At 44.9% G+C, this 71,251-nt stretch overlaps 3 protein-coding genes across 12 annotated transcripts in view; 2 read left to right on the top strand and 1 right to left on the bottom strand.

The window, feature by feature from the left end:
* Nucleotides 1-20,963, bottom strand: part of ppip5k1a (diphosphoinositol pentakisphosphate kinase 1a) — a 29,641-nt gene extending 8,678 nt beyond the window's left edge. For 2 of the 10 annotated variants that reach the window (XM_034529830.1, XM_034529832.1), the window contains exons 1-26: nt 20,869-20,963; nt 17,603-18,077; nt 16,870-17,065; nt 16,641-16,731; nt 16,470-16,555; nt 16,195-16,349; nt 15,412-15,513; nt 14,847-15,008; nt 14,618-14,739; nt 14,412-14,513; nt 13,875-13,961; nt 13,704-13,779; nt 13,507-13,616; nt 13,084-13,169; nt 12,876-13,001; nt 12,487-12,608; nt 11,297-11,479; nt 11,056-11,197; nt 10,369-10,673; nt 8,050-8,177; nt 7,852-7,966; nt 7,657-7,764; nt 7,295-7,423; nt 5,384-5,524; nt 4,842-4,935; nt 511-636 (exon numbers count right to left, since the gene is read on the bottom strand). In XM_034529830.1, the coding sequence (XP_034385721.1) occupies nt 511-636; nt 4,842-4,935; nt 5,384-5,524; nt 7,295-7,423; nt 7,657-7,764; nt 7,852-7,966; nt 8,050-8,177; nt 10,369-10,673; nt 11,056-11,197; nt 11,297-11,479; nt 12,487-12,608; nt 12,876-13,001; nt 13,084-13,169; nt 13,507-13,616; nt 13,704-13,779; nt 13,875-13,961; nt 14,412-14,513; nt 14,618-14,739; nt 14,847-15,008; nt 15,412-15,513; nt 16,195-16,349; nt 16,470-16,555; nt 16,641-16,731; nt 16,870-17,065; nt 17,603-17,746 (3,238 nt within the window). In that variant the 5' untranslated portion in view covers nt 17,747-18,077; nt 20,869-20,963. The remainder of the gene's footprint in view (nt 1-510; nt 637-4,841; nt 4,936-5,383; nt 5,525-7,294; nt 7,424-7,656; nt 7,765-7,851; nt 7,967-8,049; nt 8,178-10,368; nt 10,674-11,055; nt 11,198-11,296; nt 11,480-12,486; nt 12,609-12,875; nt 13,002-13,083; nt 13,170-13,506; nt 13,617-13,703; nt 13,780-13,874; nt 13,962-14,411; nt 14,514-14,617; nt 14,740-14,846; nt 15,009-15,411; nt 15,514-16,194; nt 16,350-16,469; nt 16,556-16,640; nt 16,732-16,869; nt 17,066-17,602; nt 18,078-20,868) is intronic. The other 8 variants (XM_034529831.1, XM_034529833.1, XM_034529834.1 and 5 more) reach the window with 5 other exon arrangements.
* Nucleotides 20,964-35,057: 14,094 nt separating this feature from the next.
* On the top strand, nt 35,058-50,570 carry LOC117725356 (aggrecan core protein-like). Its single transcript, XM_034525474.1, has 19 exons — nt 35,058-35,122; nt 35,283-35,382; nt 36,339-36,630; nt 36,812-36,986; nt 37,940-38,067; nt 38,201-38,494; nt 39,800-40,102; nt 40,704-40,878; nt 40,965-41,092; nt 41,672-41,965; nt 42,063-42,161; nt 42,263-43,117; nt 44,091-44,168; nt 45,043-45,156; nt 47,031-47,189; nt 47,284-47,366; nt 48,820-48,964; nt 50,202-50,384; nt 50,496-50,570. Exons 1-19 carry the CDS (start codon nt 35,058-35,060, stop codon nt 50,561-50,563), a joined length of 3,738 nt encoding a protein of 1,245 aa, XP_034381365.1. The 3' UTR covers nt 50,564-50,570.
* A 5,737-nt stretch (nt 50,571-56,307) lies between these two features.
* On the top strand, nt 56,308-68,312 carry LOC117725336 (zinc finger protein 408-like). Its single transcript, XM_034525451.1, has 9 exons — nt 56,308-56,399; nt 57,007-57,277; nt 57,474-57,538; nt 58,379-58,569; nt 59,882-60,546; nt 61,960-62,169; nt 63,283-63,406; nt 64,981-65,214; nt 66,858-68,312. Exons 2-9 carry the CDS (start codon nt 57,011-57,013, stop codon nt 67,493-67,495), a joined length of 2,394 nt encoding a protein of 797 aa, XP_034381342.1. The 5' UTR covers nt 56,308-56,399; nt 57,007-57,010; the 3' UTR covers nt 67,496-68,312.
* The last annotated feature ends 2,939 nt before the right edge of the window (nt 68,313-71,251 follow it).

Raw genomic sequence — 71,251 nt, 5'->3', positions numbered from 1 at the left:
GCACGTCAAGTGCCACCACTTCTTTGCGTTTAAATTTAAAAAGAACGCTCCTCTAACAGAACAACAACAACACGTCTTCCTCTGAAAATCATTCGGGAGCAAACTCAGAGTCAGAATACCCAAACGGGAAATAAAGATGGCGGCACGTCGACCACTGAAACAGGAAGTCAGCGCAGCCGCGCTAAATAATATTTAAACTGAAGAAAACATCGGAGGGTGATGAGTTTTTGAGAATGAAGGAGAAGTTTAAAAAAAAAAGAAAAAAAAAGGGAGACGCACTAATGAGCAGCGGCTTTAAAAAAAAAAAAAAGACAGAATATAAAATATCAAGCATTTAAAATAAAATAATCTAAGAATGACGAGTTGCAACGACAACAGAAAAACAACCAGCGTCTACAAACGACTCCACAAAACCAAGCGCACACACACACACACACACACACACACACACACACACACACACACACACTGACTGGTCTGTGGTAGGAGAGCGGTCTCGAACACACGTACCGTCTTTGTAGGACAGACTGCCGGCGGAGAATTTTTTGCGATGTGCGCGTGCGTAGTCCTGCAGGTTAGGGGCGCTAGAGGACCCACCTAGGACAGTGGTGCTGAAGAGCCCGGCGCACTGAGAGCCTGCGAGGGGGGGGGGGGAGGGGGAGGGGGGGGGGGAGTTAGTCATTACTGACATGTCATGCTGTTACTCAAACAACAAGAGAGAGAGAGAGAGAGACAGAGAGACAGACAGGCACAGGAAACCAGGCATCTCGTACCAACGGCGCTCTCCACATCGGGCCTCCTCGCCACGAGGAAGGAAGGAGGAAGATTTTAATGGCCGCCGACGAGGCTAAAGAGGGAAAATCCACCCTGAAATCATGTCATGGTGTTTATGATGTTCAGTCGAATGCATTTAAGGGCAATTTATCGTTAGCTATTTTTTTATCTTACGATGTATAAACAGGACTTGATCATTTTTACGTTATCAACGTATTGTACGATATATACGACTTGATCATTTTTACGTTATCAACGTATTGTACGATATATACGACTTGATCATTTTTATGTTATCAACGTATTGTACGATATATACAACTTGATCATTTGTACGTTATCAACGTATTGTACGATATATACGACTTGATCATTTGTACGTTATCAACTTATTGTACGATATATATGACTTGATCATTTGTACGTTATTAACTTATTGAACGATATATATATATACGACTTGATCATTTTTATGTTATCAACGTATTGTACGATATATACGACTTGATCATTTGTACGTTATCAACGTATTGTACGATATATACGACTTGATCATTTTTATGTTATCAACGTATTGTACGATATATACAACTTGATCATTTGTACGTTATCAACGTATTGTACGATATATACGACTTGATCATTTGTACGTTATCAACTTATTGTACGATATATATGACTTGATCATTTGTACGTTATCAACTTATTGTACGATATATATACGACTTGATCATTTGTACGTTATCAACTTATTGTACGATATATATATACGACTTGATCATTTGTACGTTATCAACTTATTGTACGATATATATACGACTTGATGATTTTTACGTTATCAACTTATTGTACGATATATATACGACTTGATCATTTGTACGTTATCAACTTATTGTACGATATATACACGACTTGATAATTTGTACGTTATCAACTTATTGTACGATATATACGACTTGATCATTTGTACGTTATCAACTTATTGTACGATATATATGACTTGATCATTTGTACGTTATCAACTTATTGTACGATATATATACGACTTGATCATTTGTACGTTATCAACTTATTGTACGATATATATATACGACTTGATCATTTGTACGTTATCAACTTATTGTACGATATATATACGACTTGATTTTTACGTTATCAACTTATTGTACGATATATATACGACTTGATCATTTGTACGTTATCAACTTATTGTACGATATATACACGACTTGATAATTTGTACGTTATCAACTTATTGTACGATATATACGACTTGATCATTTTTATGTTATCAACGTATTGTACGATATATACGACTTGATCATTTGTACGTTATCAACGTATTGTACGATATATACGACTTGATCATTTGTACGTTATTAACTTATTGAACGATATATATATATATATACACGACTTGATAATTTTTACGTTATCAACTTATTGTACGATATATACGACTTGATCATTTGTACGTTATTAACTTATTGAACGATATATATATATACGACTTGATCATTTTTATGTTATCAACGTATTGTACGATATATACGACTTGATCATTTGTACGTTATCAACGTATTGTACGATATATACGACTTGATCATTTTTATGTTATCAACGTATTGTACGATATATACGACTTGATCATTTGTACGTTATCAACGTATTGTACGATATATACGACTTGATCATTTGTACGTTATCAACTTATTGTACGATATATATACGACTTGATCATTTGTACGTTATCAACTTATTGTACGATATATATACGACTTGATCATTTGTACGTTATCAACTTATTGTACGATATATATACGACTTGATCATTTGTACGTTATCAACTTATTGTACGATATATACGACTTGATCATTTGTACGTTATCAACTTATTGTACGATATATACGACTTGATCATTTGTACGTTATCAACTTATTGTACGATATATATACGACTTGATCATTTGTACGTTATCAACTTATTGTACGATATATATACGACTTGATCATTTGTACGTTATCAACTTATTGTACGATATATATACGACTTGATGATTTTTACGTTATCAACTTATTGTACGATATATATACGACTTGATCATTTGTACGTTATCAACTTATTGTACGATATATACACGACTTGATAATTTGTACGTTATCAACTTATTGTACGATATATACGACTTGATCATTTTTATGTTATCAACGTATTGTACGATATATACGACTTGATCATTTGTACGTTATCAACGTATTGTACGATATATACGACTTGATCATTTGTACGTTATCAACGTATTGTACGATATATACGACTTGATCATTTTTACGTTATTAACTTATTGTACGATATATATACGACTTCAATAATCTTTACGTTATCAACGTATTGTACGATATATACGACTTGATCATTTGTACGTTATCAACGTATTGTACGATATATATGACTTCAATAATCTTTACGTTATCAAATTATTGTACGATATATGACGGATCATTTTTACGTTATAAAATATATGGACATGGCCTCAATCTTTTACGTTATTGACTTTTGGTACGATAAACGAACATTGTCACGATAATGTTTACGTTAGCGAAGGATCTTACATATTCAAGTCGATATACGACTTGAATAATTTTTACATCAACTTATTGTACGATATATATACGACTTGATCATTTGTACATTATCAACTTATTGTACGATATATATACGACTTGATGATTTTTACGTTATCAACTTATTGTACGATATATATACGACTTGATCATTTGTACATTATCAACTTATTGTACGATATATATACGACTTGATGATTTTTACGTTATCAACTTATTGTACGATATATATACGACTTGATCATTTGTACGTTATCAACTTATTGTACGATATATATACGACTTGATGATTTGTACGTTATCAACTTATTGTACGATATATATACGACTTGATCATTTGTACGTTACAACTTATTGTACGATATATACGACTTGATCATTTGTACGTTATCAACTTATTGTACGATATATGACGGATCATTTTTACGTTATAAAATATATGGACATGGCCTCAATCTTTTACGTTATTGACTTTTGGTACGATAAACGAACATTGTCACGATAATGTTTACGTTAGCGAAGGATCTTACATATTCAAGTCGATATACGACTTGAATAATTTTTACATCATCAATTTATTGTACGATACTTTAATAATTTTTTTTAAGACATAACTATTAAGTGTATCCATGTTCCTTTTTCTCACTTATTAAACTTTCGTCTTTACTTATTAAAGTTACCAGAGTGCTTTTTGACACGAGTTCATCCAAACAAGAGAGACGGCGCCAAAGAGGAGGTCGGAAAGAGGAAATGGAGGAAAAAAAAGCTACAGAATTCGCTCGGGGGCGTCAAACGGCTCCTAAAAGGTTGTCCTTTAATTCTGAGGGAACCAAAACGTGAAGATGCTTTAGACGACTCAGACTGCACCGCCGTGCATGTGCTGGAAATAAAACACGCATCCCTCTGAAAAGACGGCGATGACAACAAAAAATAAATAAAAAATGAACCACCAAAAAAACAAAATCGACACCGAAATGCAACTTTGGGGTGGATTTTTTTCCTTTAAACTGGCTGCAGAAGACATCGTGTGTATCAAATGTTAAACGGGGGGGGGGGGGAAACGATCTGAGGCCGACTGGAAAGAGGAGGCAGCGAGACGTTAATCTGCATCAAGACTTCTTAAACTCTGCAGGTCGAGTATCTGAACACGACACCGCGACACGCATTCAAATGTTTTGATTCTCCAAACAAAATGCAAGTTTATTACAAAAGGATGATAATCTCAGTCCTGGAAAATGGATCACTTTTAAGAGTGACTGGATAGGAGGAGCCCAATTCATTCAGTTGTTGCATTGCGACGGTGTGGTCGTGATGGGGGGGACTGGCACCGAAAGTCTGGCAGCCAATGAAAAATCCTTCTTTTAAAAAGTTTTCCTCGGTAGCCGACGGGAACCAAAGCCTCCGTTCTTGTTGACGCGGTGACGGTGCGTTGCGACACGTACCTAATCCACTTTGTTTCATCTCGGGGGATTGACGAGAGCACAGCGAGAAGAGACGATAACTGCCGACTTTCGAGGAGGACGTCTCCGACAGAACCTGGTGGAAAACACACACACACACACACACACACAGTCAGCTACAACAAGGCAGCTTCACTGTATTTGACATCATGCACAAGTCTCTACTCGCCGTCATGCAGAATAAAATATGCCTTAGATAAAGTTATTTATGCAACCAGTGAATAGGAAGTGACCATATCTGGAGTGACGTAGAGACGGCGTATACGTCTCTGGTAAGAGAGACCTGTCAATCACCTTGTAGCCCCGCCCTAAAGCATACCCTGCTTTATGGTCTGTTTGACTCTAGATGACCACAATTTAGTCATTTATATAGACTTCTATACCCCTGGTGGTCAGTAGAGAGAATGCAGCTTTAACACATGAAGCATGGACTTCTATACAACCAGAGGAGTCGCCCCCTGGTGGTCAGGAGAGAGAATGCAGCTTTAACACATGAAGCGTAGACTTCTATTAGTCTGCATCACCTCCATGGATCCGGTCTTGTGATTGCGTATGAGCGGGGAGCGCCTCTGAATGGCGATCGGTTCAGACAGCGGCACGGCGCGGTCGGTCTCATCTCGCGAGAGGTCCTCCATGCTGCCGGGGTCGGTCTGTTTCTGTCCGTTCTGTAAGAGGAGAGAGAGAGAGAGAGAGAGAGAGAGAGAGAGAGAGAGAGAGAGAGAGATTTGATTTTTACAAAACCTTTATTTTACATAAAAAAACGAATATACGAACAAACACACACATTGTAGTAAACACATTAACTAAATAGAACAACAAATAAATCTGAGAGGTGGTCCCTCTCCGTCTCGTCCTCGTAGCAGGGAAACCACCGCCGACACGCCTCCCAGTTCAGGACCGGCCACCTCCATCAGTCCGGTCCTCTGGACCTCGGTCCTCTGGACGTCGGTCCTCTGGACGTCGGTCCTTGCATTTAAAATAAGCCTCAGACTCTTTAATCGCTTTACCGACAGTAACAGTGATCTTCCTCAACCTCCAGCCCTCCCGATCAGTAAAACTCTTCACGGATATATTGGCCATGTGGAGCCGGATGGACTTAACAAGTCTCGGCAAGTCCGAGAAGTGATCCTCTATAAAAATCCTCTGGTTTTTAGTCCTACCTAGAAACCCTTTTAATTCGTCCACACTGTACACGTCTGGGTGCTCCTCACCTTCCTCAGAGGAGGAGTCCTCCTCCATACTGGACTCAGACTCCTCGTCCCCCTTACCCGAAGCTCCCTTCTTGGCCCGTGAGCTTTCCTCATCCTCCCTGCTCTTCCTCTTCAGACGGTGAGCCTGACCCTCCTCCTCCTCCTCCTCCTCCATGTCAACCTCACCGTCTGACCACTCAACACCCGCCTCCTGCCCACATCTTTCCTTCCCTGCCCCCTCCTCTTCCACCTGCTGAGACACTCCAGCCCTCTCCTCCTTTACTTCCTGGGACACCTGTGTCCCCCTACCCCCCACCTGCTGGACCACCTCTGTCATCCCGTCCTCCACTTTCTGGGCCACCTCTGCCCCTTCTCCTTCACCCTGCTGGGCCCCACCCGTCTCCTCCCGACTCCCCTCTTCACCCTGCTGGGCCCCACCCAGCTCCTCCCGACCCCCCTCTTCACCCTGCTGGGCCCCACCCAGCTCCCCCTGTCCTCCCTGTGCCTCCTGCCGGTCCCCTCCGACCCCCTCAGGACCCTCCTGGTTCTGTCCCTCAGGAGCCGCTTCACTAGAAGCGTCCCGCTCAGCTGCCCTCTTACTTGGGCAGTCCCTGGCCTGATGCCCCTCTCGTCCACACCGGAAACATTTCCCGTTTCCAGAGGTCACAAACAGCACATAGTCAAAGCCCTCGACTCTGGTCCTGATGACGAGGTTGAGCTCCTCACTCCTGTTGTTCAGGACCATGAGGAGCTGCCTCCAGTGAGACACCACGTGCTTCTGCAGGGGAGACCTGCACCCCGAGGAGACCTTCCTCACCCCCGACACCACCCTCCCGTGCCTCGCCAGCTCTCCGAGCAACACCTCGTCCCTAATGAACGGGGGCACGTTGTCCACCGTGACTCTCACCGCCGGCGTTACCAGCGGCAGCACCGGCACCACCGTGCCCTTCACCACGATGCCTCTCGCCGCCACCGCGCTCACCTTCTCCACGCTGTCGAGGAAGAGCACGACCGCTAACGCTAACGCCGGCTGCGCCAACACGCACACAACAAACCACCAAACCCCCTTGTGCACACAATAACCCCACACACACACACTGCCTTCTGTCGACCACTACCAACAAGAAAAACAGACAAAAAACACCAGAGATAGAGAGAGAGAGAGAGAGAGAGAGAGAGAATACGTATCCGGGACTAAAAACACGGCAAGAAAAAAAAAAAAAACCCTCTCGGACGGGATTCTACCTGCCGGGCTACCTCTGCAGAAGCGGGCCTGAAGCCGAAGCCGGTCGGCGCGTTCTCCTCCTCCTCGACGCCTTTGACCCCGGGGCTGAAGTGAAGCTCCACGTGGAAGCGCTCCTCGGAGGTGAGGTCCTTGAGGGGGAACGACGGAGATATTAATTAAGATGCTGCAGATCGGACTTTTTAATAATTACCATTTTCTAATTATTTCCATTTCTGCCAATAGATAAAATACTTTCAACCTTTAATTTACACACAGCAAGCGGCCTCTTTTACAAGTTACACACACACACACACAAATGTAAAACACACAGACAAGAGCTTCCAGGATGATTTATTTTTTATTATTGTAAACAAACGAATACCTTAGTGTTGTCCTCGTACAGCATGATGACAATCTGAGTCATGTAGTTGAGTTCAGAGACGGCACTGAGGTAATCCATGGCACGCTTCCACTGCTGGTCGTTCTCCTCCTGACACACACACACACACACACACACATTAACCCCCACGTCTGAGGAAACATCTGCAGATCTGGAGGATGCTGTCGGAGCTCTTACGTCGAGCATGCCTCCGTAGCGGAAGATGCTGAGCAGGGAGTGGACGTGACTCTCACTGGTGAAATATAAGCGCGTCCTGACGTGGCGCCCCGGTGACATCACTCCCCGAGAGTACCTGAAGAGGAGGAAGAAGACAATGAGGAAGAAGAAGAAGAAGAAGAAGAAGAGACATCTCAGCGGCCTCTGAAGTGCACTCACAGAGGGTGCAGCTTGTTGACGGACTCGTCCTCGTGGGTCCTCTGCATGTCCAGCTGGATCTTCCTGACCAGTGGGAGGCAGTGGGCGTATGCTATGTCCAGCTTCTCCACTCGATTGATGCCGTATTCCTTGAAACAAGAGAATAAAGGAAATCTATGAAACTATCCTCAAAATGTTTTCTTTGCAGTCGATCAGATGCAACAACCGTCTCTCTCGACCTGAACTCCCTCCCTCATTCCTCCTTCTACCTCTTTTTTTTCTTTCCAATTTCCTTGAAAGGAAGGAGAAGATGAAAAGATGAAAGCAATTTCCTTTCATCACCTGTGGGATGACGATGTCCGCCAGCGCCCTGGACAGCCTGAACAGCTCCAGCGTGTCCTCCCTCCCTCCCTCCCTCCCTCCCTCCTTCCTTCCTTCCTTCCTTCCTTCCTTCCTTCCTTCCTTCCCCTCTTCCCTCATCTCCTCCTCCCTCACCTGTGGGATGACGATGTCCGCCCGCGCCCTGGACAGCCTGAACAGCTCCAGCGTGTCCTCCTTCCTTCCTTCCTTCCTTCCCTCCTTCCCCTCTTCCCTCCTCCCTCCCCTCCTCCTCCCTCACCTGTGGGATGACGATGTCCGCCAGCGCCCTGGACAGCCTGAACAGCTCCAGCGTGTCCTCCCTCCTTCCCTCCTTCCCTCCTTCCCTCCTTCCCTCCTTCCTTCCTTCCTTCCTTCCTTCCTTCCTTCCTTCATCTCCTCCTCCCTCACCTGTGGGATGACGATGTCCGCCAGCGCCCTGGACAGCCTGAACAGCTCCAGCGTGTCCTCCCTCCTTCCCTCCTTCCCTCCTTCCCTCCTTCCTTCCTTCCTTCCTTCCTTCCTTCCTTCCCCTCCTTCCCCTCTTCCCTCATCTCCTCCTCCCTCACCTGTGGGATGACGATGTCCGCCAGTGCCCTGGACAGCCTGAACAGCTCCAGCGTGTCCTCCTTCCTTCCTTCCTTCCCCTCCTTCCCCTCCTTCCCCTCTTCCCTCATCTCCTCCTCCCTCACCTGTGGGATGACGATGTCCGCCAGCGCCCTGGACAGCCTGAACAGCTCCAGCGTGTCCTCCCTCCCTCCCTCCCTCCTTCCTTCCTTCCTTCCTTCCTTCCTTCCTTCCTTCCTTCCTTCCTTCCTTCCTTCCTTCCTTCCCTCATCTCCTCCTCCCTCACCTGTGGGATGACGATGTCCGCCAGTGCCCTGGACAGCCTGAACAGCTCCAGCGTGTCCTCCCTCCCTCCCTCCCTCCCTCCCTCCCTCCTTCCTTCCTTCCTTCCCTTCCTTCCCCTCCTTCCCTCATCTCCTCCTCCCTCACCTGTGGGATGACGATGTCCGCCAGTGCCCTGGACAGCCTGAACAGCTCCAGCGTGTCCTCCTTCCTTCCTTCCTTCCCCTCCTTCCCCTCCTTCCCCTCTTCCCTCATCTCCTCCTCCCTCACCTGTGGGATGACGATGTCCGCCCGCGCCCTGGACAGCCTGAACAGCTCCAGCGTGTCCTCCTTCCTTCCTTCCTTCCTTCCCTCCTTCCCCTCTCACCTCCTCCCTCCCCTCCTCCTCCCTCACCTGTGGGATGACGATGTCCGCCAGCGCCCTGGACAGCCTGAACAGCTCCAGCGTGTCCTCCCTCCTTCCCTCCTTCCCTCCTTCCTTCCTTCCTTCCTTCCTTCCTTCCTTCCTTCCTTCCTTCCTTCCTTCCTTCCCTCATCTCCTCCTCCCTCACCTGTGGGATGACGATGTCCGCCCGCGCCCTGGACAGCCTGAACAGCTCCAGCGTGTCCTCCTTCCTTCCTTCCTTCCTTCCCTCCTTCCCCTCTTCCCTCCTCCCTCCCCTCCTCCTCCCTCACCTGTGGGATGACGAAGTCCGCCAGCGCCCTGGACAGCCTGAACAGCTCCAGCGTGTCCTCCCTCCTTCCCTCCTTCCCTCCTTCCTTCCTTCCTTCCTTCCTTCCTTCCTTCCTTCCTTCCTTCCTTCCTTCCTTCCTTCCTTCCTTCCTTCCTTCCTTCCCTCATCTCCTCCTCCCTCACCTGTGGGATGACGATGTCCGCCAGCGCCCTGGACAGCCTGAACAGCTCCAGCGTGTCCTCCCTCCCTCCCTCCCTCCCTCCCTCCCTCCCTCCCTCCCTCCTTCCTTCCTTCCTTCCCTTCCTTCCCCTCCTTCCCTCATCTCCTCCTCCCTCACCTGTGGGATGACGATGTCCGCCCGCGCCCTGGACAGCCTGAACAGCTCCAGCGTGTCCTCCTTCCTTCCTTCCTTCCCCTCCTTCCCCTCCTTCCCCTCTTCCCTCATCTCCTCCTCCCTCACCTGTGGGATGACGATGTCCGCCAGCGCCCTGGACAGCCTGAACAGCTCCAGCGTGTCCTCCAGGCCCAGCGTGGCGTTGTGGATGACGTCGTACTTCACGCAGTCGTAGATGTCGGGTATCTTGCTGATGTCGTAGCGGCCGTTCTTCATGCGGAAGTCTCTCTCCAGCTTGGACCAGCGCTGCAGCATCAGCTCCAGCGTCTCGCTGTGGTACAGCTGCAGGTCTGACGGGAGGAAGGAGGTCGAGATCATTTCACACGGTTCACCGGCGACTTTGGGAATGGATTTTCTTACTTTTCTGAAACCTAAAATAAAAAAGGCTCCGTTTGCAACGTCTCGGCTCGAGTCAGTTTGGGTTGTTAGGAAGTTTAGATTGGAGTTCTTATTCCCCTAATTGTGTAAATGTTAGAGTTAAATGCATCAATCTGGAGCCCGGGATGGATCTATGGAGAACTTTGGGCTTTTGTTGACACGTTTTGAGCTCATCGGACACGCTGGTTGTATCGATAAGAACGTTGAGGAGACAGAAAGGTCACAAACAAACCAGGCGGTAAACAAGATCAGTCTGCAGATCGTCCCAAACCGTTTGTTACACCTACAGTCTGTGTTCATATTTCTGAATTAAAACCTGTGCACATAAAAAACAAAATAGTAACATAGTCGTGTGATGGAAAATCTCCAACGTACCGGCTGACTTGGGGTCCTCCATCCTCTTGCGGATCTGGGACGTGAGGCTCTGGATGAGGGCGTAGACCTCGTCACACGTGGCCACCGGGTTCTCGACTATCTTCATGGAATTCACCAAAGAGGCACTGCAAGTCGGGGCCAGCTGTGTGTCACACACACACACACACACACTAAAAGGTTTTTCACTGGATTCAACAGAGAAATATTAATAATCGAGTGAGAGCGCGCGTCCTCTAATCACCCGGTCGAAGTCCTCGTCGGTGAACTCGCGGTCCTTCTGCAGGATCTCGTGCAGTCGGGCCTTGACGCGGTGCTGACAGCTGCTCAGAGAGTCGGTGTCGTTGTCCAGCAGCCCGTTCATGTTGGCGCTCTTCACCATCTGCACCAGGATGGGCGTCAGCTCGCCCTCCAGAGCCAGCAGGCCCTGCACACACACACACACCTCATCAGTGGGGCCGATACTTTGACAGCCAGCGTGAGCCGCTGCTGAAGGACCAGAGCAGCGTGACGCATTTGTGACATGGCTGACCTTTTGACCTTGACTTTCATTTCTCTGCTGCATAAACACACTTTAGTTTCTTTTGACGGTTTCCCTCAGCAGGACGTCCCGAACATGACTAACCCTGTTCTGAAGAGGAGCCCGAGGCTATTAAATATGAATATATAGTATTTATCGTCAGGACTTTTTGGGCTTTCCTCAAAGAACCTCTCACCTTTTACTTTATTTTTTTTATGTGACGTGAACCAGCTGGTTTAAAAAAAAAAAACTTTAAAAAAAACAACTCTGTTTTCTTTCCATTCTTTCACACAGCTGTCGACATTCATTGGAAACATAAATATAAACCTCCCACGATCGCAATTTTTTTTTTTTTAAAAGTCGGCGATTCCTTTTTGGTTTGCCCCGCTGCAGACGGCGCGCTGCAGACGGCGCGCTGCAGACGGCGCGCTGCAGACGGCGCGCTGCAGACGGCGCGCTGCAGACGGCGCGCTGCAGACGGCGCGCTGCAGACGGCGCGCTGCAGACGGCGCGCTGCAGACGCCCCGCTGCAGACGGCGCGCTGCAGACGGCGCGCTGCAGACGCCGCGCTGCAGACGCCGCGCTGCAGACGCCCCGCTGCAGACGCCCCGCTGCAGACGCCCCGCTGCAGACGCCGCGCTGCAGACGCCCCGCTGCAGACGCCCCGCTGCAGACGGCGCGCTGCAGACGCCCCGCTGCAGACGCCCCGCTGCAGACGCCCCGCTGCAGACGCCCCGCTGCAGACGCCGCGCTGCAGACGCCCCGCTGCAGACGCCCCGCTGCAGACGCCCCGCTGCAGACGCCCCGCTGCAGACGCCGCGCTGCAGACGCCGCGCTGCAGACGCCGCGCTGCAGACGCCGCGCTGCAAACGCCCCGCTGCAGACGCCCCGCTGCAGACGCCCCGCTGCAGTACCTTGGCGAAAGCCGCGGCCGTCATCTGCACGCGGCCCTCGTCGGACGCGTATATCTTCAGGTCGTGTCTGTAGGTGCTGTGTAACCGTAGCAACCCGCAGCCTGGAAACCCAGCGTAGTCTCCTAGAAGAAAAAAGAAAAGATTAGTGGAAACAGCTGGTTTTAAAGAAGCGACTCTAAACTTGCTGCAGTTTTTTGTGTGCGCAACAAGAAGAGGTCACCCCGTCACATTTAACTGCAATACAAAAGTCAGCTGTGGTGAGAAGGAGAGAGAACTTGTGCGACGCAGTTATCACGCCATAAATTATGTGAAAGCACTCAGAAACAGGAGGAGGCTCGACCTTTTTGTGCGAATAACATTTTTGCCATTACGAGTTCCCGGCGCCTCACCTTGACCCCCGGGGTACATGCAGCGGAAGGCCCTGCCCAGCTCCTCGGCCTGAACTCGGCCAGCGGGGGTCAGCTCTCCTCCCCACTTCAGCACCAGCAGCAGAGACGCGCCCTCCTTACGCGTGTCTGAAAACACGCGAAAGAAAACGTTGACTTCACTTTGAAATAGAAGAAACAAACAAGAGCCTCGTCGTCGTCGTCTTCCTACCTTCCTCCTCACTGGAGGTTTTGGGCTGCCCATGGGGCAGGTAGGTCAGCTGCACCTTCCGGTTGATCCCAGAGAAATGGCCGTACCTTTTTATTGGAAACAAAAACAAATCTGGAATCAGTAAAAAGCTAAAATACGTTTATGGATAAACATGATTGGATGCCTTCTTTTTTTACTAACGAGGATTAGTGGAGAAACGTTAGGGGCACGTAATCCCGTATTAAAATACAATGACTGCACTCTAAAGCCAAAAACTAAAGCCATATCACCGTATGATTGGACAGTACACTTACCACACATTGGAGTTCTCGCACAGGTTTCACTATAAAACCAGTTTGGTCGTTTTAAAACAATTTGCTGAAGATGACTTGAACGACATGGAGACCGGGGGTTAAAGCAACGAGTGCGACCCGGTTCACTCACATTTCCAGAACCGTCTTCAGCTGCTCCAGTTTGGACTTCTTCTCCTCGATCTCACAGTCCGTGTGCTGCCCGAGTTCTGCCAACAGCTGCCGCGTGATGTCCAGCACCTCCTGTTGGGAGTTCAGAGCACCGGACTGTCAGAGGTTGATTAAACCACACTAGGATGGGGGGGGGGGGGGGTTGTTACTTGTTGTTACCTGCAGTTGTTTGGGCTTCTTCAGCTTTAATTTCCCGGTTTTGTACCCTCCGTATTTTTCAAACAGATCAAAGAACCTGAAATCGAAGACACACTCCAGATTAAGAGAAAAAAACATTTTTTCAAATCAGCCTGCAGTAAAAAAAATAAATAAAAAAAACAGAAAACCTACATGGGGTTGCGAACTTCCATCTTCATCTTCTGTTTGGGCGTTCGGTCTCCGTGTCGGATGACAGCGATGACGCAACGCAGCTCCATCCTGGAGAGTAACTTCTATATTATTATTATAGCAGCAAAAAGATTAGGCTCGCTATTGTATGAGGTATGCAACCGTCTGACAGGAAGTGACTGTGATTGACAGGTCGCTACCAGAGACATATCTGGCGTCTCCTCCGCATTCCCAATTTGGTGACTTCCGTTCATTGGATGCAAAAAAGCCAAGATGGCCGAACTCGAGGCTTCGTGACATCAATCCACAAACCAATGTTTAACGTCACCATGACTACGTCCACTTCTTATTTACAGAAATCGCCCAAAGTCACAAACTGCAGAGAGCACAGATAACGTTCTCCTTCAGAAAAGGTGTGATATTTTTTTGTTTTAGTCTAAAATACACAGCAGTGCATCGCTCTCCTCCCACTGACGGACGAGAACCTCACACAACCCCACGAACTGTCCCTTTAAGGGGACCCCTGCCAGACTGACTCACATGGTGCCTGAAGTCGTGGGAACAATGGGGATGTCCTCCGCCTCCGTCGGGATGGACCACGGAATCTGAAACTGAGGAGCCAGCTCGCGCATCACGATGTTCCTGGAGGAGCCAGTGAGGAGACACCAGCTCAACGAGGGAAGCAACAGGGTTTCCCCCACCGGGGAAAAAAGGCTGGACAATTAAAATTAAAATAATCGTGGTACCCGAGGATCTTGGCACAGTCGTCGTAGTACTTCATCGAGTTCTTCACGAAACTGAAGCCGTTGACGTCGCACACGTACGAGTGTCCGCTGGCTCGAAGGAGATCGAAGCCGCACACGGTTTGCTGCAGCGAGGACACAAAACTCGTCATCAGAACCGATACGCCAAGTGACTCCTCCTCCTCCTCCTCCTCCTCCTCCTCCTCCTCCTCCTCCTCCTCCTCCTCCTCACCTTGAATGCGAGGCAGACCTTCCGGGCCACCAGTTTCTCCATGGCTGAGAGCATGACCGGGTAGCGGACCTCCTTCCCCTCGCTGTCCCGCTCCACCTTCCCGTCCAGAGCCGGGGACTTCCGAGCCTCGGCGTGGGCGTAGTCGGGCCCCACGGTGTACACCTGAGGTCACATGACACGCACCCCCCCCCCCCAGGCTTAATCAATGCAAATGTGGATTCTAGGCTTAACTGACTTCAATTATTCTTGTCACATAACACAAAAAATTAACAGATATTTAAATATAAATATAAATAAAAATATTTAAATAATTATATATATATATATATATCTAATTTAAATAAATATATATATATATATATATAATTTATATATATATATAATTTATATATATATATATATATATATATATATATATATATATAAATGGCTTCTACTTTTTATCAAAGTACCAATATTATATGCGCAGTTCTTCTGTACTGATGATTCAAAAGGGCACTTTAAGCTCCTCCCACTTGACAACTATATTAACATTCATCTCAAAACACCGCCCGGTCCACTCTACCTTGACGTCCGTGCCGTCGGTCGGCATGAACTCCTCGTAGATGTAGGAGCCCGTCTTCCTCACGCTGGTCTCCGGCGAGTAGACGCTGCTCCGGCTGCCGATCTGCACAAATCAAAGTGAGTGAGACGCCATCCGATCCCTTTAAGGCTGCCGCTCCGTGTTCGACGTGCGCCTGATTTACGACAACGTGCTCGTGTAATATTACAGGACGAGTCATGAGGTGGTTCCTGCCCGGTGTGTTTGAGGACGTCATTCATCAGCAGGATGGAAAAGAAACGTTTTCTTTAAACAAATCTCAAAAACTAAAACCGTTTATCACAGACCAGACGCTGTAAAAACAGTCAATATCGGTGGATTTTCATCTTTCCAACAGTCCTCGAACACATCATGTGTGAAGAATGCATGTCAGAAAAAGCACACCCCCCAAAAAAATAATTAATTTAATTACATTTTTTATGATTTATGGCATTGTAACTGAGTTGGGTTTTCTCTTCTAGTCATGATTGTTCTAGATGGAGCGAGACTTTAATATTGCAGTGAAGATTAAAGTAAAATGTGACGGCGGTTCGATCCCCGGCTCCGCCCACGTCGATGTGCCCTTGAGCACGACACTTTGCTGCGGTAGCTGTTCTACGGTGTGTGAATGTCAGTTGGTCCTGATGGACAGGTGGATCCTTAGCTCCTCCCACCAGCGTGTGAATGCATGTGAATGATGTCGCGTCGTGTCAAAGCGCTTTCGAGCGGTCGGAAAGACCAGAAAAGTCGGCGTTTCCTCCGCAGTACCTTCCTGAAGAGCCGCTGGCTGCCCCCCCCAGCAGACGTGGGGTAGTAGATGTAGACGTTGTGGTCCTCGGCGCAGACGGGCTTCTCCACGAAAGGTTTCTGGAAGATCTCGCCGTTCACCTCCACGTGGTCCTCCCCTTCCACCAGGTTGCACTCTAGAGACGCACGGGGGAGGGGAAAACGTTCCAGTGAGCCGCGAGGCGTTCACTGACCGGATTTATACATCGGAGATCTGAAACGTTTAATAAATCGCCAACGAGCCGGCGCAGACCGACCTTCAGGTTTATCTGGGTCGCGGTTCAGCACGGCGTAGCGCGGTAGGTCGATGCCCTCCTCCTGCAGGATGCGATACACCTCTCTCCTGTTAAAGCAAAACACACACAATATAACACACACACACACACTGAGGGGTGTGAATGTAAACCTGTGTGTGTGTGAGCGAGTACCTGTCCTGTATGTAGTACTGCATGTTCAGGTCGTTGAGGAGCAGAGGGTTTCTCAGCTTGGCGTAGCTCACCGCCTTGTCCAGCGGGAACCCTGGACCACAAATAAAAGGATCAAACACTTTGATCCTGAGGTGTGTGTGTGTGTGTCTGTGTGTGTGTGTGTGTGTGTGTGTGTGTGTGTGTGTCTGTGTGTGTGTGTGTGTGTGTGTGTGTGTGTGTGTGTGTGTACCCTTGGAGTGGAAGGAGATGAGGCAGTCGCACAGGGGCCACCTGTGCACGGGCTCGTTGAGGATGGCGTCCTCGGGGAAGATGACCACGGTGATGAACTCGAACTTGCACAGCCGCTCCAGGATCTGGGTCATGGGCTTGGACTTGGACTTCTTCATCATGCAGCAGATCCCCACCACGATCTGTCGCTCCGGGGGCTGAACGAGGGGCGAGAGAGGACAACTTTACACACAATCGTGGCTGAAGAGAAGCGAGACAATGGCTTCCTTTTTTGTCCCATAAAACCTTACAACTTTTGCGAAAGGTCTTTGAACGCATCATGTGCGACGAACGCTCGCGTCGGAAAACGCAACTAAAGCTTAAAATTGTGATATTTCAACTCTACACGTCTCATTTAAAAAATGTTGCCTCAAATAAACTGTTCACAGCAACCAGATTATGTAAAAAAAAAAAACATTAAACATTAAATTTTGAGCTCCTCTGCGCGACTATGAAGCCACGATCGACTCGTCTGAGATCAACAGTCACTGAACTGGACAAGTTGTTAAAATACAGCTTAATACACAAAGCACGTAAAGATTATATGTTTGAACCCAACATTAGCAACTTGTATCTCTATGGAAACAGGTGACGGGAGGTCCAGAGGGTTAAAGGTCATTAACGGACGTCAGCGTTGTTTATTTCTAGGTCTAAGTGCACCTATTGATCCATTATTGATCATCGGGTGGACCCACCGAGTCCGTGTCTTCGTCGTCCTCGTACAGCTCCATGTCCGTCCTCATGCCGTCCTCCAGGAACTCGCTGTCATCGTCCTCGTAGCCCACGAAGAATCTGGGAGCGCCGCGCCGGCTCTCGCCCGGGCTGTTGGGCTCTGACATCACAGCCCCCCGCGGCAGCCCTCAGCGTCCCACCGCGGCATCGCACGCCAAAACACACGCCGCCGATGGGAGGGCACGAGGCCTGAGGGAAGGGGGAGTGGGGGGGGGGGGGGGGGGATCCGCTCTGCCGGGGGTCGGAGAGCAGAGCCGGAGGTCGGAAAGGAAAGAAGAGGGGAGGCAGAACGAAGGGGGGGGGGGACTCGAACCGCCGAGGTTGAGGCGAGAAATGCCGGCGGCGGTCGGTCGTCTGTGACGACGCCGTGATTCTTTATTCAGGTGATTCACCTCTCGGGAGGCGGCCGGTCCTCCATCGGTGTGCACGGCGAGCGTCCTGCGGGAGAGAAAAGGAACGCTCGACGTTAGGAGCCACGAAGCACAGACCCAGGATCAGTCGGTACCGCGTGACGCCGACTGAATGAACCGGTAAGTACGACGTTGCCGGCTGACTGCGGGCATCTTTTTATTTGCTGTATGCGTCTCTGTTAGAGACCTGTCAATCACCTTGTAGCCCCGCCCCTAAAGCATACGCTGCTTCATGGTCTGTTTGACTCTAAACGACCATCACGCTGTATCGAGTGCACATGTTGGTGTCTTTTCCCAAACTGGTCGGCATCTAAAACTTTAAATTGATAAATACCGCCTTCGCAGTTGTAACCAGTCAAGTTGCGGCTCATTCATGATTTTATCCGACTTTTTGTCATAACAATTACAAAATGTTTTAAAATGAATTCCTGAGTTTTGAGAGGCCACAGTGACCTTTGACCAGTCAGATCTTATCAGGTGGACCTTGGGGGGTTCATTCATTCACAACTCGCTCCATGAAAAGATGTTTTGAGAACACCAATAATCATCTTTCACGGCTTCTTCTTTTCAGATAATTTATGATTATTGTCAACTCTTTTTTTCCCCCCATCTTCTTTCTAGTTGAGTAGAAGTTAGCTATGATGAAAAATACAGGCACCCACCGGGCCACCTGCTCACGAGTCACACAAAGAAGAACCCGGTTCCCTCCACCGGGTCACTGGAGGTTCCTGTGGCCTGAAGGACACACAAAGAAGAACCCGGTTCCCTCCACCGGGTCACTGGAGGTTCCTGTGGCCTGAAGGACACACAAAGAAGAACCCGGTTCCCTCCACCGGGTCACTGGAGGTTCCTGTGGCCTGAAGGACACGTCTAATCTTCCCGGGATTCACAAAGACGAGGAGAGCCTGAACGCAGCATTTTCAGTGCGTCAAGTCCATGATTCAATAAGATGATGATATATATATGTCGGTTATTAAGTAAAAAAAAAAAATCAAAACATTGTGTTTTCTTTTGTTTATTGCACAATAGCAAGTCGGCTGTTGGTCAGACAAAACAACTCGGGAACTTCGGGACACTTTTAAAAACTATTTTTTGACATTTTATGAACAATTAAATCAAGAAAATAAGCCACCGGTGGGAAAAACAAAGAAAGAAACATCACTGTGAAGAACCTGAAGAACCTGAAGAACCTGAAGAACCCGTCCTCCGCCTAACGGACGGGGGAAACACGAGTTTAACTAAATGTTTTCTTTCCTCTCGAACACGGCTGTCGCTTGTTTACGGTAACGGAAATAAGAAAAGAGGCCGGTGGCTGCTGCGCTTTGCGTTATACAAACGTCTCGCCGTCGCCTCGGAGACGCAGACGGACATTTATTCTCCCTCCGAGATGATTTAAATAAACTCTTTCCACGCCCGAGTGGATTAGTGTTTCAGAGCGCGAGCGTAACAAGATAATCTCTTCTGTTACACCTGCTCGCCACTGAGGTCATGTCCTCTTTTGGAGGATCAGGCCACTCATACATGGGTGCCACAGCCTTGTTAACTTTATTAAAAAAGAGAGGGAAAGGTTTAAATATATATTTTTTGGGGTCGTCATGCGGTCACCTAAACAGACGTGGGTGAAGTGGGTGTGTGGGCGCCACCGGGAGGTTATTTCTGGCCAGATTTCAAAACTTTGGATGGAAACGAATGCCTTGAAGTTAAATATAAATTCATTTTAAAACATATGTACACGGATGACATGGCGTTATTAAATCGACCGATTAGTGTTCTTGATCAATCAAAAAAACATCCATCCCAAACAGGTGACCTCTTCAATTTGTTTGTTTTTACTTAAACAAATTCTAAAAAATGAAAATATTAAATTGGACAAAGAGAAGCTGGAAGATAAATAAAATGAAAACAGGCAACAACACCGTATTGACTAATTGTCCAATCGGTTAGAATCAATAGTTACGCAAAAGTTATTAGCTTGTATTTATTTGAGTCCATTTAAAATATTCTGCATAGGAGAGAATCAGGACTTTGCACCTGCAGTATAAAAAAGGATGAGCATTTATTTACACGACTTCTGAATAATTAATAAATGAATACAAAATTAAATATTAAAAAAAAACTACACCCTGGAGAATAAAAAAATATATATAAATATTACAGCCGAAATAATATGAAAATAGGACACAAGGCTGGATGTTAAAACTGAACTAAAAATAGTCCCCAACGCGGATGTTTTTTTCACGTAAAACCTGCATCACTGGTCGTTGCGACCGTTTCACTCCATTTTACGTGCAAACGTGTAACTTAGCAACTGACGTCGGGGGCGAGAAAACGGACTGACGTCGGTATTTTAGAACATATTTAAACAATTAATAGCGATAATAGTATTCATATTCATCTAAATAACGAACCTGTAAACGTCATCCGTCAAACACACAAGCAGCAGCCAGCCAGCTCGCCGAGCTTCTCCCCGGCCGGTGTTGCGGTTTAACAGGCGACCGTGTTGACCGGTGACTTTCAACAAGTAGCTGTCCTTGTGAATGCCGTATTGTTTAAATTATATATGATCAATAACTGTACACACACGCGACGCGTGCGAGGGTTTGCCACAACAATGAGTCATTCACGAGGACCGTTACGTGTGGAAAGTCTCCGGTTTACACGGTCGCCTGTTAAATCGTAACACCTGTTTTTTTGGCAACGTAAACTAGTATTTATCTGCCATTTTGTCCCCGTTTTGAAGCCGAACACCGAACCGTGCGCGCGCTCGTTAACGTCACCGGCGCGTGTCGAGGGAGCGTTCCGTTAAATGATGAACTCACGGTGAAGCTGGACGATTCGTGTCGCCGCCATCGACTCGCCTCCCTTCACTCTTGACAGTTTGCGTGTGAAACCAATCTTTCTTTTTCTTTTTTTCTTCTCACTTTGACGCACGGGTGACGGACGTCTGTAACAGCCAATGGGAGAGGAGAAGGGGGGGGGGGCGGGACTATAAGGGGGCGTAACACACGCGAGTCAATAAATAGCGCGTTGGCGCCCTCTAGCGTTGAACGTGTGGATCTGAAGTGGATCTTCATAATTAGTGCTAGATTTGATTTTTTGGACATTTTAAGTAAGATTTTGAATCCAGGATTTTATTTAATGGGTTTAAATAATTGTCCAACCACTGCATCACATTATTTTAATTATTTTTCTATTTTTTTATCACGTGTCATGCTTCAAATTGATGGCAAATATTTTTTTTATTCAAATGCTATTGTCTTTAAATGACTTAAATTAAATCTCTATGGATTTGAGTGTTTAAGAATATAACCAAACAAAAGCTATTATTATTATTATTATTATTATTATTATCACTATCATTATCATTATTATTATTATTATTATTATTATAATAGTAGTAGTAAGTTATACACAAACCTTATGAGCCTCTCCCGTGCCATCACCTCACACCACAATAATAATACATTTTTTATGACTTTACAATCTTTACAATCTCCTCACATATTTGTTGTATTTAACAGTGTACTTCTACTGTAATACTACTGTAATACTACTGTAATACTACTGTAATACTACTGCCTTTGCACATTTCCACATTAAACTATACAACTTCTGCACCACTTTTTTTGCACCACTATTTTTGCATATATTCTAAACCAAAACAGTCTCATGAACACATGCAGATGATATAAAACAAATATGTTTCTTTCTTTAAACTTTTTTTTTTTTAAAACAGCTGTCCACTGTAGTTTTCATCCAACAAAGATCTTATAATTTCATGCAGATCTAAACAATAAAAGTGCTCCATCCCACTTTTAAATTCTGCAGAGACTGAATCCCTGAATCCGATCTGAAGATCCGTAGACCCCCTTTAGGGGGATCTCCTTGTTGGCAGGATCCGGTCCCAAGGCCTTTACAGGGGGGCGGGGCTTTTGTGTGCGATTAATTCACACGTCAATATATTTTTATGAACTGTTATCATCTTCATACGGGTGTCAAAAAACAAGTCCTTGTCTATATTTACCTCCAAGTATTTCATTGTGTCCACCACAGAAAGATTAATATTGTGACTTTTGATTATTTTTATTATCTGGTTTGATTACACTTTTATTATTTGAAACTTCTGCATTTTATTGCCTTTTATTATTTAAAGCGGTACTGTCTCGACATTAGTATGATCAACGTTCTATGGGCGTGCATGTGCATTGTGATATAAATAATAATAAAGTACGCTTTATCTTATCTTTGCTGTCGGCAACAACGGTTCCTCCAACAACGGTTCGTATGATTTCTTCGACACGTGTTAATATCCGCTCGTTACGTGCAGCAAATGTTTTTTTTTCAAAAATGTCCTTCCTTCTTCACAGGAAATACTTCAATCGGTTTAGGAACAGATCTCGTTTTTTGGGGTTAAAGTAACTACAGACCACCTCCCTCGAGTGTGCTTATGCATATGTATCTAAGAATTACTGCATGTTGTTTTTTGCCGGTGTTTCTACGAATGGTGGACGAGACCTAAACTCCAACACTTAAAAACAGAGTATGGATTGTCATATTTTTGGGGGCCTGATTGTTTCCTCTCCACACGGCTTAGTCACAAAGAGCCCCTGTGAGGAAGAGGAGGAGGAGGAGGAGGAGGAGGAGGAGGAGGAGGAGGCCCTCATATGGCTTTCATTTGCCACAGTCAGGGGCGTTACACTCTCTGTGACTCGCAGCAACCAGTCAGACCAGGATAAGGAGGCTCATTATGAATGCAGGTCCAGGCTCTTGGCCTCTGGTCTCCGAGGCCCCTGCAGGAACCTGGTGGGGTTTCCGGCGGCCTGTTAAAACCCCCGAGTTGTTTCTGGACCTGCCCCACTGATAAAGACGTGCACTGGGCCCGTGTGGATGAGGACAACCCTCAGTGTGGCATGTGGAAGGTGAAGGTCATGAAGGTCGGGAACATGCTTCGCAGCACAGGTGACGGGAATCCTGAGACGAGCAAGAGAAAGCAAGACTTATAAAACCTTAAGAGAAGTTACCATATTTGGACTGAGGAGTAGTGACGAGACACCGTATACCTCTCTGTTAACAGCAGCGACCTGTCAATCACCTTGTAGCCCCGCCCTAAAGCATACCCTGCTTTATGGTCTGTTTGCCTCTAGATGACCATAATTTACTAAATGAACATCACGCTGTATTGAAGAAGACTTGAAACTAGAGATTGAGACCAAAAACTAATGTTTACAATGTTTACTGAGGGAATAAATCAAGAGAAGTAGAGTCATTTATATAGACTTCTATACAACCAGAGGAGTCGCCCCCTGGTGGTCAGGAGAGAGAATGCAGCTTTAACACATGAAGCGTAGACTTCTATACAACCAGAGGAGTCGCCCCCTGGTGGTCAGGAGAGAGAATGCAGCTTTAAAACATGAAGCATAGACTTCTATACAACCAGAGGAGTCGCCCCCTGGTGGTCGGTAGAGAGAATGCAGCTTTAACACGTGAAGCATAGACTTCTATACAACTAGAGGAGTCGCCCCCTGGTGGTCAGTAGAGAGAATGCAGGTTCAAGGCATGAAGCATAGACTTCTATACAACCAGAGGAGTCGCCCCCTGGTGGTCAGTAGAGAGAATGCAGGTTCAAGGCATGAAGCATAGACTTCTATACAACTAGAGGAGTCGCCCCCTGGTGGTCAGTAGAGAGAATGCAGGTTCAAGGCATTAAGCATAGACTTCTATACAACCAGAGGAGTCGCCCCCTGGTGGTCAGGAGAGAGAATGCAGCTTTAACACATGAAGCATAGACTTCTATACAACCAAAGGAGTCGCCCCCTAGTGGTCAGTAGAGAGAATGCAGCGTTAACACATGAAGCATAGACTTCTATACAACCAGAGGAGTCGCCCCCTGGTGGTCAGGAGAGAGAATGCAGGTTCAAGGCATGAAGCATAGACTTCTATACAACCAGAGGAGTCGCCCCCTGGTGGTCAGGAGAGAGAATGCAGCTTTAACACATGAAGCATAGACTTCTATACAACCAAAGGAGTCGCCCCCTAGTGGTCAGTAGAGAGAATGCAGCGTTAACACATGAAGCATAGACTTCTATACAACCAGAGGAGTCGCCCCCTAGTGGTCAGGAGAGAGAATGCAGGTTCAAGGCATGAAGCATAGGGTAACACAAACAGAACAATTCTTAGTTTCAGGTGATTTACACACTAATGAAAGTTATATTCCATCTCTGCTAAAAGATCCCCTGAAATGTGACACACACTGGCCTTTTAATTTCCACCCAATCTCTTCTCAAAGCATCTAAATGAACTGGAACTGGAAGCATTCATTCATTTAACAGGGTCACACTATACTTAGATATTTGTTCAATCCATTTCATATTGTCAAGTTTCTAACCAGCTGTGAAGTGAAGTGTAGTAATAAAAGTCTGAAGTGCTTCTTTCAGTGAAGTGCTTTCCCTCTAAAACACTTGCCCAGAGAGGGCGTAAACTATAACAGTTACCCAAGAAACTCCATTTAAGGTATTTACCATGTGGGTGCGTCCTGTTTGACCCAGTGCAGGGAGAACGGTGTCAGAGAGACACTTAAAAACACGCACAAGACTCCTTTCAGAGGGCGACGCCGCGTTCCACGACGTCGCGTTCCACGACGCCGCGTTCCACGACGCCGCGTTCCACGACGCCGCGTTCCACGACGCCGCGTTCCACGACGCCGCCTTCCACGACGCCGCCTTCCACTACGCCGCGGTCAAGGACTCCGGGTGTCGAGTCTGATCTGTTCCTGTCACCGAAACGGGTCCACGGGCCGAGTATTCACTCTCCTGTTGTCGGGGGAAACGTCACGTCATGTGCTCACGCATACCGAGAGGCAACTGTGCTTTCATGTTTTCACTTCAGCTAAAAAAATATACAAAAAACAAGAAATGTCATCACGTTCAAATCCTTAGAGACATTGGTGTGAACTTGTTGTAGTTAGATTATTAAATTATTGAGTTGTGGGGTCAAATTGACCTTGGCCTTTGACCTTTACCAGGTCCAGGTGTATGGAGCTAAATCCATGTAAATAGTTTTGTTCGTTTGAAAAAAAAGATTTGAACCTGAAAATTCAAGTTTTTGGTCTTGAACATTGAAAAATTCAACAATGTATTCGAAATAAAATAAGTGTATGAAAAGTTTTGTTGGTTTAAATATAATTTAGATTCAGTTATGTTTTTTTTCTTCGAATAATATATATTTTTTCATTTTTCAGTAGCATATTTTATATTTTCAACTTTCAATCTTTTTTTTTTTACAGTTTCGAATCTTTTTTTTTTTTCGGGTTCAAATCTTTTTTTTTTCGGGTTCAAATCTTTTTTTTTCGGGTTCAAATCTTTTTTTCGGGTTCAAATCTTTTTTTTTTTCAGGTTCAAATCTTTTTTTTTCGGGTTCAAATCTTTTTTTTTTCGGGTTCAAATCTTTTTTTCGGGTTCAAATCTTTTTTTCAGGTTCAAATCTTTTTTTTTCGGGTTCAAATCTTTTTTTTTTCGGGTTCAAATCTTTTTTTCGGGTTCAAATCTTTTTTTTTTTCAGGTTCAAATCTTTTTTTTTCGGGTTCAAATCTTTTTTTTTTCACTTTCAGATCGTTTTTTTTTTTCAGTTTTCAGACTTTTGGCCGGGATGTGGCGTGGGGGGCGTGGTTTCAACTACAGGGGCGTGGTATCATGAGTGACACCTGCCTCAACTACGTTGCCTTCAAGAAACCTGGGTACTGTAATGATGACTCACTCCTTTATATACAGCATCTTCACGTGATTGGCAGTAGACACAGTTATGTTTAGCCAGCTGTTCTAGACCATACTTCCATACTTGGCTTTAATCGCAGTAAAAGAGCAACACACTTTGCCAGGTTGTGGCAAAAAAAAAAAAAATCCCGCTATAATATCTGACGTTTCGCACCACCGCCTTGAACGCAGCGTGATTCTGCGATGGCGTCTGCTCCACGCGGGCAGGTGAGACATTTAACGTGTTTTGTATAGATACTAGAAACATTAAAATGACGACTGTAAAATAGGGACACGTTACAAAGCATTAACTAGATTTATTGAAATGTGTTTTTTGCCAAAGCGGAAATTAAGTATAGTGCTAGCTAGCATTAACTAGCTTAAAGCTATTAGCAAGCGTTCCGTGATGTTTTTCCTCTCGGTGTTCCTCAGAGCCTGATACATGTGCTCACAGACTCTCAGGGACAACAAGAGCCTTGCATGGCGCCACTGTTTATAGAACTTTGTCTTTCATCAGTGTGGATCCTCACGTCGTTATCTTTATAGTCTTGGTGTGGTATCGGATAATCTTTGTTGTTTGTATTCCGTTACATAAGTTAGTGAGGCTATGGTAGCATCTTCCGAGTTTTGCTCACTCTGCCTATGTCTTAAGTGATAACTTGCATGCCGTTTGTGTGTGTAACTTAAAACATTTAATCAAGCCAGTAAAATAATGTGTGTTTGTTTATTCTAGGAGCAACTGAAAAGGGACTTTCTTCAGAGACTACTGACTAAAGTGTCCCAGGGCACATAAAGACTGCCCCTAGATGTGGACTACTTGCAGTTTGTGGTCAACCAGGAGGTGGTTCTGTTTAGGTCATTGTCGGGCCAGGTAGAGATGCCACAGGATGTTGTAAATGCTTAGACAGAGTTGACAACACTTTATTATATATTATATTATAGGTTTAGAAAACCTCTCATTTTACTGCAGCAGGGTCTGACAGTCTGCCCCTCTCAGTCCTGGTTCTGGTTCTGGTTCTCCAGTGGCCCCCCTTCCCTCCAGCGGGTCCTGGGTCTGTCCACGGTGGACTGGTCTCTGCTGGATCTGGGTCTAGTCCACGGTGGAGTGGTCTCTGCTGGATCTGGGTCTAGTCCACGGTGGAGTGGTCTCTACTGGATCTGGGTCTGTCCACGGTGGAGTGGTCTCTGCTGGATCTGGGTCTGTGTATGGAGCACTGGTCTCTGCTGGAGGCCCCCGTGGGAGAAATTAACTACAGTTTCCTTGTGAGAAATCAAAAGTGCTTTAAGCACGTTTGTCTTTAAACACTTTATCACAGGATAAGATATATAAAGATTATAACGAGTTGCGAGTCATCAAACATGAGCCACAGTGCAGATGGGAGTCATGGTGCATTCAGCAGGATGGGACAATGTGTTCTTCAGAGTGTTCTTTTTTTAATCTCACACAGAGGGGAAGGATACTGAAATCATGATTTGCACCCGTCTCTCCTTTACTGTGAAGGCTGCCCATTGTCTAGTTATCTGTCTATTACCCAGGAGGATGCGTCAATACACGTTCAGGATTCACCAGATGCATCCAGGCTCGTGAACAACGACCCAGGATAACTACGTCTGCCAACAACTCTCAATAGTTGTGAGGTAGGCCTATCAGCCCTTGAGTCACGACTCTGTCTTAAAATAAGTTAGATCTCTCAACGCGCGTTTTTACATTGTTTCTTCAACTGGATCGGATCGGTAGTCCGGGTTCCGCTGAACGGCAGCTCCTCACCCTCAAGGAGGGGGGGGAGGAATCATCTATCTCATGGCGCCAAACATGAGCCACAGTGCAGACGGGAGTCATGGTGCATTCAGCCAGGATGGGACAGAGCGTTCTTAGATCTGACCAAGTTATTTGTGCGAAGTGAAGCTTTATACAGATAAGAGAGAGTCCACACCAGGCTAACATTGAACAGGTTGTAGTCATTGTAAACGTCTCAAGTGCAGCAGGAATCGGGAGCTTGTTTCTCAACCACCTGTACGAGCCTGAAGCCGCGGACTCAATTCTGTCCGGCAGGTAACCCAAAGAGCGAGCGGCACACAGGAGCCATTCATGTGTACGAGGACAGAACAAACACACGCTGCTTTCAAAACACGTTCTCCTGAGAGGTCTCTAAGAAAATCCATTCGGCGGCCGGAGAGACGACTTCCCTCGACTGCGGGGAAGCTTCCACAGGTATGAAAAATGTTTTTAAAAGGAAGTTACAAGAAGTCCGTCAGTTTGGAAAATCCTCGTTTATACAGAATAATGAACACTGACACGCCTCCAGGTAAAAGGATGGAGGTGGGCTTCTTCTCAAAAGCATGGTTTTAATTTTGTACTACCATGTCATTTTGCAAGAGACTTCATCATTTCAAGTGAGTTTTGTGAAAATAATTGTTATTTAGTGTAGATAAATTTCTCACGAGGTTAAAACCTCAGACCCGATTTTTAACAACGCACCCGCAAAGCCAGGTGTGTCCGTGTGTCCTTTGCATATCTCAAGAACCGTTCATCCGAACTACTTCATACTTGGCGGGCGTATTATCGGGGACCCGAGGACGTGCAATGTCGAATTTGGTACAATTTGGACACGTGGCAGATTCAATATTAACAAACTCTCCCATGCAAACTTTATAAAACAACAACCTTCATTGTTCTCGACTGTTCTCCCCGTCTCTCAGACTGCAGCACTTTTCCTGAACAGAACTTTTTGTGAAAGGAGCTTATGAATAAAGAAATGTCTGCTGATCCCTGAGGATTTAACTGAAACTCTGTCAGGGATACACCGCTATGGGTCCCTTCAGTTCGACACTGATGAAGACAGAGGACCACAGACACAAATATAATCTGCCTCAAAACAGCCTCAGACACCTGAATAACTTGCAGTTGACCGTTATTCTTACATCATTGCAAAACAGGTTGCTAGGGTGGAGCTTGAGTGAAAATGTGTTGGAAAATGTTGTCATTTCCCCCGACCCTGCATCCAGTATAAATAGCCCAGTTTGTAGCCACACCTTGACTCAAACTCTCTGGACAAACACCCCGAAAGTGGAAAAATCTAAACATGGCTGAGTAAACAATTGCCGACACAATCTGACCATACAAGCCAAAGTCTCTACCCTCCTCTCTGAGGCCGGGTGGTTCAGTTACTGCCCACTATTCAGATCCAGTGAGAACAAATCCAACGCTCTCAAGTGAAGCATTCTCCCCATTCCTGCATCTCCCAAGAGAGTCCATGTTGCTAACAGGCTAAACTATGAGAGAGATGACAAGACGTGTTGCTAACAGGCTAACCTATGAGAGAGACGACAAGACGTGTTGCTAACAGGCTAAACTATGAGAGCGACGACAAGACGTGTTGCTAACAGGCTAACCTATGAGAGAGATGACAAGACGTGTTGCTAACAGGCTAAACTATGAGAGAGACGACAAGACGTGTTGCTAAAAGGCTAACCTATGAGAGAGACGACAAGACGTGTTGCTAACAGGCTAAACTATGAGAGAGACGACAAGACGTGTTGCTAACAGGCTAACCTATGAGAGAGATGACAAGACGTGTTGCTAACAGGCTAAACTATGAGAGAGACGACAAGACGTGTTGCTAACAGGCTAAACTATGAGAGAGACGACAAGACGTGTTGCTAACAGGCTAACCTATGAGAGAGACGACAAGACGTGTTGCTAACAGGCTAAACTATGAGAGAGATGACAAGACGTGTTGCTAACAGGCTAAACTATGAGAGAAATGACAAGACATCCCCGGCTATAACAGAGATAAAGAGAAATGTTGCTAATGAGCTTAACTATTAAAGATGACGAGACATGTCGCTAACAGACTAAACTATAAGAGAGATGAAGCAACATTATGCTAATAGACAAAATTGTTAGAGATATGAAGAGAGATGTTGCTAACAGGATAACAATTAGAGATATGAAGAGAGATGTTGCTAACGGGATAAACTACTAGAGATATGAAGAGAGATGTCGCTAACAGGATAAACTATTAGAGATATGAAGAGAGATGTTGCTAACGGGATAAACTACTAGAGATATTAAGAGAGATGTCGCTAACGGGATAAACTATTAGAGATATGAAGAGAGATGTTGCTAACGGGATAAACTATTAGAGATACGAAGAGAGATGTTGCTAACAGGATAAACTATTAGAGATACGAAGAGAGATGTTGCTAACGGGATAAACTATTAGAGATACGAAGAGAGATGTTGCTAACAGGATAAACTACTAGGGATATGAAGAGAGATGTTGCTAACCGGATAAACTACTAGGGATACGAAGAGAGATGTTGCTAACGGGATAAACTACTAGGGATATGAAGAGAGATGTTGCTAACGGGATAAACTATTAGAGATACGAAGAGAGATGTTGCTAACGGGATAAACTACTAGGGATATGAAGAGATATGTTGCTAACGGGATAAACTATTAGAGATACGAAGAGAGATGTTGCTAACGGGATAAACTACTAGAGATACGAAGAGAGATGTTGCTAACGGGATAAACTACTAGAGATATGAAGAGAGATGTTGCTAACGGGATAAACTATTAGAGATACGAAGAGAGATGTTGCTAACGGGATAAACTACTAGAGATATGAAGAGATATGTTGCTATATGATAAACTATTAGAAAAGTGAAGAGAAGTGTTGCTAACAGGCAACACGGTTAGATAGATGGTAAGATGAGCTGCTGTTGGTCTTATTTTCTGTACCCTGTGTAGCATGGTAGCATGGTGGAATTAGCAAGCTAATTAATTGCAATGGCAACAGTAGAAATAAAGTATGGCTTCCAGTCTAACCATACTACGTTGATTTGAATGGGAACATCCCTTCTACTCTTCTTCGGCTGCATGCTACCTTCATCATCTTAACGCAGCCTGTAGGGTCCACCGTGAGGTCCAGAGGCTGATGCTGACCCGGCTCGGCTACCTACCAGTTCCACCTCTTTCAAAGTAAGGGCTTTAAACATCGAGAAGGAATCAACGAGCATTAAAATAATCAGGCCATAAAACCTCTCGAGTGTACAAAAAAGGTGGGGGGGGGGAACAAATAGAGCGGCATAAGTGGAACATGTGCTGCCGTTGGAAATGGAGCGTTACTGTCATTACGTCCCACTTAAACTCAATCTGCACTCCCTTCATGAGTTAAGTGGGGGTTCATTTGTATCCGTAGCAACAAGATTTTGTAGGCGTCTGCAGTTGCATGTGTTGCTGTTTCCTGTCCAACGAGCTCTCGGTGGCACCTGAGTGAAAGAGCAGCTTTGTCTTCGGGTTTTCTGTTCAGGAGTGAAAAGCGAGCGGGCGGAGAGGAGTGAAAAGGGGTGAAAAGGCGTGATGCTCCCAAATGTGCATATTAATTAATGTGGTGACGTGGGTTTTATCATGAATCTACAGACGGGGATCACTTAGGAGGTGATGATGGAATACATTTTTTTGAAAATCACTCTAATAATTATTATAAGCTCAGTACTACGTCACGGCAGTGCATTTCAAATGCCCCCCCTCCCCCCTCTAAACTTATTCAAAGTATATCATTACCTCATTTCTACCCAGCGCGTGGAACAGCACCTCCTACCTCCACCCCTCTTTCCTCCCTCGAACCCCCGCCCCCCATCACATATGCCAAAAAGCCTCCTTCAAAAATAAAAGCAGAACATTTTACAAATCACAGACCATGAAGGTGACAACAATATTAGGGGATATTAAGGGATAATAATAATTATAATAATGGCAGAGCACTCGGCAGGGTCGCCAAATTAAAGTAGCATAATTTCCTCCACAGTGTTTTATTTAACATTCATATCTTCAGTGCCGCATGTTTGTACCTTTCTGATAATTGCCATTGAAAGTGACTGAATTGTAATGTTTAGTTTTTGCATTGCAACATATTTGACTCAGCGGCACGCTGTGATGAACTCAACCTTCGCTTTGAGACATCTGTGAAGCAGCAGCAGTCTGCTTTTATTTTGAAAGCAGTGCACCTCGTACTTCACGGCGAGCAGCTTGACGGATCCCCCCCCCCAGAGGTGTGACAGCCAGACCTGGTCCCAGTCTCTCTCCTCTGCACACAGCCGAGCATCCTAAGCTGCTGCTCACTGGGACTTTTTAAAACTCACAACATCGGAGCTCAGCTGACCACCAAAAATACACCACTGAAGAAGAGTTTGAAGGTACTTCTACAACAGGTGGGTGAAATACTTTTGCTTTATGGTTTTGCTTTAGCATATTTAATGAGGAAATGCGCAAGTTATGATGAGGTTATTGCCATCACCTGTTTGACAGTATTTTAACAAAAATATGTTTTTCTTTTTAACCTTAATATATCCTCATTCACATCCTTGTGATGTTATTTTATTACACTTTATATTGCAAAAACTGTTTCTTATTCTAAAAAGCTGGTTTAAGTTTGACTTGATCTTATTCCATCATCTTTATTTGTGCTTATTATGAATTGTCTTTTCTTAAATATGAACAATATTTTAAAAAGAAATCAAGGGTCTGTATTTATATTTGTGTTGTTCACTTCAAATCAGATATTCTTTTCAATCGTATAATCAGTAACTCAGCATCCTATTTATTTAAAGTATAGAATCCAAATAATACATTTCACAATAGCGAAATAAAAAGTTAAAAATAACTGAAAAAACAAACAAATTTGAACCACATCTGAAAATCAAAATTAGTACATTGTAAAGTATCAAATATATATATATTTAATATAATATATTTAAGGTAATTATATATTGATTAAAAAAAACAGACAAAAGAACATCATCAACATCTTCTACATCCCATGATTATTATAATTAGGTAGCTGTGTCTAATTTACTGGACCGAACATGTCTGTATTAAACGTGATGAAACTTAACTTGAGAAATGTGCCTCATGTAAAGAGCAAAAAAAAAAAAAAAAAATATATATATATATATATATATATATATATATATATATATATATATATATATATGTATACAAACAAACAACAAGTGAGGATTAAAGCCCCGTCACGACCACACCTTTGGCCCTCGACTCCTCCCATCGTGTTTCACACGTCTCAGAGTCTCCTGAATGTCAGCAGTGTGGCGACGCGGTGGACAAGCGGGCTGTTTACACAGGACCGGTGGGTGTCGTCAGAGCTGCCACAATACGGGCTTCAGGGGGAACAGATCTGGTCTTATGGGGCCCACGGTCTCTCTGGTGGAGTGGACTGAATGGGCTCAGTGTGGAGTCGGCCACCAGCGCGGCTCACCTCACACACACACACACACACACACACACACACACACACACACACACCACTCAGCTGCTAATGAACTGTCACTGAAGTCCAAACACTGCAGCTCCGACACTCCCTCCAGGTTCTTAAACACTTTCAGACAACACAGTGTCTGAAAGTTGAATACAAGTTTGGAATAAACTGATTATTTATGTTTTTTTTTCCTCTTTCTCTCAATTTTTAACAAAGGAGCATCACATGTTACACCGATTTGTTATTCATAATTGAAATTTAAATTAAATTGCATACATGCATTCTCGCCACTGTCCTCAGATTATAATTCTAAATAGTAGTCCAGATAAATACGGACATCTCTCTGTGTGTTGTTGCTTGGAAGATAAGTTTTCATGGACTTAAACGTGAAGATTTGAATCCAAGTTTAAAAAAATCAAGTAAAGGCAATAAAAACAAAAAAGTAACGTCCTGCATTTATAAATGAACTTGTCACACAGGCAGTTAGGATAATATACTATAACTATTCTTTTTAAACAATTTAACAGTTAAACAATAACATGTTGTTACTATTGTGCTGAGACTGAAACAAGATCTAAGTCTTTGTCCTTTTGTCGATTTTTAATTTACCTGAACAAATGTACAAACTGAGCTTTGGGAAAGGTGTCTGGCTTTGGAGGAGGGAGGAGCAGGAAGTGTCCCTCGGGTGGAGCGACAGCCAACATTGACCGAACTGGAGCTCCTTGTGCTCCTGTGAGAGTTGGAATCGCTCCACGTCACAGAGATGTTTCCTTGGAAAATGTCGTTGCTGCGCAGCCTTTGTTTAGGAAAACTGGAATCATGTCTGCTAGAGACGCGAGAGGTGGAGCTTTGAATCATTTGGATTTTAAGTGTGATTGATTTCACCCCGAGAGGAAGAATGTTGTCAGAACCAGAAGCATATTCATGAAGACAGAGCCGGCATTCAGGACGTTCAAACTGTAGCTCAGCATGTTTCCAATGAATGGATGTAACTTTCTGGAGGACTTCAATGTAGTGTAGTGTGTATTTAGTAGGCGGCAATCTCCAGTTCTGAAAAGAAATGTCTTGAACATGAATTCTCTCTCCTGACCACCAGGGGGCGACTCCTCTGGTTGTATAGAAGTCCATGCTTCATGTGTTAAAGCTGCATTCTCTCTCCTGACCACCAGGGGGCGACTCCTCTGGTTGTATAGAAGTCTATGCTTAATGTGTTAAAGCTGCATTCTCTCTCCTGACCACCAGGGGGCGACTCCTCTGGTTGTATAGAAGTCTATGCTTAATGTGTTAAAGCTGCATTCTCTCTCCTGACCACCAGGGGGGGACTCCTCTGGTTGTATAGAAGTCTATGCTTCATGTGTTAAAGCTGCATTATCTCTACTGACCACCAGGGGATGACTCCTCTGGTTGTATAGAAGTCTGCTTCATGTGTTAAAGCTGCATCCTCTCTCCTGACCACCAGGGGGCGACTCCTCTGGTTGTATAGAAGTCTATGCTTCATGTGTTAAAGCTGCATTCTCTCTCCTGACCACCAGGGGGTGACTCCTCTGGTTGTATAGAAGTCTATGCTTCATGTGCTAAAGCTGCATTCTCTCTCCTGACCACCAGGGGGCGACTCCTCTGGTTGTATAGAAGTCTATATGAAAATGACTCTTTATTTTCTCAGTGCTGGTTAAAAGCAAACCAGAGCGTCACACATTTTTACATAACTGTACTTTCAATTAAAAAGATTGATTGTCTTATTGTGGAATGTGCATGTTCATTGTTTTTCCATATTTGTAGACTATTGTAGTTTTTAAGACTGAAAGTCAGTGAAAACAGAAATAGCAATAGATGCATATTTTATGATTTTATATCCCATCATCAGCATAGAGAGGTTAAATAAAATCCTGCAGGAAAATAAAATGTCTTAGTTGACATCTTTACAATCTCTTACATTTGTAATGTCCTAATATTCTTTTCTTTTTTTTCAGATAAAACATGATAACGAGGATTGTGTTGCTGTCTGTGTGCCTCCATGCCATCTCGGCAGCATTTGATTACATTTATGAAGAGCACTCCTTGATGGGTAAGAAAGCATCATTAGTTTAATTAGATGGTACAAACCTAAGTGATAAAGTTGGAGCTTCTCTTCCCTGCATGTCGTTGCCATAAGCAGCAGTCTAGTCTTCGGAGTGTATTCACCAGAAAGCTCTTGCTGGTCTCCTCCACAGACCCGGAGGATGTGCTGAGTGTGAGCATTCCTCTGGAGGAGCCACAGCGCCCTCTACTGGGCTCCTCGTTGGTGCTACCGTGTTACTTTGAGGTGAGTAATCATGAGCTTTTTACCTAACGTGTACCCACTTTGTATTCCATTATATACCGTGTATGTATAGATTGTGTTAAAAGCCACAGTTTACATACTTTAAAGGGACAGTTCACCGCAGAATCCAAAACACATATTGTTTCCTGTTACCTGCAGTGCTATTTACCTATCTAGATTGTTTTGGTGCAAGCGGCATAGTTTGGGAGGTACCGTCCGTAGAGATATTAGCCTCTCTGATGTATACTGATATATGTATATATATATATATATATATATATATATATATATATATATATATATATATATATATATATATATATATAATATATGTACATTTGAAAAACGCAGAATGATTTCTGGAAAGTGACATTGCAATTGTGTTTTTCAAATGTATTTTTTTGCCATTATAGTCCCGTAATATTGGAGAGGAGGCAGACATCTCTCCGACAGATATCTCCCAAAAACAAACAATCTCGTTCGATAAATAGCACTCCAGTTCAGAGAAAGAAATTATAGATTTCAGCCTCTACTAGAGGCTCTTTGACTCATTTTTTTCCAGTCCCAATGCTCCAATTAACTTTGTTTTCGGAAGCACTCTCTAATAAACCCAATGTGCACATCCTACCCAGCACCAAATAGCAGACGGACACAGTTGCTGACCAGCTGGTGAAGAAAGTCAAACACCCGGCAGCTAAAGCATTGGCTTCACTTTTATGGTTGTAACAGATTGTTTTGAAATTTGGAAAGAGAAGATAAAAGATTCTTAAAATTACCAGTTATGTTATTTTTACTGTCTATAATCAAACCTCTTACATCAATGTACTTTTATACGATCAAGCATAGAAACCAATTAACAACAAGCGGGTCCAGTTTGAGCTTTACTCATCTCCTGTTTTTTTGTTTTCAGACGTGAAAAATTAAATTGGTGGTGAATTGTGTCTTTGTATCCCACGTAGGACCACACGATCCCAGACCCGGGAGCTCCCACCATCGCTCCCCTCGCTCATCGCATCAAATGGAGCCTCGTCACCAAAGAAAATGTCACAACTGTCTTGGTGGCCTTGGGGGGACAGGTGCGCATCAGCGAGAGCTTCCTGGACAGAGTTCACCTGGTGGGCTACCCCTCGACTTCCACGGACGCTAGCATCAAGATATCCGAGCTGCGGTCCAGTGACACAGGAGTCTACCGCTGTGATGTCCAGCACGGCATCGAGGACAGCCACGACACAGTCCATGTGCAGGTTCAAGGTGACAAATGAGCTAGCACCAGTGTCAATATGACACAATTATTGTAGTTGTGGGGCCAAGTTGACATAGAATGCTCTCTTGAAGCCACGGTGCAAATACGACTACATTTGTGTGTTCAAATGTGTTGTTATTTGTAGATGTTAATTCATTCTCAGTCAAACTAAAGTCCTTGTCTCCGTAGGTCTGGTGTTCCACTACCGGGCGATCATGGGCCGCTACACTTTGACTTTTGAAAAGGCGAAGGCAGCATGCGCCCAGAACAGTGCCGTTGTGGCTTCACTCGAACAGCTTCAAGCGGCCTACGAGGATGGATTCCACCAGTGTGACGCCGGCTGGCTCTCTGACCACACAGTCAGGTCAGTTTGTCATATGATGGGCAACGACAACTCTTTACGACTATCTATTTATCACAGAGGGGTGGAGCAGCATGTCACACTCAGGGTTATAACTCCCAAACATTAAATGCATGTGCTAATGAGAGCAAAACACCCTCTATACTGTAGAAAAGTGTCCAACAAACACCTAAAATACTGGCCACCCAAATGACCATTGGAATGTTCATTTAATAAATACAGAAATCGGGGGATCCTTAGGGGGAGACAGCAGGTCAATAGTAGATGCCAAACTGAAGTGGTGTACGTCATCTGAAAGCTGGGAACTGAAGATGAATTTGAGATGCAGCTCAGAACCATGTGTTAAATTGTTCTAGTCATAAATCAGAAATATTTTTTAATTTCAAAAGTTCCCATTCATGTATGTTTGCGTGCATTTTGAAGTATTGTATTAGAAAAGTTGTATGGAAATGGAAAAAATTGCTAAAACTTTCTCAATTCCTTGTTTTAGGTATCTTTTTAGCTAATGCGCTAAATGGGATATCAAAAGGTCCTTTGCCAAATAAGATGTTGCAAACTGTGGAGCTTTTTCTGCTATGGGCGTCTCCCCAGATATTCCCATAATGTCTGAATGCTTGTTTTCATCTCTGGACAATATTAAACATGGCCAATACTAGCTGACACAAAAGAAAAGTTAAAACATATTCCTCAAGACTTCTCTTCAATTTTTCTCTGGTAGATGGTTAGATGACACAAACTCTACTTCTAACGCTGAAGCTGAGTTTATTCGTGGAAACATGCCTAATTCTCATTCTTTTTTTGCGAAATTTCAAACTTTCGCTTTAAAATGTGCTCGACAGTTGAATCGCAACACGACTAGTTTGTGCTTGAGAGCGACAACAGAAGAAGCTTTTGTTATTGAAGACATACCGTATTTCGTATTGAAGACACAAAAGCTCATTTCCATTTAACCAAAGGTACCCGATCCATGAAACTCGTGTGAACTGCTATGGTGACAAAGAGGAGCTGCCTGGGGTCAGGACATACGGAGTGAGGAACATCAATGAGACTTATGATGTCTACTGCTACACTGAGAAGATGACAGGTACACTGTGATTAATACGGCAATGCTTCTGTTTGAGATTGCAGAGGAGATTGGATTCTCCTCTGTGGGAATTCTTACATTTTCAGTTTGTTTTAACTTAGTGACTTTAATGAACCTCTTTTATCCGATACAGGCAGAGTTTTCTACAAAGCTTCTGCAGGAAAGTTCACCTACTCTGAGGCGGTGTTGGCGTGCTTCAATCAGCGAGCTCAGTTGGCCACCACTGGTCAGCTCTACATGGCCTGGCAGGGTGGGATGGATGTCTGCAACGCCGGCTGGCTGGGAGACAGGAGCGTCCGCTACCCCATCAACGTCCGTCGGCCGCAGTGCGGAGGAGGTTTGCTGGGGGTGCGAACTGTTTACCTCCACAGAAACCAGACAGGATACCCACTTCCGGAGTCCCGCTACGACGCCTTCTGCTACACAGGTGGGGCATCGTTTAGGTTTAAATGTTGATACTGAAAGCACTCAAAAGATACATCAGCGTATTCCATAATCAAATATTCTGATAGGAAACGGTTCTACGGTGAGATTAGGTGTGCTCGTTCAGCAGCAACAAGGATCCTGCTCAGGGTCCTAATTCCCTCTTAACCAACAAATACATGAACTGAATCTTAGGAAAGACAACAATGCTAAAAGTTTGGGGTGGCTCCTCCTTCCAGGAAAAGGTTCTCCCACCCACGACCTGACTATTAACTTCAACAACTCAGTGCTGTCCCCGACTCCGACTGCCAGGAACCTCGGTGTGACACTCGACAGTCGACTCTCCCCGACTGCCAACATTACCGCAATAACACGCTCCTGTAGGTACATGCTGTACAACATCAGGAGAATACGACCCCTTCTCACTCAGAAGGCGGCACAGGCTCTGGTCCAGGCTCTGGTCATCTCACGGCTGGACTATTGCAACTCCCTCCTGGCAGGTCTACCTGCTAATGCCATTCGACCTCTACAGCTCATCCAGAATGCAGCTGCTCGACTGGTCTTCAACCTCCCGAAATGTACCCACACTACTCCGCTCCTCCGCAACCTTCACTGGTTACCGGTGGCCGCCCGCATCCGCTTCAAAACATTGGTACTTGCGTACCGTGCTGCGATCAGATCGGGTCCGGTCTACATCCAGGACATCGTCAAACCGTACACCCCAGCTCGTTCACTTCGCTCGGCTTCTGCCAATCGGCTTGTAGCTCCTTCACTTCAAGCTAAACACTCTACGAAGTCACGACTGTTTGCTGTGCTGGCTCCTCATTGGTGGAACGAGCTCCCCATTGACATCAGGACAGCAGAAAGTCTCTACATCTTCTGTCGCAAACTAAAAACACATCTTTTTCGACTATACCTTGAATAGGGAAGGTAGCGCCGTAGTAGCACTTTGGTAGCACTTAAATGTCCCTTACCGATAGCACTTTGTAGTTTAACATTATTGAAGAAATTGTACTTGATTCTTGTTGTTCTGAGTTTGGACTCATGGTTTAATGCACTTATTGTAAGTCGCTTTGGATAAAAGCGTCAGCTAAATGACATGTAATGTAATGTAATGTGGCAGAGGAAGCTGTGGAAGTATCTTTGACCGCAACATTGTGGTTTTCTGGTTTACTGGTTTGGTTCAGTCTCACCGGTGTCATCAATATTGTTTCCAGCTACATTCAGAAGGTTTTGGTTATGATAAGCACACTATGCATAACAACATTTACAGCTAATCACTAATCTCTTTCTCCTCAATCACCTCCAGAGTCCCTCGATGAGGAAGGTTCGGGCATCATAGAAGAGGGAAGCGACGTTCTGAGTGTTACCACGGTGACACAGAGCCCAGAGGTGTTCTTCAGGCGGACGACCACAGACAGCGAGGCAGTCGGAGAGCTGGAGACTCAGCGGCCTACCGTTGTGGACTTCCCCTTCACAGAGAGTCCTACCGGGCTGCCACTGCCTCGGCCGCCAAATGTCACAGAGTTCGTCATTGACCTGATAGAAGCAGCCACCGCTCGGCCCGATATAGAAAGAGAGCCCAGCAAAGGCTTTGTGATGTCTCCAACTGGTCAGTAATACTGAACTACTGATATATGTTATGATAACTGTAATATGTCCAGTTACCAGTTAGAGGGATGGACTTTGGGAGGAGAAGGTGGTTAAAGGAGGAAGCGATGAGGGGCATGGACTGAAGGGAGGTAGGGTGTGAGATAAAGGGATGAGGGTTGTGGGGTGAAGGGATGTATGGATGGGGTGTAATGGATGAGGGTTGTGGAATGAAGGGATGTACAGTATGAGATGATGGGATGAGTGTCGTGGGGTGAAGGGATGTAGGGTAAGAGATGAGGGATGAGGGTTGTGTGGTGTAGGGTATCGGATAAAGGGATGAGTGTCATGGGATTAAGGGATGAAGGGATGAGGGTCGCTGGGGGAAGGGATGTAGCACAAGGGATGAGGGTCATGGGATTAAGGGATGTAGGGTAAGGGATAAAGGGATGATGGTTGTGGGGTAAAGGGGTGTAGAGTAAGGGATGAAGGGATGACAATCATGGGGTAAGGGATGTAGGGTAAGGGATGAGGGTCGTGGGGTAAGGGATGTAGAGTAAGGGATGAGGGTCGTTATAAAACCTAATGTCCCTAATAACAAAGTCCCTGGTTTCTCTGCACAGGTGTGGTCTTCCATTATCGCTCAGGCTCCAGCCGATATGCCTTCACCTTCATTGAGGCCCAGCTGGCCTGCCAGAGTGTTGGCGCCTCTATCGCCACGCCAGAGCAACTGAAGGCTACATACAAGGCTGGATATCATCAGTGTGATGCAGGATGGTTACTGGACCAGACTGTAAGGTAAATCTGAAATGTATTTTTTCAAAGCATGGCAGAGAGATTCATGTTGCAAACCCAACACCTCATCTCGGTATCCTTTTTTCTAGGTACCCCATTGTTTTCCCACAAATGAAGTGTGCTGGAGATCTGGGGGATCAACCTGGAGTTTGGTCATATGGTTTGAGGCCGGCAGACGAGAGATACGACGTGTACTGCTACATTGATGGGCTCAAAGGTAAGAAAATAACTTTTATTTAAAAAGCTTTTATTTTGAAGCTATTTGGGCTGTTGCGTTAGCCACACTATTGCAATACCACGCCATTGAAAAGCCAATCGCAGGGGTTTTGCCCAGCTGTCCAATCACAATGGAGGAGGGGTTGGATAAATACCAAAAAAAGAACAACTGTCACATCCTACATGTTGGCAGGTCCATCCTCTTGCTCTTAATGCCTCAGCTTTCCCTTCCCTGAAAAAAGTGCAACACCACATTGCCCTTCTGTGTTTGGCATTTAATAATAAGGAAGTACTTAATTAGTTTAAAAATCCATAGCATTTAAAAAGATGTATTATACCTAATAACAGCATAAATAAATGCAGTCATTATATAAGAATACAAGAATTATATAAAATGGCAATAATACTAAGCAGGAAAAATTCCTTCCTCATGACGAACCTATTTGACAGGGAAGATCAACCCGAACAGGCTTACCGACATTATCTTTATGTTTTTATACAGCTATAACATCAAATATTTAAAGTAATTTTCTTTTCTTTTTTTCCCCATCTTGACATTTCCTCCTCTTCTGCTCCACAGGTGAGGTTTTCCATGTGAGCTCCACTGAAGGTTTCACCTATGATGAGGCTGCTTCTAGCTGTCAAGAGCACAACGCAGTGCTGGCTTCCACCGGAGAGCTCTACGCAGCCTGGAAGATAGGTTTTGACAACTGCCACGCTGGCTGGCTTGTGGATCGTAGCGTCCGCTATCCCATCAACAAACCCCGCGCTGACTGTGGAGCTGGGAAACCAGGAGTGCACACTGTGTACTCTCACCCCAACCAGACCAACGTCTCTGAACTTGATGCCAGATTTGATGCATACTGTTTCAGAGGTACATGCTTGGTTGTTATCTACCAAGCTGATTTATAAAAAACATTTATCTTATCATCATTCATTTCTCATTTTCTCTCATTGTTCAATTCTTACAGCGGATTTTGTACTTATTGCAAATGAAACTGGACTGAACATTACAGACATTCAGGAGGCCCTCCTTAACTTAACATCAATCACTGATTTGTTGAGGCCCGGTAAGCTATATTTCAATTTTGAACAAATTACTTTCTTACTTGTGCAAATGTCTTATTTGTTTCCAATATTACTTATTCTTTTATTCTGTATGTCTCTTCAGGTGGTCCTTTCATCGTTTCACCTATACCTGTGGAGACTTCAGGCTCTGGCTCTGACTCAGGCTCAGCAGACATCAGCTTAGGGTCTTCGGTCGATGGTGCCTCTGGGGGTCACTCTGGAGACCTGTCTGGATCTGGAGACCTGTCTGGTTCTGGAAACACGGGGATCTCTGGTGATCTGTCTGGTTCTGGACACCTATATGGTTCTGGAGAGTTGTCTGGCTCTGGACAACTGCCTGGTTCTGGAGACTTGTCTGGTTCTGGAGTCTTGTCTGGTTCTGGAGACTTGTCCGGCAGTGCCATTGCTGAGCTGCCCAGTGGAGAATCAGGTCTCAGCAGTACAGATTCTTCTGGAACAGCTCTCAGTGGAGACGGATCCGGCATCACCGTTGCATTTTCGGGCATTGACAGCATTTTCTCTGGAGAGGGCTCAGCTTCAGGTGGACTCCAAGAAGCTGGAGAGGGAAGCTCAGGGATCTTTATCTTCCCTTCATCTGAAGTAGGCTCTGGAGAGCTCAGTGGTAGTGGGGACCTGTCTGGATCTGGATCTGGATCTGATTTCAGCTCTGGGGAGAGTGGCTCTTTCTTAGATGGCTCAGGCATGTCGTCCGGTTTCATCACCGGACAGGACTTTTCTGGGTTAAGTGGGTTCCCATCCGGATTCTCCTCTGGAAGTGCTAGTGGACAGTCAGGAGAGCTTTCTGGGGGGGGGGAGGCACAGATCTTACTGGACGATCAAGAACTGATCGATGGGTCCACCCCTGTTACCCACAAGGAGTATGAGCTTGGTGGAGGCCTTCTGGCATTCAGTGGCTCTGGAGACATTTCCGGATCTGGGATTCTCAGCGGCTCTGAAAGTGGCTCTGGGTTATTCTCAGATGTGACGCTTGTGGGGTCAGGGTTCACTGAGCTTACAGTATCATCCTCTGGAGAGCAGGAGGTCTCTGGGTCTTTACTCTACAGTTCTGGACAGGACAGTGGTGGACATTTGTCTGGATTTGGAAGCTCAAGTTTCCTATCTGGGTCTGGATCAGGAATGTCTGGATTGGTAAAGTCTGAATCAAGAATGTCTGGATCAGGAGTGTCTGGATCAGGAGTGTCTGCATCAGGAGTGTCTGGTGGAGAAGGAAGTGTTACATTTGTCACTGGGGATTTTTTGACAGAGGCATCTGGAGTCACTACACAGTCTATGGAGCTTGGGCACGGCTCAGTGGAGTACAGCATCACTGACTTCTACTCTGGCAGTGGAGACACTCACCGGTCCACAACCAGTGGCTCGGGAGCTTCCTCTGGAGATCTGCCACAGGTGTTGCTCCCTACTCCATCCAGTGAGCGGGCATCAACAGAGAGCCCCACAGGACCAGAGGAAGCCATTAGTGGGGGGGAACTGTCACAGACACCTGGTGATGTCTATGGAACCACCCACCCTGTGCTTGCCCTTAGAGGACTGGCTGTTCCTCCCACTGCAACTACAGCGGCCTCTGTGCAGACACCAGGCGCCATTGAAGAAACTTCTTCAGTGGATGGTAGGTCGACCCATTCTTAATTCTTTCTTTCATTAGCAGACGGCAAACTCCAGTTCTGCCGAGTGAAGTCGATGCGGAAGTGTCGTAAAACTATTATTCTCTTTACTGACCATCAGGGGGCAAAAATATGTCAGATTGTAGTATGGAAGTCTATGAGAAAATGACCTTACTACTCACTTGATTTATTACCTCGGTCTCAATTTACAAATGACAAGTACTCATTAGTGACGTCACAATGACTACGTCCACTTCTTCGGTCTATGGTCATTTGTAAAATAATATACAACTGGGCCTCTTTTTCTAGGTGGTTTTACCCCATGTGAACCCAACCCCTGCGGTGCTGCTTCATGCACAGTAGAGGAAGAGGTTGCTCTGTGTAACGGTAAGTCCCACAACGGATGCATGTCCAGTTAATATTTTTTTTCTTCTTTCTTTCTCCGAAAAAACTACTGAATTCAATACTGTGTGATGATGTTTTGTTTTAACAGACTTGACCGGTCGCGTTTCTCTGAATGTCTTTGTTGTTGAGCATTTTGCATGTTTTATATTGTTCTGCATTCTGTTTATTAATCAGCTTGTCAGTTACATTTTCAGACACGTATTTAATAACTGGTTGCGATTGTATTTCATAAATCAGTATTACTCTCTCCTTGCTGTTCTGTCTTGAAGTGTTTTGACCCATAACTTTGCTATGTTTTGCGTTCCTTTGATTTCCTTGTGTTCATGTTGTCCATCTGAATGTTTGGGTGCTTGTCAAATATGTGTGTCAGCTCTGCTCTGAGGTTGCACTGCCTCTGTGTCACACGTCTTATCACAATTCAAGCCTACATGTTGTTTTTGGTTTGCTGGGCCAGCACGTCGCCTCCGCTCTGCTGTTTGCATGCTTTAACCCCGGGGCAACATATGTGCTTTCTGGCGCCATATGGTTGCTCTCATCCTGCTGGAAAACAAATACTGATCTTCTGTTGCAACTAACCACAGATTCAAACATAAACTTACTGCAGATATTGCAGTTCTTTTTGCAGAAATGTTGTATATTTCAGTAAATATCTTTATCATTTGGTAAGGCCTCAAGTAATAAGATTTAGTGTGCAGTTTTAACATTTGCATCAGAGGTTGCAGCAGCTACAGTATTGTTCACTAACCTGTCTGTCCCAAGGTGTGATAGTCCATCTATCACACCTCACCTTGGTGGCCAACCTCCCCTCCCCACCCCATGCTGATACAGTAGTGTCACCCGCCCCCCTTTCTTGCAGAGGTAGATGTGTGCCATCCCAACCCATGTGCCAATGGAGCCACCTGTGTGGAGAGCGCAGACTCTTACAAATGCTTATGCCTGCCCAGCTACGGAGGGGAACGCTGTGAGATCGGTATGAGATCAGCTTCAGCTAATAAATACTAACAACAGCCTCTCAAAAACAACCGAAGAGAGAGAAAGAAAGAGAGATGCTGAACATCACCAGCTCATAGCATCAATACTCGTTGTGGCTCTGTGAGGAGTCCTGGTGGCCCAAAGATGCACAACATGTAACTGTGATGTCTCTGTTTTTCTGTTCGTAAACAATAGTTTAGCCTGTTAGCGACATCTCTCTTCATATCTAATAGTGTAGCCTGTTAGCAACATCTCTCTTCATATCTAATAGTGTAGCCTGTTAGCAACATCTCTCTTCATATCTAATAGTGTAGCCTGTTAGCGACATCTCTCTTCATATCTAATAGTGTAGCCTGTTAGCAACATCTCTCTTCATATCTAATAGTGTAGCCTGTTAGCAACATCTCTCTTCATATCTAATAGTGTAGCCTGTTAGCGACATCTCTCTTCATATCTAATAGTGTAGCCTGTTAGCAACATCTCTCTTCATATCTAATAGTGTAGCCTGTTAGCAACATCTCTCTTCATATCTAATAGTGTAGCCTGTTAGCGACATCTCTCTTCATATCTAATAGTGTAGCCTGTTAGCAACATCTCTCTCCATCTCTAATAGTTTAGCCTGTTAGCAACATCTCTCTTCATATCTAATAGTCTAGCCTGTTAGCAACATCTCTCTTCATATCTAATAGTGTAGCCTGTTAGCAACATCTCTCTTCATATCTAATAGTTTAGCCTGTTAGCAACATCTTTCTTCATATCTAATAGTGTAGCCTGTTAGCAACATCTCTCTCCATATCTAATAGTTTAGCCTGTTAGCAACATCTCTCTTCATATCTAATAGTCTAGCCTGTTAGCAACATCTCTCTTCATATCTCATAGTTTAGCCTGTTAGCAACATCTTTCTTCATATCTAATAGTGTAGCCTGTTAGCAACATCTCTCTCCATATCTAATAGTTTAGCCTGTTAGCAACATCTCTCTTCATATCTAATAGTCTAGCCTGTTAGCAACATCTCTCTTCATATCTAATAGTGTAGCCTGTTAGCAACATCTCTCTCCATATCTAATAGTCTAGCCTGTTAGCAACATCTCTCTTCATATCTAATAGTGTAGCCTGTTAGCAACATCTCTCTTCATATCTCATAGTCTAGCCTGTTAGCAACATCTCTCTCCATATCTAATAGTTTAGCCTGTTAGCAACATCTCTCTTCATATCTAATAGTCTAGCCTGTTAGCAACATCTCTCTTCATCTCTCATAGTTTAGCCTGTTAGCAACATCTCCTTTGACGTGTTGGGTACATCTGAAAATATCTTTTTTATGTAATTTGGGTGAACTGACCCTGAAGTCATGAAGGTGGAGCAGGAGAACTAATGAATGAAGCCTTTGAATGTTACAGTTAAAGGACAAAAAAAAGGTAAATTCACCAGAATGCATTACTGTTGGGCTGAACTCTCTGAAGTGGAGCATTATGAATCATTTTCCATTCCACTTTGGGACGTTTGCTTTGTGTGTCAGGGTGGAAACACCGGCAGTCGTCAGACCGGCTGAGGGCACCGCAGTGGAAAAAATATGCTCACAAGACAAATACCAAATATTTAGCTCAAACTGAAACACTACATTGGTGGAGAACAATATCAAGCACTTCATCAGCTTCTGAAACACGGAAAGAATGATAAGAAATACAGAAGAGCTTCTTCATCATCTGATGCGGTGCTTTAAATGTTCCAACCCATTTGTAGAGTTTCCGAGGCCTAGAAACAAAACAGAAATATACTAAACCACGCTGATTATACGCACGTGTATTTAGGGCGAAGTGCGTTCGGAGTGGCGTCCATCGAATGACCGTTGACTCTTTGGTGTTGCGGCTGCAGACGAGCAGCAGTGTGAAGACGGTTGGACGAAGTTTCAGGGGAACTGCTACCTGCACTTCTCCGACAGGGAGATGTGGCTGGAGGCCGAGCAGCGCTGCCGGGACCTGAACGCCTACCTGGTCAGCGTAGTCACGCCAGAGGAGCAAGACTTTGTCAACTGTGAGTGTGTGTGTGTGTGTGTGTGTGTGTGTGTGTGTTTTCTCGTAGAGATGGAGAAAAAATGATATCTCAACACTTCTTTTTACTCCAATAGCAAACGCACAGGACTACCAGTGGATCGGGTTGAATGACAAGACTGTGGAGAATGTTTTCCGCTGGGTAGACGGCACTCCACTGGTGAGTGAGGACTTCATACTGGTGTGTTGCTCCCAGTATAGGGAGAGGGAAGTGGGTGGTTCTCAACCTATTTGGTTTGCAAATCCTTAAAACAAAGGCACAGGTGGTTGTTCTCTCCCAGATGGTTTTCATTTAATTTTAGTTTTACAACCACAGGGACACAAAATGACAAAAAAGGAGACACAAAACAGCCACAGAGATGCAGTAAGACTACAAAGAGACACAAAACAGCCACAGAGATACAGTACGACTACAAAGAGACACAAAACAGCCACAGAGATACAGTACGACTACAAAGAGACACAAAACAGCCACAAAGAGATACAGTTCGACTACAAAGAGACACAAAACGATGCAACTACAAGTCGATGCAAAATGCCCACAGAGAGACACAAAACGACGACAAAACCACAGAAAACAACCACAAAGAGACACAAAACGATTGAATGATTGTCTTTGACAGCCCTAATTTTGAAAACGTCCACGAAACGTCATCTTTGCCAACTGAAGCAATGAAAATTGCTGTTTGCACTTGTGAGGTTGTCTGAGCAGGTGAAATGCAACGTCATGCCAAAACAAGTACCAAAATAGCACTGAGTCATAAACAGCTGCAGCACTCAACACAGGCAGGTTTATACAAAGGTACAAATAAATAAATAAAAAACAGGTGCAAGCAGAAAAATAAATTGACTTAATTACTGGGAGTTCGTATGAGAAACATCACTGTTTAAAACAACATGGCTGCGTTGGTGGAGGCGTGTTGCTCCAGGTACCAGCGAGACGATAGACGGACAGCTTGAGGACTCGACCGATGAGTCAGAGAACAAAACACTGCACGGGATTTTTATTTGGTTGATCCATGTTTACCTTCGTTGGAACATTCTGTCTCAGGAAACCCTGAAAGAGACAAACTACTTCATCCACGAATTCTCTCTTTAAAGGCTTTCATAATGTTGCTAGTTAGTTGTTGTTGTTGTTTTGGACCAAGAGGCAACCTCCGGTTTTGCCGAGTGCAGCCAATGCAGTTTCTTAAAACTTTCATTCTCTCTCCTGACCACCAGGGGGCGGCTCCTCTGGTTGTATAGAAGTCTATGCTTCATGTGTTAAAGCTGCATTCTCTCTCCTGACCACCAGGGGGCGACTCCTCTGGTTGTATAGAAGTCTATGCTTCATGTGTTAAAGCTGCATTCTCTCTACTGACCACCAGGGGGCGACTCCTCTGTGGTTGTATAGAAGTCTATGCTTCATGTGTTAAAGCTGCATTCTCTCTCCTGACCACCAGGGGGCGACTCCTCTGGTTGTATAGAAGTCTATGCTTCATGTGTTAAAGCTGCATTATATCTACTGACCACCAGGGGGCGACTCCTCTGGTTGTATAGAAGTCTATGCTTCATGTTAAAGCTGCGTTTACCGTTGTAATAAAAGCACGTGTCCACTTCCTCCTCTTCTCCAGCAATACGAGAACTGGAGGCCGAACCAGCCGGATAACTACTTCCACACTGGAGAAGACTGCGTGGTGATGATCTGGCATGAGAGCGGCCAGTGGAACGACGTGCCCTGCAACTACCACCTGCCCTTTACCTGCAAGAAAGGCCCAGGTACGCCGGTCCAGAGAAGGTCGGAAGCCGTGTTGATCCATTTAGGGGTACAACATGAGAACATCCAGATACGGTGGCAGGCACAGAGATATGAATATTATCAAAGTATCAAAGTTTCATAATATATAGTTTTTATTAATACATGTAGTATAAATGAGGCTCTGAATGCTGTGTGAACAAACCCCTCTGCATGAAGCTTCATAATATATAGTTTTTATTAATAAATGTGTATAAATGAGGCTCAGAATGCTGTGTGAACAAACCCCTCTGCATAAAGCTTCATAATATATACAGTTTTATTAATACATGTAGTATAAATGAGGCTCTGAATGCTGTGTGAACAAACCCCTCTGCATGAAGCTTCATAATATATATAGTTTTATTAATACATGTAGTATAAATGAGGCTCTGAATGCTGTGTGAACAAACCCCTCTGCATGAAGCTTCATAATATATAGTTTTTATTAATAAATGTGTATAAATGAGGCTCTGAATGCTGTGTGAACAAACCCCTCTGCATAAAGCTTCATAATATCCATCCATCCATTTTCAATACCGCTTATCCTCATTAGGGTCGCGGGGGCGCTGGAGCCTATCCCAGCTGACATAGGGCGAAGGCAGGGGACACCCTGGACAGGCCGCCAGTCCATCGAGGGCTTCATAATATATATAGTTTTATTAATACATGTAGTATAAATGAGGCTCTGAATGCTGTGTGAACAAACCCCTCTGCATGAAGCTTCATAATATATAGTTTTTATTAATAAATGTGTATAAATGAGGCTCTGAATGCTGTGTGAACAAACCCCTCTGCATAAAGCTTCATAATATATATAGTTTTATTAATACATGTAGTATAAATGAGGCTCTGAATGCTGTGTGAACAAACCCCTCTGCATGAAGTTTCATAATATATAGTTTTTATTAATAAATGTGTATAAATGAGGCTCTGAATGCTGTGTGAACAAACCCCTCTGCATAAAGCTTCATAATATATATAGTTTTATTAATACATGTAGTATAAATGAGGCTCTGAATGCTGTGTGAACAAACCCCTCTGCATAAAGCTTCATAATATATAGTTTTATTAATACATGTAGTATAAATGAGTCTCTGAATGCTGAGTGAACAAACTCATGGAGAGAAAACGTCCTTTAAAGTTACATTTCACATGTTGAAAACCAAAATCACCGATCGGTGCATGAAATAAAAACCCTCCTGTGGTTTCTGTCCTCAGTGTCCTGCGGCGCTCCGCCACAGGTGGAGAACGCCCGCGTGTTTGGTAACAAGAGGGAGGAGTTCCCGGTGAACTCCATCATCCGGTATCAGTGCAACTCCGGGTTCAGACAGCGCCACCTGCCGACGGTTCGCTGTAAAGCAGACGGCCAGTGGGAGAAGCCCCAGGTGCAATGTATCGACGGTGAGTCCCCGAGTCCGGTGGAACAAGCTCTGTGACAGGTGAGGACATATTGTTCTTCTTGTTTTTATTTGTTTACTCACTGTTGTTGTGTTTCTCCCTCTCCCGTCGCAGTGAAATGCAGACAAAGACTACATCGGAGGAGCAGCAGGCACCTGACAGCCGGCAGCGAGCTTCACTAGAAAGGAAAAACAACCAAAAAACAAAAAGGAATTAATTATTTAAGAACATTTGCAGCGCACAGATTTTTGCTTAAGAAGGGTCAAATGGTTGGAGTGCGACATCCTGTTTCAATCCCCCACGTCCCTCGTAATATATTTTAATTATATGATAACTTTATTGCTCTGATTTTTATTTGCATCGCGTGTATTGTAATATAATTCTTTTGTTTTTTTTTAACGTTTTAGCTGCAGATGTTTTGTTCCACGTGAGTTTTTTTATTTTTTATAGAAGGCATCATCTGTCTGGTTCAATGGACGCTGTAGATCTGCACCGCACAGGTGGTGGATTCAGGATTTGCTGTAAAAACCGGTTCATGGTGTGAGAAATCCAATGTTTGATTACCCAATATGGTGAAGCTTATTGTCATATCTGCCTGAAGAAGAACACGGCAGTGGGGGTGATTACTCACAGGTATACATTGATGGGATTATTGGACATGATATCTGGTTAAAGTAACCTCCCGACAGCAGATGAGTGGAAACAAGAAAACGAACATTGAGTAGACAATGTGAATACACATCCTTTTATTTATTTTAATTTGTACTGTAGTCAACGGCGAAAGACACTTTTTCTTTATCCTGCTTGAATTGTGCCATCAATTACAAATATGATGTTTAAAAAGCCAAGAGGGACCGCTTGTCGTAGATTTGTCGTTGTAAGAACTCGTCTCGCACAATGTACGTCACCGACACCAACATGGCCGTTACTTTGGCTCGCTAGTAGGCTGCATTCTCTCTACTGACCACCAGGGGGCGACTCCTCTGGTTGTATAGAAGTCTATGCTTCATGTGTTAAAGCTGCATTCTCTCTACTGACCACCAGGGGGCGACTCCTCTGGTTGTATAGAAGTCTATGCTTCATGTGTTAAAGCTGCATTCTCTCTACTGACCACCAGGGGGCGACTCCTCTGGTTGTATAGAAGTCTATGCTTCATGTGTAAAAGCTGCATTTTCTCTCCTGACCACCAGGGGGCGACTCCTCTGGTTGTATAGAAGTCTATGCTTCATGTGTTAAAGCTGCATTCTCTCTACTGACCACCAGGGGGTGACTCCTCTGGTTGTATAGAAGTCTACGCTTCATGTGTTAAAGCTGTATTCTCTCTCCTGACCACCAGGGGGCGACTCCTCTGGTTGTATAGAAGTCTATATAAATGACTCTACTTCTCTTGATGTATTCCCTCAGTAAACATTGTAAATATTAGTTTTTGGTCTCAATCTCTAGTTTCAAGTCTTCTTCAATACAGCGTGATGTTCATTTAGTAAATTATGGTCATTTAGAGTCAAACAGACCATAAAGCAGAAGATGCTTTAGGGCGGGGCTACAAGGTGATTGACAGCTTGCTATCAGTGCCATATACGGCATCTACGTCACTAAGTCCAAATATGGTCGCTGTTGTTTTGGCGACGGCCAAACTGCGAACTCAAGACTTCAAATCCGTAGTCTATAAAACCAATGGGTGACTACGTCCACTTCTTATACACCTTGCTAGCTAGCCCACTTAGCTGTCTTTTCATCAGCCGGGAAGCTAAAGAGCCGTTTGTGGCTGTGAGAACATCCTGGTACCAAACACTCAATCGTAGCTTCAGAGAGAGAGAAACGCCACTCGTCTAATTCTCACACCGCGTATTTTCTTCATAGTCTTCAATGTAATTTATGGCACAATTCAAATGGGATCAAATAACTATTTCACCCTTGCCTTTGAGATCAAGGTCCCGTGGGGGGGGGGGGAGCTTCATGTGACGACAGCAGCATCAGCTGAAGAACATCTACTGGCCACAGTTCCTCATATTTAATCTGCAGAAGACAAAGTGACCCCTCAGTTGTTGACTCGTTCTCTCCTGATGACGCTGTGCTGTGCAGTGCACGGCGTATCTGTCGGGACAATGAACCCGTTGTCTGTGTCATGTTTGTAACCTCAGAGGAAGTGGCCTCACCGTGACGCATTACAGTGTGAAATGCCCGTTGTTGACGTCTTTGAACTGCTTGTTGTGCATTTGTTTTTGTGTTGTTTCTGTATTTTTTGGGGGGCTGTGCCCGCTTCATGATAATCTGTCACCAGCTGCAAGATAATCCAAAGAGACGCGTCTGCTGAGCACAACGCGTGGTAACGTTGTTAATTCAAACAAAAACACTGGCTTGGGTTTCGTACGTAACTGCTTAATTAGATTTAGGAAAAAACATTACGGTTGGGCTTAAAATAAGTATGTATTGGTTTGGGCAACAAAACCCCTCACGGCAGTTCATGCAATCTATTTGTTTTCGTGTATACGGCGACACGAATTGTCTGTTTTTTATTCGTGACGCTCGAAATGGCTGTTTCTGTCTGCCACGACACGGTGTTAGTTAGGTTAAGGCAACAAAATGAATACAAACGTTAGGTTAAGGCAACAAAATGAATACAAACGTTAAGTTTAGGCAACAAAATGAATACAAACGTTAGGTTTAGGCAACAAAATGAATACAAACGTTAAGTTTAGGCAACAAAATGAATACAAACGTTAAGTTTAGGCAACAAAATGAATACAAACGTTAGGTTAAGGCAACAAAATGAATACAAACATTACGTTTAGGCAACAAAATGAATACAAACATTAAGTTTAGGAAACAAAATGAATACAAACGTTAAGTTAAGGCAACAAAATGAATACAAACATTAAGTTTAGGCAACAAAATGAATACAAACGTTAAGTTTAGGCAACAAAATGAATACAAACGTTAGGTTTAGGCAACAAAATGAATACAAACGTTAGGTTAAGGCAACAAAATGAATACAAACGTTAAGTTATACAAACAAGTTAAGGCAACAAAATGAATACAAACGTTAAGTTAAGGCAACAAAATGAATACAAACGTTAGGTTTAGGCAACAAAATGAATACAAACGTTAGGTTAAGGCAACAAAATGAATACAAACGTTAAGTTATACAAACAAGTTAAGGCAACAAAATGAATACAAACGTTAAGTTAAGGCAACAAAATGAATACAAACGTTAGGTTAAGGCAACAAAATGAATACAAACGTTAAGTTATACAAACGTTAAGTTAAGGACACAAAATGAATACAAACGTTAAGTTATACAAATGTTAAGTTATACAAATGTTAAGTTTAGGCAACAAAATGAATACAAACGTTAAGTTAAGGCAACAAAATGAATACAAACGTTAAGTTATACAAATGTTAAGTTATACAAATGTTAAGTTTAGGCAACAAAATGAATACAAACGTTAAGTTATACAAATGTTAAGTTATACAAATGTTAAGTTATACAAATGTTAAGTTTAGGCAACAAAATGAATACAAACGTTAGGTTAAGGACACAAAATGAATACAAACGTTAGGTTAAGGCAACAAAATGAATACAAACGTTAAGTTAAAGCAACAAAATGAATACAAACATTAAGTTAAGGCAACAAAATGAATACAAACGTTAAGTTATACAAACGTTAAGTTTAGGCAACAAAATGAATATAAGCGTTAAGTTAAGGACACAAAATGAATACAAACGTTAAGTTATACAAACGTTAAGTTAAGGCAACAAAATGAATACAAACGTTAAGTTAAGGCAACAAAATGAATACAAACGTTAAGTTATACAAACGTTAAGTTACAAACATTAAGTTAAGGACACAAAATGAATACAAACGTTAAGTTAAAGCAACAAAATGAATACAAACGTTAAGTTAAAGCAACAAAATGAATACAAACATTAAGTTAAGGCAACAAAATGAATACAAACGTTAAGTTATACAAACGTTAAGTTTAGGCAACAAAATGAATACAAACGTTAAGTTAAGGCAACAAAATGAATACAAACGTTAAGTTAAGGACACAAAATGAATACAAACGTTAAGTTAAGGCAACAAAATGAATACAAACGTTAAGTTATACAAACGTTAAGTTAAGGCAACAAAATGAATACAAACGTTAAGTTAAGGCAACAAAATGAATACAAACGTTAAGTTAAGGACACAAAATGAATACAAACATTAAGTTTAGGCAACAAAATGAATATAAACGTTAAGTTAAGGACACAAAATGAATACAAACGTTAAGTTATACAAACGTTAAGTTTAGGCAACAAAATGAATATAAACGTTAAGTTATACAAATGTTAAGTTATACAAATGTTAAGTTTAGGCAACAAAATGAATACAAACGTTAAGTTAAGGCAACAAAATGAATACAAACGTTAAGTTAAGGACACAAAATGAATACAAACGTTAAGTTATACAAACGTTAAGTTTAGGCAACAAAATGAATACAAACGTTAAGTTTATGCAACAAAACCAATGTTCGGGACACGTGATGTGGAACTCTGGTCTCGTGGTTTAATGTCCTGTGTTTTCTGGATTTATCCGGCTCCCCTTCCAGGAACCACAAGTGGACTTTTTAAATAATTACTTCTACATCACGAGCATCCCATAGTTGCACAGTGTTTAATGATGTGTGTGTCCACCAAGAAAGAAGGCTCCTAATTGACTCTCCATTGGCACGGCTTTCGTCCATGTACAAGAAACCAATAGATTGCATTTAGAGACTATTTCACAAGCGGCCATGACGTCGGGCTGCAACACGCAGATAAACACCAGTCTCTTCATTTCCATTCTGTCACTCAATGTGAAACACTGGCTCTTTGCACGAGGCCGATAAATGCTGAAACAGATAAATAATATATGAACTAAGAGAAACACATATTTGCCTCGTCCTCACACATAACGTCTCGTGTTTTATGAAACCAAAGTGCAGAATGAGTGTTTGTACTGGCATCAATCAATGACACGTTATTAAAACTCCTTTGTTGATACCTTCAGGTGTCTTTCATGACTCCGTTCCTCCAGCACGACCACCTGAGGATGTAACTTATAGAATTCACAGGCAACAGACACGTCTTTCACCTCTCAGAGTGGGAATAATACAAAATGATGGTAAGTTGTATTTGCCCAGCAGCGTGCGCTCCGCCAGTGTTCCCTGGTGACAGAATTTTAAGGATCCTCTGCACCTACACCCTCCAAACACACACACACACACACACACACAACAAATCTTTGTAACCTAAAAGATACCCGCTAAGTGCTTCCTGCTGTGAGAAAATGGTCTTTGGTCACATTACAGCAAATTAGAAACACCAACGTTGTTGTATCGGTGGCCCCTGAATCTCATGAACATGAACCCTTGAAAATATATACAAGGGAAAAAAAGTTACACAAATAACTGCATGAAAGGATAAATAAAGTGTACGTGAGAAGGCTGTTGGATTTTAACAATCTAAAATTAATTAAATTGCCTATATATTTTTTCAACTTCCACTTTCAGATTGTTGCTGTACAAGTCGTTTTTCTTCTTCTTAATTTTACATCCCTTTTATAAATGTCTAGTCTTTTAATTTCAAAATTAAATAAAGATAGCAATAATTGCAGGTACTTTTCAACACATGTATAAATAAATAAACATGTGAGTAAAAAATCAAACAATTTAAATTGAGTTCATATATGTGGCTTTTATTAATAACAGCCGTGTTTGTCCGTGACCGTTTTGCGGAACCAAACGACACCGCGACGCTGTTTCCGGTGGGACCGCAAAACGCGACGGGCGGACTTCCGCCGGTGCCTCTTTTTCTCGCTGGATAACGAGGATCTTTCCCTGAGTTCACGTCGGAATAATTAAAGTGGTGCGACAACAACAATAATCAACACCCCCCCCCCCCACCCCCCCGCAAAAAAAAACAGCCGGCACGTCGGAAGCATGTAACGCGGTTGCCGTGGTTACTGTCGCACCGGAAGCCGTCCGTTGGCTTTGGTAAGTCTTAAAACACACGAAGCGCGTGGCGTCCGTCCATGTTGGCCACCCATGCAGTTTCCCTGCGTTCGCGAGGGAAACCCCTTTTATTTGCATTTGATTTAAATATAAAGCACATAAATATGTAGGTTAGATGTCACTCATTGTAAATCTTACATTATATATATCTATTTATAGATATATGTATATATATGTGTGTGCGTATATGTGTGTATATATATATGTACTGTATGTGTATATATATATATATATATATTAATATGTGTATGTATATATTAATATATATATATTTATACATATATGGGTGTATATATGTATATATATATGCATACATACACACATTATTTATATATATATATATGTGTGTATATGTGAAATTAAAAGTTGATAATTTCAACAAATAACAAATTAACTAATATATAGGGAGCTTATTTTTAATTTTTAGATTGTCATTCTTGTGCATGCATGTTATCACGTGATACAGAGCTGTCCTTCTACACATTTAATTGTGTAACCTGTTTTTCTAGCCCTTTAAATGTCTTGGGGTCCTCGTGTTTCGTCTTCCTTCTGCCTCCAACCCGCTTCGTGGTGTTCTTCCTCCCTTCAGGTCGATGGCCGCTCTCGATCCCCGCGTCCCGGCCGCTCTGGCCTCGTTCCTCTCCGCGACGCTTCCTCGCGGCTTCGCCGTGGGCCCCTCGAGGCTCTGCGGGGGCAGAATGGGGCTGTGGTGGGTGGGCCGCTCGCTGGAGGCCGGGTCCCTGCTGGGGAGGGAGGGGGACACGGAGTGGGCCCCCGAGGGTCACCCCGAGCCGGTGACCCCAGACCCTGAACCCAAGAAGAACCCGGAATCCGAAACTTGTCCGACAGACGCAGAGAAGGTAAATTGAAACATAAAACATATCAATATTCAATACCATTTTCTATAAATTTTTTCATTAAAATGCATATTTTGTCATTAAAACTTGAGGCTTCGTAACCTGGACTGTAACCGCCCCTATATAAAGGTGGCCGTCGGCCGTCAGCCAATCACTGTGGACATGAAACATGACATCATCCTTCTCTGGTGCTCTGCAGGCGCTGATGGAGATGATGGCAGCGAGAGAAGACGAAGCTTCACTCCAACGAGGCGTCTGGATCAAGTAGGTTCACTCACGGAGGCAAATCAACACACGGATTGGTCTTTCAACTGGTCCTGAATCAGTCTCAGTGTAATCCTGGTCCTCTGTAGACCTGCAGAGAGCAGACGGTCTGGTTCTATAGAGTTCTTCTTAAAGCTCCTCATCGGAGTCAACGGGTCGGATTCTGGTGAAACCAAATGACGTCACGCAGGTTCACCAGAACCTCCTTCAGCTCAGACTCCAGCAGAGACCAGTCCACCGTGGACTAGACCCAGATCCAGCAGAGACCAGTCCACCGTGGACTAGACCCAGATCCAGCAGAGACCAGTCCACCGCTGCTGTAAAATGAGAGGTTTTCTCCAGGGACCCTGGTGCTCAGAGACACTACCACTTTAGTCCACAGGGGGCGACAGAACCATCACTACCACTTTAGTCCACAGGGGGCGACAGAACCATCACTACCACTTTAGTCCACAGGGGGCACCAGAACCAACACTACCACTTTAGTCCACAGGGGGCACCAGAACCAACACTACCACTTTAGTCCACAGGGGGCACCAGAACCATCACTACCACTTTAGTCCACAGGGGGCACCAGAACCAACACTACCACTTTAGTCCACAGGGGGCACCAGAACCAACACTACCACTTTAGTCCACAGGGGGCACCAGAACCAACACTACCACTTTAGTCCACAGGGGGCGACAGAACCAACACAATTAAAGTTCCTGCTTCAAAAGGCAAAATACAGCATAATGGATTTATTAAAATCTTGGACTGATTAAACACGTGCACCACTTGTACACTCAGATTAATTCCTCTCATTTGCCCCCCCCCACCCCCCCCTCCCCCAACCACAGATTTGCCTGCCGGGTGCGCAGCAGAGCCCAGCAGAACGTGTCTGCGCAGTGCGCCTGTGGAGAGTCGTGCGCGTCCTCGTGCGGTGACGCTCGTCTGCGTGTGCGTCGGGACATCCGGCCGGGAACGGAGCTGCTGCTGTACGGAAGCGACGCCGCGGGGGGAGGTCCAACAGAGGACACCAGACACACAGGTGATTGACAGCTGGCTCTCAACCCGTCAGCCAATGAGATTCATTCATGAGGTCTTTGAAGTCTCAGAGGATTAATTCAGTTATTATTGCGATTTGGTTTTCATTTTGTCGCTTTTGGGTTTCAAAATCTGTTTTGCGGTTTTTATTATTAGAACAATTTAATAAATATAATACATTTTCAAGCATCTCCAAAAGTTTCACAAAAAAAAAAAAAAAAGTTTAAGTCAAAGTTTCACAGATTTCTTCGTCACGTGACTGTTCGTCTCGCGAATCAAACGTTACTTCAAAGCTGCGCTGAGGAGCTCAGAATTTAATGTTTTTTACAGAATCTGTTTACATTAAAAGGTTGTTTTTAGGGGCGAGATTATAAATACGGAAGAAAGACGCATTTTAATTTAAATTTAACCTAAATGTGTGATTACTAATTTGTAAAATAATCTTATTCTCTCACATTTATTTAGTAAATAATGCCGATCTGTAAACCCCATCATATAATTATTGCAGTGTGTGGCTCCAGAATGACTTCATGTTCACTGACTCTCCACCGGGTGGAGCTAGAGGGACGTTAACTCCAGTGGAACTAACTCGACCCCCCAAAAGACCTCATTCACCACCCGGTGGTCCAACAGCCTCAGTCACAGTGGAAGGAAGAAATAATAATAATAACAATAATAATGTATCCTTTATTGGGTAAATTCTTCTCTGCATTGACCCATCCTCAGTTATTAAGGAGTGAAGCACCCGGGGAGCAACTGGGGGTTCAGTGTGTTGCTTATGGGGAGAGTGGGGATCGAACCGGGTACCTAAAAATTAAAGTTCACTCCGTGGAAACAATATTTAGCTGCAGAACAGTCAAAATATGAGTTTACTTGATGTTTTACTTGATGTTACACGAGAATTCATTGATTATTAAAGTTAATACAAGCTTTACTGCACGTATTTAACAGACACAGTTACTGTGTTGCATTTTTATATTCTTGTTGAGCAGAAAGATGCATTTATTTTAATTTTTTTTAAAGATTGTTTTGGATGAACCGTTGAATTGTTTAATCTAATCAAAAAAATTTAAAAAAGAGGAATAAAAAGGAAAAGGAAATAATTTTCAAATAAATGTAAAAAGAGTCAAAAACACAGAAAATATTTAGTTCACGAAGATGTCAAACCTAGAAAATTAACAAGTCTTAACGTTTTTAGAAGCTGGTTGCCGATAATCTTTTGCTGTTTATGCGTAAAAAGTGACTTCCATAATGAATCGATTTATAATTAACTAACTAATTCCTCGCCGCTTCACTGTCATTTTCTCTGTGGGCAGATATCGAGGTGAAGCACGGAACAAACATTTCTATCGTTCAGGAGACGGCGGAGGAAGAAGAGGAAGAAGAGGAGGAAGAGGAAGAAGAAGAGGAGGAGGAAGAGCGACACAGATGCACAAAGAGGGATCGTCCAACCGACCCCCGGAGGAACCGGAGGGCCAAGAAACCGCGGCACGGCGTCCCGGCTGCTGACAGACAGACAGACTGTGAACCCAAAGACACACAGGGGGCCCTGGGGGGCCACGGGGGCCCCTCCGGGTCGACCCCCGTCCGCTGCAGCTCCCGCCTGGCGGCTAAACCGCGACGCGTTCACCGGCCGACGGGCCGCGGGAAACGAGCGCCCGCCTGCCCCGACCCGACGGAGGCCGCCGCCACCGGCACCACCGCCGCCACCACCGCCACCGCCACCGCCGCCGTGTGTCTCACAGAGGAGGCGGCGGCCTCCTTGAAGATCTCGGGGCCCGACGACGAGAAGGCGGCGGCGGCGCTTTCGTGGGAGCCGGAAATCAGAGAGCGGCGGTTCAGATGCTCCAGCTGCGGGAAGAAGTTCTACCAGATTGGACACCTGAAGAAACACCAGTTCAGCCACACGGAGGAGAAACCCTTCAGCTGCAAGGAGTGCGGGAAGAACTACACCTCCGCAGAAAGCTTCAGAGCCCATCAGGTACGCGGCTGTGGAACCTCGGTCCCTCCCTTCTCCAGGCCAAAAGGATATTTATTTTATTGATATCCGCGCGTTCGATATCATGTTTTCCTTTTTTATTGCTCAACCCCGCTCCACAGAGCGGATCAAGACTCACTTTGCTTTAATCCGCGAGGCAATTAAAACGTTTAACTTTTTAGTTGAGGGCTGCACGGTGGTGTAGCGGCTAGCACTGTCGCCTCACAGCAAGAGGACCGCGGGTTCAATTCCCGGTCGGAGCGGTCCTTCTGTGTGGAGTTTGCATGTTCTCCCCGTGGCAGCGTGGGTTCTCTCCGGGCTCTCCGGCTTCCTCCCACAGTCCAAAGACATGCTGCAGGTTAATTGATCTCTAAATGTCCCATAGGTGTGAATGTGAGAGTGAATGGTTGTATGTCCCTACATGTGCCCTCGATGGACTGGCGGCCTGTCCAGGGTGTCCCCTGCCTTCGCCCTATGTCAGCTGGGATAGGCTCCAGCGCCCCTGCGACCCTAATGAGGATAAGCGGTATTGAAAATGGATGGATGGATAACTTTTTAGTTGATTCATTGGCCTTAAATTATAATTATCATTATTATAATTATGTCTTTAAAAACCTTAGTTAAAACAAAGGTTAAAATGAATCCTTTTAATCTTAGAATTCAGATCCAGATATGTATTAAACGGGACACGTGACGGTTATAAATCAACTCGAGGCTACAAAACATCGTAACCACGACGACGGACGCTTCTTATAGAGTGTTGTGTTTGTAAGCGTCTCTTCATGAAGCATATTTAAAGTCAGTCCAAACCAATTCTACCAGAGAGAGAGAGAGTTTTGACTCGACAACAGTGTGTGTGTTGGTTTTGACTCGACAACAGTGTGTGTGTTGGTTTTGACTCCACAACAGTGTGTGTGTTGGTTTTGACTCCACAACAGTGTGTGTGTTGGTTTTGACTCGACAACAGTGTGTGTGTTGGTTTTGACTCGACAACAGTGTGTGTGTTGGTTTTGACTCCACAACAGTGTGTGTGTTGGTTTTGACTCCACAACAGTGTGTGTGTTGGTTTTGACTCCACAACAGTGTGTGTGTTGGTTTTGACTCCACAACAGTGTGTGTGTTGGTTTTGACTCGACAACAGTGTGTGTGTTGGTTTTGACTCGACAACAGTGTGTGTGTTGGTTTTGACTCGACAACAGTGTGTGTGTTGGTTTTGACTCGACAACAGTGTGTGTGTTGGTTTTGACTCCACAACAGTGTGTGTGTTGGTTTTGACTCGAGCTGAGTCATCCAGCAGGGCGGCGCTCTCCTCGTCCCGGTGAAGAGCGACAACATCAGTGAGGCATTGACACGTCTTCCTCTCTATTATAATAATAATAATAATAACAACAACAACAACGACGGTGTCGCCTGCAGATGAGTCACCGCGGCGTGCGCCCGTTCTCCTGCCCCCACTGCGAGAAGACCTACGGCATGAAGCGGGACCTCAAGGAGCACCTGGTGCTGCACACCGGGGAGAAACCCTACGTCTGCGAGCACTGCAGCAAGGCGTTCGCTCGCCGGCCGTCGCTGCGCATCCACCGCCTCCTCCACTGCAGCAGGAGGACCGCCACTCAGCCACCGAAGGTGAGGAGGCGGGATGCTGCCTCACCTGCACACACACACACACACACACACACACACACACACACACACACCCCCCAAGATCAATAACTCAACGCTGGTGTATCAGTAAATTCAATTTAAAAAAGACACATAAAGGACACGATTCAAAACCCATTAAGAGGTGAGAATGCAAATTATATATTATTATATTTAAAATAAAATAATATTAATATTTATTAAAATCTTTTAGATCAGTAAGAATTAATAAGATATGTGAATTAAAACCATTAAAATCAAATGACAAGTAAAACCAACAGTTGACCTATGAATCCAATAATAAGACATATATATATATGTTTATATATATATATTTTATTATATATATACTTTTTATTATTAATTATATATACAAGAATAAATAAGGAATATATAGGAATATAAGATAACGTAAGAGGAATTATCTATCTTAGGTCTTATGATGTATTATAGATATAATATCTATAATACATAGTACTGAAAAGAAAAATATAACATACCCAAGAATACAGTATTTAATGCAGTATTGTATGGGTGTTATAAAGTATGATAAAGTAGTAGTATATTCTTATATATATATTTGTACTGTCGTATACACAATAGAATAAATCAACGGTTTTCTAAAGGAAGAAAAGAAGACAACAACAACGCTGGATATAAAAACCTTTGTCTCCATAAATGTTTTATGAGAAAAGAAACACACAGAGTTCTGGAGAATTACACTTAATAAAATAACTCTAGCTTGTTCACTCGTGTGTGTGGTGACGCATTCCAGTTATTGCTGTTTTAATAAGAACAGAAAGCAGCGTCATTAATTCATTTTCCTCTCATGTAACCTTATTTCTGCTGAACATCTGAAGCCTTTTGAAACGGCTTCCTCGCTTCCTGCCTCCTCGCTTCCTCGGCTGCTATTTCAGACTTTTAAAACACAGATTGTGTTTCTGTCTCTGCCCCAAGTTTAAAAAACGGTCACGTAGCGTCTCTAGATTTGCATGCAGGTCTGTTTTTCTTTTCTTTTCTCCTGGAACAGCAGTTTGAACTCAAGGCATCCGAATAGAGAACTGCATTTTGATTTATTATTCTCCTTTCCGGCGGCAGGTGCAGTGCACGGTCTGCACGAAGCTGCTGGCGAACTCCGGCTCTCTGAAGAACCACATGATGCTCCACACGGGAGAGAAACCGCACGTCTGTCAGCACTGTGGGAAGTGCTTCAGTCAGAAAGGTAACGCCAGAGGCCCCGAGACTGATCCAGGAGGTGCACCGAGCAGTTAGACAGGTGTGCTCGGGCTGATAAAGCTGCTGAAGGCCGACGTGATGAATCATATGAGCTCAACTGGACCTGGAGAGTTTTTATTTGTATTTCATTTAACCATTATTTAGCAGGGGGAAATCCCATTGAGATTTTAAATGACATTGATGAAGGGGTCCTGGCCAAATGTGTTAAAGATGCATTTTCTCACCTGACCACCAGGGGGCGACTCCTCTGGTTGTATAGAAGTCTATGCTTCATGTGTTAAAGCTGCATTCTCTCTCCTGACCACCAGGGGGCGACTCCTCTGGTTGTATAGAAGTCTATGCTTCATGTGTTAAAGCTGCATTCTCTCTCCTGACCACCAGGGGGCGACTCCTCTGGTTGTATAGAAGTCTATGCTTCATGTGTTAAAGCTGCATTCTCTCTCCTGACCACCAGGGGGCGACTCCTCTGGTTGTATAGAAGTCTATGCTTCATGTGTTAAAGCTGCATTCTCTCTCCTGACCACCAGGGGGCGACTCCTCTGGTTGTATAGAAGTCTATGCTTCATGTGTTAAAGCTGCATTCTCTCTCCTGACCACCAGGGGGCGACTCCTCTGGTTGTATAGAAGTCTATGCTTCATGTGTTAAAGCTGCATTCTCTCTCCTGACCACCAGGGGGCGACTCCTCTGGTTGTATAGAAGTCTATGCTTCATGTGTTAAAGCTGCATTCTCTCTCCTGACCACCAGGGGGCGACTCCTCTGGTTGTATAGAAGACTATGCTTCATGTGTTAAAGCTGCATTCTCTCTAGTGACCACCAGGGGGCGACTCCTCTGGTTGTATAGAAGCCTATGCTTCATGTGTTAAAGCTGCATTCTCTCTCCTGACCACCAGGGGGCGACTCCTCTGGTTGTATAGAAGTCTATGCTTCATGTGTTAAAGCTGCATTCTCTCTCCTGACCACCAGGGGGTGACTCCTCTGGTTGTATAGAAGTCCATGCTTCATGTGTTAAAGCTGCATTCTCTCTCCTGACCACCAGGGGGCGACTCCTCTGGTTGTATAGAAGCCTATGCTTCATGTGTTAAAGCTGCATTCTCTCTCCTGACCACCAGGGGGCGACTCCTCTGGTTGTATAGAAGTCTATATAAATGACTCTACTTCTCTTGATGTATTCCCTCAGTAAACATTGTAAACATTAGTTTTTGGTCTCAATCTCTAGTTTCAAGTCTTCTTCAATACAGCGTGATGTTCATTTAGTCAATTATGGTAATTTAGAGTCAAACCTCAATCGTGAAACACAGAAAACAGAACGTGGGCGGACTCCACACGATTATTTATATATTCATAACGAGGTGTTCTGTGTAACTCCGGGAGGATCCCGCCTCCCGCTGTGATCAATTCCCACAATTTGTAAGTGCCAACATCAATGTAGTGAGACCCCCCCCCCCCCCCCCCCCCCCCCCCCCCCCCCACACACACACCCTCTACCTGTCTAACTGTCTCTACCTGTCTAACTGTCTCTACCTGTCTAACTGTCTCTACCTGTCTGGCGGTCTCTCAGGGAACCTGGAGTCTCACGTGAGGACCCACAACGGGGAGAAGCCGTATCCGTGCGGCGAGTGCGACCAGAGCTTCTCCCAGAAGCCGGACCTCCGGCGGCACATGTTCTCCCACACGGGCGGAGGCTTCCTCTGCAGCTACTGTGGGAAATCCCTGATGGACCCCCACAGCCTGAAGTCCCACGAGAGGCTGCACACCGGAGAGAGACCGCACCGCTGCCCCGTCTGCGGGAAAGGTGAGAATTGGAAGTGCTTTTAAATCTCTCTTCCCCCCCCTCCCCCCGCCCCTCGTTTTGGGATGCCAAATCCCCCCTCAGCCCACGGTTGTGTTCTACTAACGGTCACAAAAAGACCCCGGTGAGAGTAAACAATGAGCTATGGAGCTCCATCTTTCAATATCACGATTAGATGAATCATCATGTTTTGTGCTTTCACAATATAATGCTGACTTTTGTCCAGATTTATATATATTAATATGTATTAATTGCCAGTAGAGGGCAGTCACAGCTCTCCAGACTCCCAACGATGCACTTTTTTTGTTTTGTTTCATTCTGCTTTCAAAAAAACAAACATTTTCACGGCGCTCTCCTCTTCTGGGAGGCGGAGCTGCGATAACGGCTCCACGAATCACATTATTGAACCAAGGAATCGTCGTTTTTTTGGGTTGATGACTTAAAATACGCGCAGTAAACAATCAACGGAGTTCCCATTTGACATCAATATCGTCCGGTCTGTCACTCATATAAACATATATCAACATATAAAAACGCCACGTTTTAATCCTTTTCATTGCATTTGTTTATGTATATGTCTGAATGACGTCATCAAAGCTTTTTTGGGTCTTTTTCTCTTCTTAACTTAATAAATATTGCAGCTCAATCAAAGGAGTGAGAACTCAAATGAACGCGCCTCGGGGGAACGAGGAGAACGAGGAGAACGAGGTGGTCGTCTCCGTCAGGCTGCAGATGTTCACGCCTCCGATTACGAGGTTGAGAACTTTTGGGAGAACTTGTGTGCCGAGTTCAGAGCTTCTTTTGCATTATTGATGAACGCGTTTGAGACTCGGGACTGACTGACGGGCACAGATGGCATTTATATTTGTTTATATATATATATATTTCTTTAAAATACGATGACAGAATATTAATCGTGAACGGTTGAAGGCAATTTAACTTTATAGTAGAATATTCATGTGTTGGTTTATTTTGAACATATTTTGTGCCCTATAATGAAAACACATTGCAAACTCTGAACAGGCAACTAAATCATTTTAAACAAATTAAACAATGTACGGAGAAATTGTGGGGCGACTGTGGGTCAGTGGTTAGCATGCCCGTCCTTCAATCAAGAGGTTGGCAGTTCAATCCCTGCCCTAGTCGATGTGTCCTTGAGCAATACACTTAACCCTGCATTGCTCCCCGTAGCTGTGTCTACGGTGTATAATGTAAAGTGTCTTTGAGTATCTTGAAAAGCACTATATAAATTAAATGGATTATTATTAAATGTTTTTTAAATCCTACAACAGCACGAAATGAGGATAAATAAATAGCAATAAAGTTCTATTATATATAATATATATATATATATATATATATATAAATATATATTATATATTTATATTTATATATACATATATTGTGTATATATATATATATATTTATATATAATATATACATATATATAATATATATATATATATATATATATAATATATATATTTATATATTATATATATATAAAATATATAATATAAATATATATATATTTATATAATATATATATATGTATATAATATAAATAAAATAGAACAGAATAATGTTTTATGGATTGTATATTTTTTTAAATGTTTGCATTAAATTCTTTATTTCTTTTCTCTCAGGCTACACGTTGGCCACCAAGCTGCGGAGGCACATAAAGTCGGCCCACTTGATGGAGAAGCCCTACAGCTGCCACTGCGGCGCTTCATACACCGTCAGGCAAAGTCTGCTGAGGCACCAAGCTCAGCACCGGGCCGAGGGAGGAAGGAAGGAGGAGGAGGAGGCGGAGCAAGGACACAGAGAGGAGGCGCAGGAGGCCTCCGGTCACACGAAGCCCATCCGAGGACGACCCAAGAAGAGCTCGCTCCCTCAGGGGTTCGGAGAGAAGGAGGAGGGTCAAGTGAGGCAGAGAAGGGGAAGAGGGGAGGAGAAGGAGGCGAGGGAAGAGACGCGAGGACACGAGGAGGCGAGGGAAGAGACGCGAGGACACGAAGAGGCGAGGGAAGAGACGCAAGGACACGAGGAGGCTCCTCCGGGTGACATCCGACATGTCGTCTACGTCCACGCCGACGGCCTGACCACGGAGAGCTCGCTGCCCGCGGGGTCGGGGCAGGAGCTGGTGGAGGTGGTCATATCGGAGGGCCCGGAGCAGTGCATTGTGGTCCACGGGCAGCAGACGGTGGGGGAGCTGCTGATCTTACAGGAGGAGGCGGGCGGACTCTGCTCGGTGGCGCAGACGGTGGAGATAAACACAGTGTAGACTGGTGGCTTCCACAGGGCAGACGTTTCAGAGGCTTCAGGGTCACACGGATGTTTCAGAGGTCACACGGACGTTTCAGAGGCTTCAGGGTCACACGGATGTTTCAGAGGTCACACGGATGTTTCAGAGGTCACACGGACGTTTCAGAGGCTTCAGGGTCACACGGATGTTTCAGAGGTCACACGGATGTTTCAGAGGTCACACGGACGTTTCAGAGGTCACACGGATGTTTCAGAGGTCACACGGACGTTTCAGAGGTCACACGGATGTTTCAGAGGTCACACGGATGTTTCAGAGGTCACACGGACGTTTCAGAGGCTTCAGGGTCACACGGATGTTTCAGAGGTCACACGGATGTTTCAGAGGTCACACGGACGTTTCAGAGGCTTCAGGGTCACACGGATGTTTCAGAGGTCACACGGATGTTTCAGAGGTCACACGGACGTTTCAGAGGTCACACGGACGTTTCAGAGGTCACACGGACGTTTCAGAGGCTTCAGGGTTTTATTCGTATTGGGACCCGGTCAGCCAGACCACATGCTGAGGGCGTCCTTTTCTACTACTGACAAAAATATATATACCTGATTTTGCTGCTTAAAAATAAAAACACTTTTAAATAAAAACATTGCGGGGGAATTTCATTGTGAAGAATTTGTAAGAAAATGTGTTTAATGTGCAGCAAAAAATAAATGGTGGACTTCTATTTTGAAGGATTACCAAGAAATGTGTTCATCGCAGAATTAGCGCAGCTTTGTTAGCGGCTACTCAAAACAAGTCTAATACCGCGGGGAGGAAGAGTGAGCCGCAAAGAATTACTGTTTTGACCTTTGACTTTTATTTTGAAATGTGTATGGGAAATAAAATGTGTTGACACAGTACTGATTGCAGCCGTTCTTCAATAAAATAAGATGCCTCCTTCTGCAGGGAGGAAGCGTAAGCAGCGAAACAAATGGTGGACTTTTATTTTGAAGGATTTAGAAGAAACTAAATGTGCTTATCACAGAATTAGTGCGGCTTTGTTAGCGGACATTCTTTAATAGAACAAGTAATAACAGGGCATTGTTATTACATTCATCACTGAATAAACAAAGCGTTGTTTGCGGCTATTGAATAAAAACAAGTCTACAACTGCAGCGAAGGAAGAGTGAGAAGCAAATCAGTGGACTTTTATTGTGAAAAATGTACAAGAAAATAAATGCGTTCATCGCAGTATTAGCGGCGCTTTGTCGGCGGCCATTTTTAAACCAAACGTTTCGTGACACGTTACAGGGCGGAAGAGAATAACCGCGGGGGCTCTTATTGTGACGCCTTCACAGGAAATGAATCGCGGACAGCTGATCCCAAAAGTCTCACTGAAAAGAAAAGTTGCAACTTGGGCCTCGGAGACCGACCTCGTCTGCATCCCTTTATTATTATTATTATTATTATTATTATTATTATGATATCTCCTTCTGAACCTCCTCCACGCAACACGAGTCATTAGATGTAATTAGCTGCCGGTTATAAACGCAGGAAGGCAGGAAGGAGGGAGGGAAGGAAGGAGGGGAGGAGGAGAGGGAGGAGGAGAGGAAGGAGGAGAGGAAGGAGGGAGGGAAGGAAGGAGGGGAGGAGGAGAGGAAGGAGGGAGGGAAGGAAGGAGGGGAGGAGGAGAGGGAGGAGGAGAGGAAGGAGGAGAGGAAGGAGGGGAGGAGGAGAGGAAGGAGGGAGAGAAGGATGAGAGGGAAGGAAGGAGGGGAGGAGGAGAGGAAGGAGGGAGGGAAGGAAAGGAGGGGAGGAGGAGAGGAAGGAGGGAGAGAAGGATGAGAGGGAAGGAAGGAGGGGAGGAGGAGAGGGAGGAGGAGATGAAGGAAGGAGGGGAGGAGGAGAGGAAGGAGGGAGAGAAGGAAGGAGGGGAGGAGGAGAGGAAGGAGGGAGAGAAGGATGAGAGGGAAGGAAGGAGGGGAGGAGGAGAGGAAGGAGGGAGGGAAGGAAAGGAGGGGAGGAGGAGAGGAAGGAGGGAGGGAAGGAAGGAGGGAAGGAAGGAGGGAGGGAAGGAAGGAGGGGAGGAAGGAAGGAGGGAAGGAAGGAGGGAGGGAAGGAAGGAGGGGAGGAGGAGAGGGAGGAGGAGAGGAAGGAGGAGAGGAAGGAGGGAGGGAAGGAAGGAGGGGAGGAGGAGAGGAAGGAGGGACGGAAGGAGGGGAGGAGGAGAGGAAGGAGGGAGAGAAGGATGAGAGGGAAGGAAGGAGGGGAGGAGGAGAGGAAGGAGGGAGGGAAGGAAAGGAGGGGAGGAGGAGAGGAAGGAGGGAGAGAAGGATGAGAGGGAAGGAAGGAGGGGAGGAGGAGAGGGAGGAGGAGATGAAGGAAGGAGGGGAGGAGGAGAGGAAGGAGGGAGAGAAGGAAGGAGGGGAGGAGGAGAGGAAGGAGGGAGAGAAGGATGAGAGGGAAGGAAGGAGGGGAGGAGGAGAGGATGGAGGGAGGGAGGGAAGGAAAGGAGGGGAGGAGGAGAGGAAGGAGGGAGGGAGGGAAGGAGGGGAGGAAGGAAGGAGGGAAGGAAGGAGGGGAGGAAGGAAGGAGGGGAGGAGGAGAGGGAAGGAAGGAGGGGAGGAGGAGAGGAAGGAGGGAGGAGAGGAAGGAGGGGAGGAAGGAGGGAAGGAAGGAGGGAGGGAAGGAAGGAGGGGAGGAGAAGAGGAAGGAGGGAGGGAAGGAAGGGGGGGAGGAGGAGAGGAAGGAGGGAGGAAGTAAGGAGGGGAGGAGGAGAGGAAGGAGGGAGAGAAGGATGAGAGGGAAGGAAGGAGGGGAGGAGGAGAGGAAGGAGGGAGAGAAGGATGAGAGGGAAGGAAGGAGGGGAGGAGGAGAGGAAGGAGGGAGGGAAGGAAAGGAGGGGAGGAGGAGAGGAAGGAGGGAGAGAAGGATGAGAGGGAAGGAAGGAGGGGAGGAGGAGAGGGAGGAGTAGATGAAGGAAGGAGGGGAGGAGGAGAGGAAGGAGGGAGAGAAGGAAGGAGGGGAGGAGGAGAGGAAGGAGGGAGAGAAGGATGAGAGGGAAGGAAGGAGGGGAGGAGGAGAGGAAGGAGGGAGGGAAGGAAAGGAGGGGAGGAGGAGAGGAAGGAGGGAGGGAGGGAAGGAAGGAGGGAAGGAAGGAAGGAGGGAAGGAAGGAGGGGAGGAAGGAAGGAGGGAAGGAAGGAGGGGAGGAAGGAGGGGAGGAAGGAGGGAGGGAAGGAAGGAGGGGAGGAGAAGAGGAAGGAGGGAGGGAAGGAAGGGGGGGAGGAGGAGAGGGAGGAGAGGAAGGAAGGAGGGGAGGAGGAGAGGAAGGAGGGAGAGAAGGATGAGAGGGAAGGAAGGAGGGGAGGAGGAGAGGAAGGAGGGAGGGAAGGAAAGGAGGGGAGGAGGAGAGGAAGGAGGGAGGGAGGGAGGGAAGGAAGGAGGGGAGGAAGGAGGGGAGGAAGGAAGGAGGGAGGGAAGGAAGGAGGGAGGGGAGGAAGGAGGGAGGGAGGGAAGGAAGGAGGGAGGGGAGGAAGGAGGGAGGGAGGGGAGGAAGGAGGGAGGGGAGGAAGGAGGGAGGGGAGGAAGGAGGGAGGGAGGGAAGGAAGGAGGGAGGGAAGGAAGGAGGGAGGGGAGGAAGGAGGGAGGGAGGGAAGGAAGGAGGGAGGGGAGGAAGGAGGGAGGGGAGGAAGGAGGGAGGGAGGGGAGGAAGGAGGGGAGGAGGGACAGACGACGTTTCAGTAACTAAAAAGTCGATTCTGGTGAAACAGACACTGAAAGATGAGAGTTGTGTTCAT

This window comes from Cyclopterus lumpus, chromosome 3 (genome assembly GCF_009769545.1).
Source record: "Cyclopterus lumpus isolate fCycLum1 chromosome 3, fCycLum1.pri, whole genome shotgun sequence".
In the NCBI taxonomy this organism is placed as follows: Eukaryota; Metazoa; Chordata; class Actinopteri; order Perciformes; family Cyclopteridae; genus Cyclopterus; species Cyclopterus lumpus.
Note: the sequence above shows the minus strand (reverse complement) of the source record. Positions and strands in the feature narration are given on the sequence as shown.

Excerpts from the sequence above, each read along its gene's own strand:
- LOC117725356 (XM_034525474.1), top strand. The coding sequence starts at position 35,058 with ATGATAACGAGGATTGTGTTGCTGTCTGTGTGCCTCCATGCCATCTCG. Across the intron at positions 35,123-35,282 it reads TCGGCAGCATTTGATTACAT|CTCCACAGACCCGGAGGATG; the intron begins TTATGAAGAGCA and ends CTTGCTGGTCTC. Across the intron at positions 38,068-38,200 it reads CTACACTGAGAAGATGACAG|GCAGAGTTTTCTACAAAGCT; the intron begins GTACACTGTGAT and ends TATCCGATACAG.
- LOC117725336 (XM_034525451.1), top strand. The coding sequence starts at position 57,011 with ATGGCCGCTCTCGATCCCCGCGTCCCGGCCGCTCTGGCCTCGTTCCTC. Across the intron at positions 58,570-59,881 it reads AGAGGACACCAGACACACAG|ATATCGAGGTGAAGCACGGA; the intron begins GTGATTGACAGC and ends CTCTGTGGGCAG. Across the intron at positions 62,170-63,282 it reads CCGCCACTCAGCCACCGAAG|GTGCAGTGCACGGTCTGCAC; the intron begins GTGAGGAGGCGG and ends TTCCGGCGGCAG.